The following is a 72,089-nucleotide window of genomic DNA, read 5'->3' as shown; positions in this document are numbered from 1 at the left end:
AAGTTCTGCTCATATCTTTATTTATCTTTTATCTATGTTCTCAGGGTTTATTGGTTTGATCTTCTGGTGTCAATTAAAATACTTGGTTATTCATTTTAATAAATATTTTTACTTATAAATACTTGAACTTTTGAAGATTCCATCTTACTTGTAAGTTACTAAGTGTCAGGTCCTCTATATTGTTGCTGTCTTAAGGCTTAGTTCAACCTATAGCAATGTATATATTGACATATTTTCCCCTCGACTTTCTGTGATTCCCTACAAAGCACCTTTCAATGCAGACAAGCCATTTGAAATACCCTTAACTTATTTCACAGCCAATAAGTCTTTGAAATAATGTGTATGTTTTATAGAAATCTTCTTATATAATTAAGCACAAATCTGACCTGCGATGGTTTTCAAAACAGCATAATTTCACTCTTCTCAATGATTAATCTGTTGTATTACACAACCTTTGAGTATTTAGCTTTATCAATGACATGTACTTTAATAATGTTTTAGAGATCCTACCAGACTTTGAAAACATCCTTGTTTCTTGTTTCATTTCCAGTTTTATGTATATATCCTGCTTTGCACCTGATTATTCCAACTTCTGATGGATGGCCTTGGGAATCTAATTCTGGTATTGATTGTTTTTGCTGATTGTCTCCCCTTGTAGCTGATCTCTTCATTATTGTGTAAATTTAGATCATGAGCTCATGTTTAGCTAAACAGCTGACCGTGTAAGAGGCTTAGGTGTGAATGCTCCTAAGTTTCAGCAGAAAGTCGGCAAAGATTTATTTGTGTCCCTCAAATGAGTTGCGCACGAGGACTCCGTTTTCTAGAAGTGTTGGTTAAATACTCCCTCTAGAGGGAGGGGACTCAGACAGGGCTGCTGTGCGGCACCAATCTGGGGCTGGGGTAGTGGGCGGCCTGTGGCCCGGGCAGGAGCCTCTCCGCGTGTGTCCCAGGGACCGATCTACCTGCGAACATCGGTCACCTGGCAGGAAGCTACGATGCCCATACCTATGGTTAGCTGTGCAGCGAGGTGTACTGCGCGGACAGCTTCCACACACTCTTCAAGTAAGAGGGCGGCCTGAGTGTAAAGGTGAGAGATTGGGCAGCAGTTCAGACAAAGAAGGCACCCTTTGCCCTGGGCCTAAATGCTTGTGAAACCCCACTGGGCCTGCCGTGCTCTGAGGGCCCTGCCTTGGGCACCTTGCTCCACTGCCTTTGTTCAGTCACAGCAGAGATGGCCACACCAACACCCTCAGTGAGGGCAGTGTTCCAACCTCCCTCAGCCCCACCCCCTCTCCGCAGGTTACCATGGACTACAGATGCTGCATTCTGAGGCCAGGGCGTTCCGAGAATGCCAAGGGCAGACATGATGACCTTAAATGACTTCCTCTTGTGTCAGTTTTGGTAAACTTTAGGAGCTAGGAAATGGTCCCCTTTACAGAAATGTTCAAATTTCCTGGCATTTCATATATTCTCTGCTATAACATTGTTCTGACTCTTTCTGTATATTCTTTAGTTATGTTTTTGTTTTCTTAATCAAAGTGTGTCTTTTCAATCTTTTCAAAGAATATTCTTTGGACTTACTAAATCACCTCAATTTTATACGTTTGCTGTTGTATTAAGTTCTGCTCATATCTTTATTTATCTTTTATCTATGTTCTCAGGGTTTATTGGTTTGATCTTCTGGTGTCAATTAAAATACTTGGTTATTCATTTTAATAAATATTTTTACTTATAAATACTTGAACTTTTGAAGATTCCATCTTACTTGTAAGTTACTAAGTGTCAGGTCCTCTATATTGTTGCTGTCTTAAGGCTTAGTTCAACCTATAGCAATGTATATATTGACATATTTTCCCCTCGACTTTCTGTGATTCCCTACAAAGCACCTTTCAATGCAGACAAGCCATTTGAAATACCCTTAACTTATTTCACAGCCAATAAGTCTTTGAAATAATGTGTATGTTTTATAGAAATCTTCTTATATAATTAAGCACAAATCTGACCTGCGATGGTTTTCAAAACAGCATAATTTCACTCTTCTCAATGATTAATCTGTTGTATTACACAACCTTTGAGTATTTAGCTTTATCAATGACATGTACTTTAATAATGTTTTAGAGATCCTACCAGACTTTGAAAACATCCTTGTTTCTTGTTTCATTTCCAGTTTTATGTATATATCCTGCTTTGCACCTGATTATTCCAACTTCTGATGGATGGCCTTGGGAATCTAATTCTGGTATTGATTGTTTTTGCTGATTGTCTCCCCTTGTAGCTGATCTCTTCATTATTGTGTAAATTTAGATCATGAGCTCATGTTTAGCTAAACAGCTGACCGTGTAAGAGGCTTAGGTGTGAATGCTCCTAAGTTTCAGCAGAAAGTCGGCAAAGATTTATTTGTGTCCCTCAAATGAGTTGCGCACGAGGACTCCGTTTTCTAGAAGTGTTGGTTAAATACTCCCTCTAGAGGGAGGGGACTCAGACAGGGCTGCTGTGCGGCACCAATCTGGTGCTGGGGTAGTGGGCGGCCTGTGGCCCGGGCAGGAGCCTCTCCGCGTGTGTCCCAGGGACCGATCTACCTGCGAACATCGGTCACCTGGCAGGAAGCTACGATGCCCTGACCTATGGTTAGCTGTGCAGCGAGGTGTACTGCGTGGAGAGGTTCCACACACACTTCAAGTAAGAGGGCGGCCTGAGTGGAAAGGTGAGAGTTTGGGCACCTGTTCAGACAAAGAAGGCGCCCTTTGGCCTGGGCCTAAATGCTTGTGACACCCCACTGGGCCTGCCGGGCTCTGACGGCCCTGCCCTCGGCCCCATGCTCCCCTGCCCTTTGTTCAGTCAGAGCAGAGATGGCCACACCCACTCCCTCAGTGAGGGCAGTGTTCCAACCTGCCTCAGCCCCGCCCCCTCTCCTCAGGTTACCATGGACTACAGTTGCTGCATTCTGAGGCCAGGGCGTTCCGAGAATGCCAAGGGCAGACATGATGACCTTAAATGACTTCCTCTTGTGTCAGTTTTGGTAAACTTTAGGAGCTAGGAAATGGTCCCCTTTACAGAAATGTTCAAATTTACTGGCATTTCATATATTCTCTGCTATAACATTGTCCTGATTCTTTCTGTATATTCTTCACTTATGTTTTTGTTTTCCTTAATCAAAGTGTGTCTTTTCAATCTTTTCAAAGAATATTCTTTGGACTTACTAAATCACCTCAATTTTATACGTTTGCTGTTGTATTAAGTTCTGCTCATATCTTTATTTATCTTTTATCTATGTTCTCAGGGTTTATTGGTTTGATCTTCTGATGTCAATTAAAACACTTGGTTATTCATTTTAATAAATCTTTTTACTTATACAGATTTGAACTTTTGAAGATTCCAGCTTACTTGCAAGTTTCTAAGTGTCAGGTCCTCTACATTGTTGCTGTCCTAAGGCTTAGTTCTACGTATAGCAATATATATATTGACATATTTTCCCCTCGACTTTCTGTGATTCCCTACATAGCACCTTTCATTGCAGACAAGCCATTTGAAATACCCTTAACTTATTTCACAGCCAATAAGTCTTTGAAATAATGTGTATGTTTTAGAGAAATCTTCTTATATAATTAGGAAGAAAATCTCACCTGCCATAATTTTCAAAACAGCATAATTTCACTCTTCTCAATGATTAATCTGTTGTATTACACAACCTTTGACTATTTAGCTTTATCAATGATATGTACTTTAAAAATGTTTTAGAGATCGTACCAGAATTTGAAAACACCCTTGTTTCTTGTTTCAGTTCCAATGTTATGTATATATCCTGCCTTGCACCTGATTATTCCAACATCTGATGGATGGCCTTGGGAATCTAATTCTGGTATTGATTGTTTTTGCTGATTGTCTCCCCTTGTAGCTGATCACTTCATTATTGTGTAAATTTCGATAATGAGCTCATGTTTAGCTAAAGAGCTGACCTTGTAAGAGGCTTAGGTGTGAACACTCCTAAGTTTCAGCAGAAAGTCGGCAAAGATTATTTCTGTCCCTCCAATGAGTTGCCCGTGAGGACCCCATTTTCTAGAAGTGTTGGTCCAATACTCCTTCTAGAGGCAGGAGACTCAGACAGGGCTGATTTTCGGCCGCTGAACTGGGGCTGGGGCAGTGGGCGGCCTGTGGCCCGGGCAGGAGCCTCTTCGTGTGTGTCCCAGGGACCCATCTTCCTGCGAACTTCGGTCACCTGGCAGGAAGCTACGATGCCCAGTCCTATGGTTAGCTGTGCAGCGAGGTGTACTGCGCGGACAGCTTCCACACACACTTCAAGAAAGAGGGTGGCCTGAGTGGAAAGGAGAGAGTTTGGGCAGCTGTTCAGGCAAAGAAGGCACCCTTTGGCCTGGGCCTAAATGCTTGTGAAACCACACTGGGCCTGCTGGGCTCTGAGTGCCCTTCCCTGGGACCCCTGCTCCCCTGCACTTTGTTCAGTCACAGCAGAGATGGCCACACCCACTCCCTCAGTGAGGGCAGTGTTCCAAACTCCCTCAGCCCCGCCCCCCCTCCGCAGGTTACCATGGACTACAGATGCTGCATTCTGAGGCCAGGGCGTTCTCAGAATGCCAAGGGCAGGCATGAGGACCTTAAATGATTTCCTCTTGTCTCAGTTTTGGTAAACTTTAGGAGCTAGGAAATGGTCCCCTTTACAGAAATATTCAAATTTACTGGCATTTCATATATTCTTTGCTATAACATTGTCCTGACTCTTTCTATATATTCTTTACTTATGTTTTTGTTTTCCTTGCTCAAAGTGTGTCTTTTAAATCTTTTCAAAGAATATTCTTTGGACTTACTAAATCACCTCAATTTTATACGTTTGCTGTTGTATTAAGTTCTGCTCATATCTTTATTTATCCTTTAGCTATGTTCTCAGGGTTTATTGGTTTGATCTTCTGATGTCAATTAAAACACTTGGTTATTCATTTTAATAAATCTTTTTACTTATAAAGACTTGAACTTTTGAAGATTCCAGCTTACTTGTAAGTTTCTAAGTGTCAGGTCCTCTACATGGTTGCTGTCCTAAGGCTTAGTTCAACCTATAGCAATGTATATATTGACATATTTTCCCCTCGACTTTCTGTGATTCCCTACATAGCACCTTTCATTGCAGACAAGCCATTTGAAATACCCTTAACTTATTTCACAGCCAATAAGTTTTTGAAATAATGTGTTTTCGAGAAATCTTCATATATAATTAGGCAGGAAATATTACCTGCCATAGTTTTCAAAACAGCATAATTTCACTCTTCTCAATGATTAATCTGTTGTATTACACAACCTTTGAGTAATTAGCTTTATCAATGACATGTACTTTTAAAATGTTTTAGAGATCCTACCAGACTGTGAAAACATCCTTGTTTCTTATTTCAGTTCCAGTTTAATGTATATTTCATGCCTTGCACCTGATTATTCCAACATCTGATGGATGGCCTTGGGAATCTAATTCTGGTATTGATTGTTTTGCTGATTGTCTCCCCTTGTAGCTGATCTCTTCATTATTGTGTAAATTTAGATCATGAGCTCATGTTTGGCTTAACAGCTGACCTTGTAAGAGGCTTAGGTGTGAATGCTCCTAAGTTTCAGCAGAAAGTCGGCAAAGATTTATTTGTGTCCCTCTAATGAGTTGCCAAGAGGACCCCGTTTTCTAGAAGTGTTGGTCCAATACTCCCTCTAGAGACAGGGGACTCAGACAGAGCTGCTTTTCGGCCCCCCATCTGGGGCTGGGGCAGTGGGCGGCCGGTGGCCTGGGCAGGAGCCTCTCCGCCTGTGTCCCAGGGACCCATCTGCCTACGAACTTCGGTTACCTGGCAGGAAGCTACGATGCCCAGACCTATGGTTAGCTGTGCAGCGAGGTGTACTGCACGGACAGGTTCCACACACACTTCCAGTAAGAGGGCGGCCTTAGTGGAAAGGTGAGAGTTTGGGCAGCTGTGCAGACAAAGAAGGCGCCCTTTGGCCTGGGCCTAAATGCTTGTGACACCCCACTGGTCTTGCCGGGCTCTGAGGGCCCTGCCCTGGGCGCCCTGCTCCCCTGCCCTTTGTTCAGTCACAGCAGAGTTGGCCACACTCAATCCCTCAGTGAGGGCAGTGTTCCAAACTCCCTCAGCCCCGCCCCTTCTCCGCAGGTTACCATGGACTACAGATGCTGCATTCTGAGGCCAGGGCGTTCCGAGAATGCCAATGGCAGACATGATGCCCTTAAATGATTTCCTCTTGTGTCAGTTTTGATAAACTTTAGGAGCTAGGAAATGGTCCCCTTTACAGAAATGTTCAAATTCACTGGCATTTCTTATATTCTCTGCTATAACATTGTCCTGACTCTTTCTGTATATTCTTTACTTATGTTTTTGTTTTCCTTAATCAAAGTGTGTGTTTTCAATCTTTTCAAAGAATATTCTTTGGACTTACTCAATCACCTCAATTTTATACGTTTGCTGTTGTATTAAGTTCTGCTCATATCTTTATTATCTTTTATCTATGTTCGCAGGATTTATTGGTTTGATCTTCTGATGTCAATTAAAACACTTGGTTATTCATTTTAATAAATCTTTTTACTTATAAAGATTGGAACTTTTGAAGATTCCAGCTTACTTGTAAGTTTCTAAGTGTCAGGTCCTCTACGTTGTTGCTGTCCTAAGGCTTAGTTCAACCTATAGCAATGTATATATTGTCATGTTTTCCCCTCGACTTTCTGTGATTCCCTACATAGCACCTTTCATTGCAGACAAGCCATTTGAAATACCCTTAACTTATTTCACAGACAATAAGTCTTTGAAATATAGTGTATGTTTTAGATAAATCTTCATATATAATTAGGCAGAAAATCTGACCTACCATAGTTTTCAAAATAGCATAATTTCACTCTTCTCAATGATTAGTCTGTTGTATTACACAACTTTTGAGTAATTAGCTTTATCAATGACATGTACTTTAAAAATGTTTTAGAGATCCTACCAGACTGTGAAAACATCCTTGTTTCTTGTTTCAGTTCCAGTTTAATGTATATTTCATGCCTTGCACCTGATTATTCCAACATCTGATGGATGGCCTTGGGAATCTAATTCTGGTATTGATTGTTTTTGCTGATTGTCTCCCCTTGTAGCTGATCTCTTCATTATTGTGTAAATTTAGATCATGAGCTCATGTTTAGCTTAACAGCTGACCTTGTAAGAGGCTTAAGTGTGAATGCTCCTAATTTTCAGCAGAAAGTCGGCAAAGATTTATTTGTGTCCCACTAATGAGTTGCCAAGAGGACCCCGTTTTCTAGAAGTGTTGGTCCAATACTCCCTCTAGAGACAGGGGACTCAGAGAGAGCTGCTTTTCGGCCCCCCATCTGGGGCTGGGGCAGTGGGCGGCCTGTGGCCCAGGCAGGAGCCTCCCCACCTGTGTCCCAGGGACCCATCTGGCTGCGAACTTCGGTCACCTGGCAGGAGGCTACAATGCCCAGACCTATGGTTAGCTGAGCAGCGAGGTGTACTGCACGGACAGGTTCCACACACACTTCAAGTAAGAGGGCGGCCTGAGTGGAAAGGTGAGAGTTTGGGCAGCTGTTCAGACAAAGAAGGTGCCCTTTGTTCTGTGCCTAAAAGCTTGTGACACCCCACTGGGCATGCCGGGTTCTGAGGGCCCTGCCCTGGGCCCACTGCTCCCTTGCCCTTTGTTCACTCACAGCAGAGATGGCCACACTCACTCCCTCAGTGAGGGCTGTGTTCCAACCTCCCTCAGCCCCGCCCCCTCTCCGCAGGTTACCATGGACTACAGATGCTGCATTCTGAGGCCAGGCCATTCCGAGAATGCCAAGGGCAGACCTGATGACCTTAAATGATTACCTCTTCTGTCAGTTTTGTAAACTTTAGCAGCTAGGAAATGGTCCCCTTTACAGAAATGTTCAAATTTACTGGAATTTCATATATTCTCTGCTATAACATTGTCCTGACTCTTTCTGTATATTCTTTACTTATGTTTTTGTTTTCCTTAATCAAAGTGTGTCTTTTCAATCTTTTCAAAGAATATTCTTTGGACTTAATAAATCACCTCAATTTTATACGTTTGCTGTTGTGTTAAGTTTTGCTCATATCTTTATTTATCTTTTATTTATGTTCTCAGGGTTTATTGGTTTGCTCTTCTGATGTCAATTAAAACACTTGGTTATTCATTTAATAAATCTTTTTACTTATAAACACTTGAACTTTTGAAGATTCCAGCTTACTTGTAAGTTTCTAAGTGTCAGGTCCTCTACATTGTTGCTGTCCTAAAGCTTAGTTCAAGATATAGCAATGTATATATTGACATATTTTCCCCTCGACTTTCTGTGATTCCCTACAAAGCACCTTTCAATGGAGACAAGCCATTTGAAATACCCTTAACTTATTTCACAGCCAATAAGTCTTTGAAATAATGTGTATGTTTTATAGAAATCTTCTTATATAATTAAGCAGAAAATCTCACCTGCCATAGTTTTCAAAACAGCATAATTTCACTCTTCTCAATGATTAAACTGTTGTATTACACAACCTTTGAGTATTTAGCTTTATCAATGACATGTACTTTAAAAATGTTTTGGAGATCGTACCAGACTTTGAAAACATCCTTGTTCCTTGTTTCAGTTCCAGTTTTATGTATATTTCCTGCCTTGCAGCTGATTATTCCAAAATCTAATGGATGGCCTTGGGAATCTAATTCTGGTATTGAATGTTTTTGCTGATTGTCTCCCCTTGTAGCTGATCTCTTCATTATTGTGTAAATTTAGATCATGAGCTCATGTTTAGCTAAACAGCTAACCTTGTAAGAGGCTTAGGTGTGAACGCTCCTAAGTTTCAGCAGAAAGTCGGCAAAGATTTATTTGTATCCCTCCAATGAGTTGCCCGCGAGGACCCCGTTTTCTAGAAGTGTTGGTCCAATACTCCCTCTAGAGGCAGGGGACTCAGACAGGGCTGCTTTGCGGCCCCCGATCTGGGGCTGGGCCAGTGGGCGGCCTGTGGCCCGGGCAGGAGCCTCTCCGCCTGTGTCCCAGGGACCCATCTACCTGCGAACTTCGGTCAACTCGCATGAAGCTACGATGCCCAAACCTATGGTTAGCTTTGCAGCGAGGTGTACTGCGTGGACAGGTTCCACACACACTTCAAGTAAGATGGCGGCCTGAGTGGAAAGGTGAGAGTTTGGGCAGCTGTGCAGACAAAGAAGGCGCCCTTTGGCTTGGGCCTACATGCTTGTGACACCCCACTGGGCCTGCCGGGCTCTGAGGGCCCTGCCCTTGGCCCCATGCTCCCCTGCCCTTTGTTCAGTCAGAGCAGAGATGGCCACACCCACTCCCTCAGTGAGTGCAGTGTTCCAACCTCCCTCAGCCCCGCTCCCTCTCCGCAGGTTACCATGGACTACAGATGCTGCATTCTAAGTCCAGGGCGTTCCGAGAATGCCAAGGGCAGACATGATGACCTTAAATGACTTCCTCTTGTGTAAGTTTTGGTAAACTTTAGGAGCTAGGAAATGGTCCCCTTTACAGAAATGTTCAAATTTACTGGCATTTCATATATTCTCTGCTTTAACACTGTCCTGACTCTTTTTGGATATTCTTTACTTATGTTTTTGTTTTCCTTAATCAAAGTGTGTCTTTTCAATCTTTTCAAAGAATATTCTTTGGACTTACTAAATCACCTCAATTTTATACGTTTGCTGTTGTATTAAGTTCTGCTCATATCTTTATTTATCTTTTATCTATGTTCTCAGGGTTTATTGGTTTGATCTTCTGATGTCAATTAAAACACTTGGTTATTCATTTTAATAAATCTTTTTACTTATACAGATTTGAACTTTTGAAGATTCCAGCTTACTTGCAAGTTTCTAAGTGTCAGGTCCTCTACATTGTTGCTGTCCTAAGGCTTAGTTCTACGTATAGCAATGTATATATTGACATATTTTCCCCTCGACTTTCTGTGATTCCCTACATAGCACCTTTCATTGCAGACAAGCCATTTGAAATACCCTTAACTTATTTCACAGCCAATAAGTCTTTGAAATAATGTGTATGTTTTAGAGAAATCTTCTTATATAATTAGGAAGAAAATCTCACCTGCCATAATTTTCAAAACAGCATAATTTCACTCTTCTCAATGATTAATCTGTTGTATTACACAACCTTTGACTATTTAGCTTTATCAATGATATGTACTTTAAAAATGTTTTAGAGATCGTACCAGAATTTGAAAACACCCTTGTTTCTTGTTTCAGTTCCAATGTTATGTATATATCCTGCCTTGCACCTGATTATTCCAACATCTGATGGATGGCCTTGGGAATCTAATTCTGGTATTGATTGTTTTTGCTGATTGTCTCCCCTTGTAGCTGATCACTTCATTATTGTGTAAATTTCGATAATGAGCTCATGTTTAGCTAAAGAGCTGACCTTGTAAGAGGCTTAGGTGTGAACACTCCTAAGTTTCAGCAGAAAGTCGGCAAAGATTATTTCTGTCCCTCCAATGAGTTGCCCGTGAGGACCCCATTTTCTAGAAGTGTTGGTCCAATACTCCTTCTAGAGGCAGGAGACTCAGACAGGGCTGATTTTCGGCCGCTGAACTGGGGCTGGGGCAGTGGGCGGCCTGTGGCCCGGGCAGGAGCCTCTTCGTGTGTGTCCCAGGGACCCATCTTCCTGCGAACTTCGGTCACCTGGCAGGAAGCTACGATGCCCAGTCCTATGGTTAGCTGTGCAGCGAGGTGTACTGCGCGGACAGCTTCCACACACACTTCAAGAAAGAGGGTGGCCTGAGTGGAAAGGAGAGAGTTTGGGCAGCTGTTCAGGCAAAGAAGGCACCCTTTGGCCTGGGCCTAAATGCTTGTGAAACCACACTGGGCCTGCTGGGCTCTGAGTGCCCTTCCCTGGGACCCCTGCTCCCCTGCACTTTGTTCAGTCACAGCAGAGATGGCCACACCCACTCCCTCAGTGAGGGCAGTGTTCCAAACTCCCTCAGCCCCGCCCCCCCTCCGCAGGTTACCATGGACTACAGATGCTGCATTCTGAGGCCAGGGCGTTCTCAGAATGCCAAGAGCAGGCATGAGGACCTTAAATGATTTCCTCTTGTCTCAGTTTTGGTAAACTTTAGGAGCTAGGAAATGGTCCCCTTTACAGAAATATTCAAATTTACTGGCATTTCATATATTCTTTGCTATAACATTGTCCTGACTCTTTCTATATATTCTTTACTTATGTTTTTGTTTTCCTTGCTCAAAGTGTGTCTTTTAAATCTTTTCAAAGAATATTCTTTGGACTTACTAAATCACCTCAATTTTATACGTTTGCTGTTGTATTAAGTTCTGCTCATATCTTTATTTATCCTTTAGCTATGTTCTCAGGGTTTATTGGTTTGATCTTCTGATGTCAATTAAAACACTTGGTTATTCATTTTAATAAATCTTTTTACTTATAAAGACTTGAACTTTTGAAGATTCCAGCTTACTTGTAAGTTTCTAAGTGTCAGGTCCTCTACATGGTTGCTGTCCTAAGGCTTAGTTCAACCTATAGCAATGTATATATTGACATATTTTCCCCTCGACTTTCTGTGATTCCCTACATAGCACCTTTCATTGCAGACAAGCCATTTGAAATACCCTTAACTTATTTCACAGCCAATAAGTTTTTGAAATAATGTGTTTTCGAGAAATCTTCATATATAATTAGGCAGGAAATATTACCTGCCATAGTTTTCAAAACAGCATAATTTCACTCTTCTCAATGATTAATCTGTTGTATTACACAACCTTTGAGTAATTAGCTTTATCAATGACATGTACTTTTAAAATGTTTTAGAGATCCTACCAGACTGTGAAAACATCCTTGTTTCTTATTTCAGTTCCAGTTTAATGTATATTTCATGCCTTGCACCTGATTATTCCAACATCTGATGGATGGCCTTGGGAATCTAATTCTGGTATTGATTGTTTTGCTGATTGTCTCCCCTTGTAGCTGATCTCTTCATTATTGTGTAAATTTAGATCATGAGCTCATGTTTGGCTTAACAGCTGACCTTGTAAGAGGCTTAGGTGTGAATGCTCCTAAGTTTCAGCAGAAAGTCGGCAAAGATTTATTTGTGTCCCTCTAATGAGTTGCCAAGAGGACCCCGTTTTCTAGAAGTGTTGGTCCAATACTCCCTCTAGAGACAGGGGACTCAGACAGAGCTGCTTTTCGGCCCCCCATCTGGGGCTGGGGCAGTGGGCGGCCGGTGGCCTGGGCAGGAGCCTCTCCGCCTGTGTCCCAGGGACCCATCTGCCTACGAACTTCGGTTACCTGGCAGGAAGCTACGATGCCCAGACCTATGGTTAGCTGTGCAGCGAGGTGTACTGCACGGACAGGTTCCACACACACTTCCAGTAAGAGGGCGGCCTTAGTGGAAAGGTGAGAGTTTGGGCAGCTGTGCAGACAAAGAAGGCGCCCTTTGGCCTGGGCCTAAATGCTTGTGACACCCCACTGGGCCTGCCGGGCTCTGAGGGCCCTGCTCTGGGCGCCCTGCTCCCCTGCCCTTTGTTCAGTCACAGCAGAGTTGGCCACACTCAATCCCTCAGTGAGGGCAGTGTTCCAAACTCCCTCAGCCCCGCCCCTTCTCCGCAGGTTACCATGGACTACAGATGCTGCATTCTGAGGCCAGGGCGTTCCGAGAATGCCAATGGCAGACATGATGCCCTTAAATGATTTCCTCTTGTGTCAGTTTTGATAAACTTTAGGAGCTAGGAAATGGTCCCCTTTACAGAAATGTTCAAATTCACTGGCATTTCTTATATTCTCTGCTATAACATTGTCCTGACTCTTTCTGTATATTCTTTACTTATGTTTTTGTTTTCCTTAATCAAAGTGTGTGTTTTCAATCTTTTCAAAGAATATTCTTTGGACTTACTCAATCACCTCAATTTTATACGTTTGCTGTTGTATTAAGTTCTGCTCATATCTTTATTATCTTTTATCTATGTTCGCAGGATTTATTGGTTTGATCTTCTGATGTCAATTAAAACACTTGGTTATTCATTTTAATAAATCTTTTTACTTATAAAGATTGGAACTTTTGAAGATTCCAGCTTACTTGTAAGTTTCTAAGTGTCAGGTCCTCTACGTTGTTGATGTCCTAAGGCTTAGTTCAACCTATAGCAATGTATATATTGTCATGTTTTCCCCTCGACTTTCTGTGATTCCCTACATAGCACCTTTCATTGCAGACAAGCCATTTGAAATACCCTTAACTTATTTCACAGACAATAAGTCTTTGAAATATAGTGTATGTTTTAGATAAATCTTCATATATAATTAGGCAGAAAATCTGACCTACCATAGTTTTCAAAATAGCATAATTTCACTCTTCTCAATGATTAGTCTGTTGTATTACACAACTTTTGAGTAATTAGCTTTATCAATGACATGTACTTTAAAAATGTTTTAGAGATCCTACCAGACTGTGAAAACATCCTTGTTTCTTGTTTCAGTTCCAGTTTAATGTATATTTCATGCCTTGCACCTGATTATTCCAACATCTGATGGATGGCCTTGGGAATCTAATTCTGGTATTGATTGTTTTTGCTGATTGTCTCCCCTTGTAGCTGATCTCTTCATTATTGTGTAAATTTAGATCATGAGCTCATGTTTAGCTTAACAGCTGACCTTGTAAGAGGCTTAAGTGTGAATGCTCCTAATTTTCAGCAGAAAGTCGGCAAAGATTTATTTGTGTCCCACTAATGAGTTGCCAAGAGGACCCCGTTTTCTAGAAGTGTTGGTCCAATACTCCCTCTAGAGACAGGGGACTCAGAGAGAGCTGCTTTTCGGCCCCCCATCTGGGGCTGGGGCAGTGGGCGGCCTGTGGCCCAGGCAGGAGCCTCCCCACCTGTGTCCCAGGGACCCATCTGGCTGCGAACTTCGGTCACCTGGCAGGAGGCTACAATGCCCAGACCTATGGTTAGCTGAGCAGCGAGGTGTACTGCACGGACAGGTTCCACACACACTTCAAGTAAGAGGGCGGCCTGAGTGGAAAGGTGAGAGTTTGGGCAGCTGTTCAGACAAAGAAGGTGCCCTTTGTTCTGTGCCTAAAAGCTTGTGACACCCCACTGGGCATGCCGGGTTCTGAGGGCCCTGCCCTGGGCCCACTGCTCCCTTGCCCTTTGTTCACTCACAGCAGAGATGGCCACACTCACTCCCTCAGTGAGGGCTGTGTTCCAACCTCCCTCAGCCCCGCCCCCTCTCCGCAGGTTACCATGGACTACAGATGCTGCATTCTGAGGCCAGGCCATTCCGAGAATGCCAAGGGCAGACCTGATGAACTTAAATGATTACCTCTTCTGTCAGTTTTGTAAACTTTAGCAGCTAGGAAATGGTCCCCTTTACAGAAATGTTCAAATTTACTGGAATTTCATATATTCTCTGCTATAACATTGTCCTGACTCTTTCTGTATATTCTTTACTTATGTTTTTGTTTTCCTTAATCAAAGTGTGTCTTTTCAATCTTTTCAAAGAATATTCTTTGGACTTAATAAATCACCTCAATTTTATACGTTTGCTGTTGTGTTAAGTTTTGCTCATATCTTTATTTATCTTTTATTTATGTTCTCAGGGTTTATTGGTTTGCTCTTCTGATGTCAATTAAAACACTTGGTTATTCATTTAATAAATCTTTTTACTTATAAACACTTGAACTTTTGAAGATTCCAGCTTACTTGTAAGTTTCTAAGTGTCAGGTCCTCTACATTGTTGCTGTCCTAAAGCTTAGTTCAAGATATAGCAATGTATATATTGACATATTTTCCCCTCGACTTTCTGTGATTCCCTACAAAGCACCTTTCAATGGAGACAAGCCATTTGAAATACCCTTAACTTATTTCACAGCCAATAAGTCTTTGAAATAATGTGTATGTTTTATAGAAATCTTCTTATATAATTAAGCAGAAAATCTCACCTGCCATAGTTTTCAAAACAGCATAATTTCACTCTTCTCAATGATTAAACTGTTGTATTACACAACCTTTGAGTATTTAGCTTTATCAATGACATGTACTTTAAAAATGTTTTGGAGATCGTACCAGACTTTGAAAACATCCTTGTTCCTTGTTTCAGTTCCAGTTTTATGTATATTTCCTGCCTTGCAGCTGATTATTCCAAAATCTAATGGATGGCCTTGGGAATCTAATTCTGGTATTGATTGTTTTTGCTGATTGTCTCCCCTTGTAGCTGATCTCTTCATTATTGTGTAAATTTAGATCATGAGCTCATGTTTAGCTAAACAGCTAACCTTGTAAGAGGCTTAGGTGTGAACGCTCCTAAGTTTCAGCAGAAAGTCGGCAAAGATTTATTTGTATCCCTCCAATGAGTTGCCCGCGAGGACCCCGTTTTCTAGAAGTGTTGGTCCAATACTCCCTCTAGAGGCAGGGGACTCAGACAGGGCTGCTTTGCGGCCCCCGATCTGGGGCTGGGCCAGTGGGCGGCCTGTGGCCCGGGCAGGAGCCTCTCCGCCTGTGTCCCAGGGACCCATCTACCTGCGAACTTCGGTCAACTCGCATGAAGCTACGATGCCCAAACCTATGGTTAGCTTTGCAGCGAGGTGTACTGCGTGGACAGGTTCCACACACACTTCAAGTAAGATGGCGGCCTGAGTGGAAAGGTGAGAGTTTGGGCAGCTGTGCAGACAAAGAAGGCGCCCTTTGGCCTGGGCCTACATGCTTGTGACACCCCACTGGGCCTGCCGGGCTCTGAGGGCCCTGCCCTTGGCCCCATGCTCCCCTGCCCTTTGTTCAGTCAGAGCAGAGATGGCCACACCCACTCCCTCAGTGAGTGCAGTGTTCCAACCTCCCTCAGCCCCGCTCCCTCTCCGCAGGTTACCATGGACTACAGATGCTGCATTCTAAGTCCAGGGCGTTCCGAGAATGCCAAGGGCAGACATGATGACCTTAAATGACTTCCTCTTGTGTAAGTTTTGGTAAACTTTAGGAGCTAGGAAATGGTCCCCTTTACAGAAATGTTCAAATTTACTGGCATTTCATATATTCTCTGCTTTAACACTGTCCTGACTCTTTTTGGATATTCTTTACTTATGTTTTTGTTTTCCTTAATCAAAGTGTGTCTTTTCAATCTTTTCAAAGAATATTCTTTGGACTTACTAAATCACCTCAATTTTATACGTTTGCTGTTGTATTAAGTTCTGCTCATATCTTTATTTATCCTTTAGCTATGTTCTCAGGGTTTATTGGTTTGATCTTCTGATGTCAATTAAAACACTTGGTTATTCATTTTAATAAATCTTTTTACTTATAAAGACTTGAACTTTTGAAGATTCCAGCTTACTTGTAAGTTTCTAAGTGTCAGGTCCTCTACATGGTTGCTGTCCTAAGGCTTAGTTCAACCTATAGCAATGTATATATTGACATATTTTCCCCTCGACTTTCTGTGATTCCCTACATAGCACCTTTCATTGCAGACAAGCCATTTGAAATACCCTTAACTTATTTCACAGCCAATAAGTTTTTGAAATAATGTGTTTTCGAGAAATCTTCATATATAATTAGGCAGGAAATATTACCTGCCATAGTTTTCAAAACAGCATAATTTCACTCTTCTCAATGATTAATCTGTTGTATTACACAACCTTTGAGTATTTAGCTTTATCAATGACATGTAATTTAAGAATGTTTTAGAGACCCTACCAGACTGTGAAAACATACTTGTTTCTTGTTTCAGTTCCAGTTTTATGTATATTTCCTGCCTTGCACCTGATTATTCCAACATCTGATGGATGGCCTTGGGAATCTAATTCTGGTATTGATTGTTTTTGCTGATTGTCTCCCCTTGTAGCTGATCTCTTCATTATTGTGTAAATTTAGATCATGAGCTCATGTTTAGCTAAACAGCTGACCTTGTAAAAGGCTTAGGTGTGAACGCTCCTAAGTTTCAGCAGAAAGTCGGCAAAGATTTATTTGTGTCCCTCCAATGAGTTGCCCGTGAGGACCCCATTTTCTAGAAGTGTTCGTCCAATACTCCCTCTAGATGCAGGAGACTCAGGCAAGGCTGATTTGAGGCCCCCGATCTGGGGCTCGGGCTGTGGGCGGCCTGTGGCCCGGGCAGGAGCCTCTCCGCCTGTGTCCCAGGGACCCATCTGCCTGCGAACTTCGGTCACCTGGCAGGAAGCTACGATGCCCAGACCTATGGTTAGCTGTGCAGCGAGGTGTACTGCACAGACAGGTTCCACACACACTTCAAGTAAGATGGCGGCCTGAGTGGAAAGGTGAGAGTTTGGGCAGCTGTGCAGACAAAGAAGGCGCCCTTTGGCCTGGGCCTAAATGCTTGTGACACCCCACTGGCCCTGCCGGGCTCTGAGGGCCCTGCCCTGGGCGCCCTGCTCCCCTGCCCTTTGTTCAGTCACAGCAGAGATGGCCACACCCACTCCCTCAGTGAGGGCAGTGTTCCAACCTCCCTCAGCCCCGCCCCCTCTCCGCAGGTTACCATGGACTACAGATGCTGCATTCTGAGGCCAGGGCGTTCCGAGAATGCCAAGGGCAGACATGATGACCTTAAATGAATTCCTCTTGTGTCAGTTTTGGTAAACTTTAGGAGCTAGGAAATGGTCCCCTTTATAGAAATGATCAAATTCACTGGCATTTCTTATATTCTCTGCTATAACATTGTCCTGACTCTTTCTGTATATTCTTTACTTATGTTTTTGTTTTCCTTAATCAAAGTGTGTCTTTTTAATCTTTTCAAAGAGTATTCTTTGGACGTACTAAATCTCCTCAATTTTATACGTTAGGTGTTGTGTTAAGTTCTGCTCATATCTTTATTATCTTTTATCTATGTTCTCAGGGTTTATTGGTTTGATCTTCTGATGTCAATTAAAACACTTGGTTATTCATTTTAATAAATCTTTTTACTTATAAAGACTTGAACTTTTGAAGATTCCAGCTTACTTGTAAGTTTCTAAGTGTCAGGACCTCTACGTTGTTGATGTCCTAAGACTTAGTTCAACCTATAGCAATGTATATATTGTCATATTTTCCCCTCGACTTTCTGTGATTCCCTACATAGCAACTTTCATTGCAGACAAGCCATTTGAAATACCCTTAACTTATTTCACAGCCAATAAGTCTTTGAAATAATGTGTATGTTTTAGAGAAATATTCTTATATAATTAGGCAGAAAATCTGACCTGCCATAGTTTTCGAAACAGCATAATTTCACTCTTCTCAATGATTAATCTGTTGTATTACACAACCTTTGAGTAGTTAGCTTTATCAATGACATGTACTTTAAAAATGTTTTAGAGATCCTACCAGACTTTGAAAACATCCTTGTTTCTTGTTTCAGTTCCAGTTTTATATATATATCCTGCCTTGCACCTGAATATTCCAACATCTGATGGATGGCTTTGGGAATCTAATTATGGTATTGATTGTTTTTTCTGATTGTCTCCCCTTGTAGCTGATCTCTTCATTATTGTGTAAATTTAGATCATGAGCTCATGTTTAGCTAAACAGCTGACCTTGTAAGAGGGTTAGTTGTGAACGCTCCTAAGTTTCAGCAGAATGTCGGCAAAGATTTATTTGTGTCCCTCAAATGAGTTGCCTGCGAGGACCCCATTTTCTAGAAGTGTTGGTCCAATACTCCCTCTAGAGGCAGGGGTCTCAGACAGGGCTGTTTTGCGGACCCCGATCTGCGGCGGGGGCCTTGGGCGGCCTGTGGCCCGGGCAGGAGCCTCTCCGCGTGTGTCCCAGGGACCCATCTACCTGCGAACTTCGGTCACCTGGCAGGAAGCTACGATGCCCATACCTATGGTTAGCTGTGCAGCGAGGTGTACTGCGCGGACAGCTTCCACACACTCTTCAAGTAAGAGGGCGGCCTGAGTGTAAAGGTGAGAGATTGGGCAGCAGTTCAGACAAAGAAGGCACCCTTTGCCCTGGGCCTAAATGCTTGTGAAACCCCACTGGGCCTGCCGTGCTCTGAGGGCCCTGCCTTGGGCACCTTGCTCCACTGCCTTTGTTCAGTCACAGCAGAGATGGCCACACCAACTCCCTCAGTGAGGGCAGTGTTCCAACCTCCCTCAGCCCCACCCCCTCTCCGCAGGTTACCATGGACTACAGATGCTGCATTCTGAGGCCAGGGCGTTCCGAGAATGCCAAGGGCAGACATGATGACCTTAAATGACTTCCTCTTGTGTCAGTTTTGGTAAACTTTAGGAGCTAGGAAATGGTCCCCTTTACAGAAATGTTCAAATTTCCTGGCATTTCATATATTCTCTGCTATAACATTGTTCTGACTCTTTCTGTATATTCTTTAGTTATGTTTTTGTTTTCTTAATCAAAGTGTGTCTTTTCAATCTTTTCAAAGAATATTCTTTGGACTTACTAAATCACCTCAATTTTATACGTTTGCTGTTGTATTAAGTTCTGCTCATATCTTTATTTATCTTTTATCTATGTTCTCAGGGTTTATTGGTTTGATCTTCTGGTGTCAATTAAAATACTTGGTTATTCATTTTAATAAATATTTTTACTTATAAATACTTGAACTTTTGAAGATTCCATCTTACTTGTAAGTTACTAAGTGTCAGGTCCTCTATATTGTTGCTGTCTTAAGGCTTAGTTCAACCTATAGCAATGTATATATTGACATATTTTCCCCTCGACTTTCTGTGATTCCCTACAAAGCACCTTTCAATGCAGACAAGCCATTTGAAATACCCTTAACTTATTTCACAGCCAATAAGTCTTTGAAATAATGTGTATGTTTTATAGAAATCTTCTTATATAATTAAGCACAAATCTGACCTGCGATGGTTTTCAAAACAGCATAATTTCACTCTTCTCAATGATTAATCTGTTGTATTACACAACCTTTGAGTATTTAGCTTTATCAATGACATGTACTTTAATAATGTTTTAGAGATCCTACCAGACTTTGAAAACATCCTTGTTTCTTGTTTCATTTCCAGTTTTATGTATATATCCTGCTTTGCACCTGATTATTCCAACTTCTGATGGATGGCCTTGGGAATCTAATTCTGGTATTGATTGTTTTTGCTGATTGTCTCCCCTTGTAGCTGATCTCTTCATTATTGTGTAAATTTAGATCATGAGCTCATGTTTAGCTAAACAGCTGACCGTGTAAGAGGCTTAGGTGTGAATGCTCCTAAGTTTCAGCAGAAAGTCGGCAAAGATTTATTTGTGTCCCTCAAATGAGTTGCGCACGAGGACTCCGTTTTCTAGAAGTGTTGGTTAAATACTCCCTCTAGAGGGAGGGGACTCAGACAGGGCTGCTGTGCGGCACCAATCTGGGGCTGGGGTAGTGGGCGGCCTGTGGCCCGGGCAGGAGCCTCTCCGCGTGTGTCCCAGGGACCGATCTACCTGCGAACATCGGTCACCTGGCAGGAAGCTACGATGCCCATACCTATGGTTAGCTGTGCAGCGAGGTGTACTGCGCGGACAGCTTCCACACACTCTTCAAGTAAGAGGGCGGCCTGAGTGTAAAGGTGAGAGATTGGGCAGCAGTTCAGACAAAGAAGGCACCCTTTGCCCTGGGCCTAAATGCTTGTGAAACCCCACTGGGCCTGCCGTGCTCTGAGGGCCCTGCCTTGGGCACCTTGCTCCACTGCCTTTGTTCAGTCACAGCAGAGATGGCCACACCAACACCCTCAGTGAGGGCAGTGTTCCAACCTCCCTCAGCCCCACCCCCTCTCCGCAGGTTACCATGGACTACAGATGCTGCATTCTGAGGCCAGGGCGTTCCGAGAATGCCAAGGGCAGACATGATGACCTTAAATGACTTCCTCTTGTGTCAGTTTTGGTAAACTTTAGGAGCTAGGAAATGGTCCCCTTTACAGAAATGTTCAAATTTCCTGGCATTTCATATATTCTCTGCTATAACATTGTTCTGACTCTTTCTGTATATTCTTTAGTTATGTTTTTGTTTTCTTAATCAAAGTGTGTCTTTTCAATCTTTTCAAAGAATATTCTTTGGACTTACTAAATCACCTCAATTTTATACGTTTGCTGTTGTATTAAGTTCTGCTCATATCTTTATTTATCTTTTATCTATGTTCTCAGGGTTTATTGGTTTGATCTTCTGGTGTCAATTAAAATACTTGGTTATTCATTTTAATAAATATTTTTACTTATAAATACTTGAACTTTTGAAGATTCCATCTTACTTGTAAGTTACTAAGTGTCAGGTCCTCTATATTGTTGCTGTCTTAAGGCTTAGTTCAACCTATAGCAATGTATATATTGACATATTTTCCCCTCGACTTTCTGTGATTCCCTACAAAGCACCTTTCAATGCAGACAAGCCATTTGAAATACCCTTAACTTATTTCACAGCCAATAAGTCTTTGAAATAATGTGTATGTTTTATAGAAATCTTCTTATATAATTAAGCACAAATCTGACCTGCGATGGTTTTCAAAACAGCATAATTTCACTCTTCTCAATGATTAATCTGTTGTATTACACAACCTTTGAGTATTTAGCTTTATCAATGACATGTACTTTAATAATGTTTTAGAGATCCTACCAGACTTTGAAAACATCCTTGTTTCTTGTTTCATTTCCAGTTTTATGTATATATCCTGCTTTGCACCTGATTATTCCAACTTCTGATGGATGGCCTTGGGAATCTAATTCTGGTATTGATTGTTTTTGCTGATTGTCTCCCCTTGTAGCTGATCTCTTCATTATTGTGTAAATTTAGATCATGAGCTCATGTTTAGCTAAACAGCTGACCGTGTAAGAGGCTTAGGTGTGAATGCTCCTAAGTTTCAGCAGAAAGTCGGCAAAGATTTATTTGTGTCCCTCAAATGAGTTGCGCACGAGGACTCCGTTTTCTAGAAGTGTTGGTTAAATACTCCCTCTAGAGGGAGGGGACTCAGACAGGGCTGCTGTGCGGCACCAATCTGGTGCTGGGGTAGTGGGCGGCCTGTGGCCCGGGCAGGAGCCTCTCCGCGTGTGTCCCAGGGACCGATCTACCTGCGAACATCGGTCACCTGGCAGGAAGCTACGATGCCCTGACCTATGGTTAGCTGTGCAGCGAGGTGTACTGCGTGGAGAGGTTCCACACACACTTCAAGTAAGAGGGCGGCCTGAGTGGAAAGGTGAGAGTTTGGGCACCTGTTCAGACAAAGAAGGCGCCCTTTGGCCTGGGCCTAAATGCTTGTGACACCCCACTGGGCCTGCCGGGCTCTGACGGCCCTGCCCTCGGCCCCATGCTCCCCTGCCCTTTGTTCAGTCAGAGCAGAGATGGCCACACCCACTCCCTCAGTGAGGGCAGTGTTCCAACCTGCCTCAGCCCCGCCCCCTCTCCTCAGGTTACCATGGACTACAGTTGCTGCATTCTGAGGCCAGGGCGTTCCGAGAATGCCAAGGGCAGACATGATGACCTTAAATGACTTCCTCTTGTGTCAGTTTTGGTAAACTTTAGGAGCTAGGAAATGGTCCCCTTTACAGAAATGTTCAAATTTACTGGCATTTCATATATTCTCTGCTATAACATTGTCCTGATTCTTTCTGTATATTCTTCACTTATGTTTTTGTTTTCCTTAATCAAAGTGTGTCTTTTCAATCTTTTCAAAGAATATTCTTTGGACTTACTCAATCACCTCAATTTTATACGTTTGCTGTTGTATTAAGTTCTGCTCATATCTTTATTTATCTTTTATCTATGTTCTCAGGGTTTATTGGTTTGATCTTCTGATGTCAATTAAAACACTTGGTTATTCATTTTAATAAATCTTTTTACTTATACAGATTTGAACTTTTGAAGATTCCAGCTTACTTGCAAGTTTCTAAGTGTCAGGTCCTCTACATTGTTGCTGTCCTAAGGCTTAGTTCTACGTATAGCAATGTATATATTGACATATTTTCCCCTCGACTTTCTGTGATTCCCTACATAGCACCTTTCATTGCAGACAAGCCATTTGAAATACCCTTAACTTATTTCACAGCCAATAAGTCTTTGAAATAATGTGTATGTTTTAGAGAAATCTTCTTATATAATTAGGAAGAAAATCTCACCTGCCATAATTTTCAAAACAGCATAATTTCACTCTTCTCAATGATTAATCTGTTGTATTACACAACCTTTGACTATTTAGCTTTATCAATGATATGTACTTTAAAAATGTTTTAGAGATCGTACCAGAATTTGAAAACACCCTTGTTTCTTGTTTCAGTTCCAATGTTATGTATATATCCTGCCTTGCACCTGATTATTCCAACATCTGATGGATGGCCTTGGGAATCTAATTCTGGTATTGATTGTTTTTGCTGATTGTCTCCCCTTGTAGCTGATCACTTCATTATTGTGTAAATTTCGATAATGAGCTCATGTTTAGCTAAAGAGCTGACCTTGTAAGAGGCTTAGGTGTGAACACTCCTAAGTTTCAGCAGAAAGTCGGCAAAGATTATTTCTGTCCCTCCAATGAGTTGCCCGTGAGGACCCCATTTTCTAGAAGTGTTGGTCCAATACTCCTTCTAGAGGCAGGAGACTCAGACAGGGCTGATTTTCGGCCGCTGAACTGGGGCTGGGGCAGTGGGCGGCCTGTGGCCCGGGCAGGAGCCTCTTCGTGTGTGTCCCAGGGACCCATCTTCCTGCGAACTTCGGTCACCTGGCAGGAAGCTACGATGCCCAGTCCTATGGTTAGCTGTGCAGCGAGGTGTACTGCGCGGACAGCTTCCACACACACTTCAAGAAAGAGGGTGGCCTGAGTGGAAAGGAGAGAGTTTGGGCAGCTGTTCAGGCAAAGAAGGCACCCTTTGTCCTGGGCCTAAATGCTTGTGAAACCACACTGGGCCTGCTGGGCTCTGAGTGCCCTTCCCTGGGACCCCTGCTCCCCTGCACTTTGTTCAGTCACAGCAGAGATGGCCACACCCACTCCCTCAGTGAGGGCAGTGTTCCAAACTCCCTCAGCCCCGCCCCCCCTCCGCAGGTTACCATGGACTACAGATGCTGCATTCTGAGGCCAGGGCGTTCTCAGAATGCCAAGGGCAGGCATGAGGACCTTAAATGATTTCCTCTTGTCTCAGTTTTGGTAAACTTTAGGAGCTAGGAAATGGTCCCCTTTACAGAAATATTCAAATTTACTGGCATTTCATATATTCTTTGCTATAACATTGTCCTGACTCTTTCTATATATTCTTTACTTATGTTTTTGTTTTCCTTGCTCAAAGTGTGTCTTTTAAATCTTTTCAAAGAATATTCTTTGGACTTACTAAATCATCTCAATTTTATACGTTTGCTGTTGTATTAAGTTCTGCTCATATCTTTATTTATCCTTTAGCTATGTTCTCAGGGTTTATTGGTTTGATCTTCTGATGTCAATTAAAACACTTGGTTATTCATTTTAATAAATCTTTTTACTTATAAAGACTTGAACTTTTGAAGATTCCAGCTTACTTGTAAGTTTCTAAGTGTCAGGTCCTCTACATGGTTGCTGTCCTAAGGCTTAGTTCAACCTATAGCAATGTATATATTGACATATTTTCCCCTCGACTTTCTGTGATTCCCTACATAGCACCTTTCATTGCAGACAAGCCATTTGAAATACCCTTAACTTATTTCACAGCCAATAAGTTTTTGAAATAATGTGTTTTCGAGAAATCTTCATATATAATTAGGCAGGAAATATTACCTGCCATAGTTTTCAAAACAGCATAATTTCACTCTTCTCAATGATTAATCTGTTGTATTACACAACCTTTGAGTAATTAGCTTTATCAATGACATGTACTTTTAAAATGTTTTAGAGATCCTACCAGACTGTGAAAACATCCTTGTTTCTTATTTCAGTTCCAGTTTAATGTATATTTCATGCCTTGCACCTGATTATTCCAACATCTGATGGATGGCCTTGGGAATCTAATTCTGGTATTGATTGTTTTGCTGATTGTCTCCCCTTGTAGCTGATCTCTTCATTATTGTGTAAATTTAGATCATGAGCTCATGTTTAGCTTAACAGCTGACCTTGTAAGAGGCTTAGGTGTGAATGCTCCTAAGTTTCAGCAGAAAGTCGGCAAAGATTTATTTGTGTCCCTCTAATGAGTTGCCAAGAGGACCCCGTTTTCTAGAAGTGTTGGTCCAATACTCCCTCTAGAGACAGGGGACTCAGACAGAGCTGCTTTTCGGCCCCCCATCTGGGGCTGGGGCAGTGGGCGGCCGGTGGCCTGGGCAGGAGCCTCTCCGCCTGTGTCCCAGGGACCCATCTGCCTACGAACTTCGGTTACCTGGCAGGAAGCTACGATGCCCAGACCTATGGTTAGCTGTGCAGCGAGGTGTACTGCACGGACAGGTTCCACACACACTTCCAGTAAGAGGGCGGCCTTAGTGGAAAGGTGAGAGTTTGGGCAGCTGTGCAGACAAAGAAGGCGCCCTTTGGCCTGGGCCTAAATGCTTGTGACACCCCACTGGGCCTGCCGGGCTCTGAGGGCCCTGCCCTGGGCGCCCTGCTCCCCTGCCCTTTGTTCAGTCACAGCAGAGTTGGCCACACTCAATCCCTCAGTGAGGGCAGTGTTCCAAACTCCCTCAGCCCCGCCCCTTCTCCGCAGGTTACCATGGACTACAGATGCTGCATTCTGAGGCCAGGGCGTTCCGAGAATGCCAATGGCAGATATGATGCCCTTAAATGATTTCCTCTTGTGTCAGTTTTGATAAACTTTAGGAGCTAGGAAATGGTCCCCTTTACAGAAATGTTCAAATTCACTGGCATTTCTTATATTCTCTGCTATAACATTGTCCTGACTCTTTCTGTATATTCTTTACTTATGTTTTTGTTTTCCTTAATCAAAGTGTGTGTTTTCAATCTTTTCAAAGAATATTCTTTGGACTTACTCAATCACCTCAATTTTATACGTTTGCTATTGTATTAAGTTCTGCTCATATCTTTATTATCTTTTATCTATGTTCGCAGGATTTATTGGTTTGATCTTCTGATGTCAATTAAAACACTTGGTTATTCATTTTAATAAATCTTTTTACTTATAAAGATTGGAACTTTTGAAGATTCCAGCTTACTTGTAAGTTTCTAAGTGTCAGGTCCTCTACGTTGTTGATGTCCTAAGGCTTAGTTCAACCTATAGCAATGTATATATTGTCATGTTTTCCCCTCGACTTTCTGTGATTTCCTACATAGCACCTTTCATTGCAGACAAGCCATTTGAAATACCCTTAACTTATTTCACAGACAATAAGTCTTTGAAATATAGTGTATGTTTTAGATAAATCTTCATATATAATTAGGCAGAAAATCTGACCTACCATAGTTTTCAAAATAGCATAATTTCACTCTTCTCAATGATTAATCTGTTGTATTACACAACTTTTGAGTAATTAGCTTTATCAATGACATGTACTTTAAAAATGTTTTAGAGATCCTACCAGACTGTGAAAACATCCTTGTTTCTTGTTTCAGTTCCAGTTTAATGTATATTTCATGCCTTGCACCTGATTATTCCAACATCTGATGGATGGCCTTGGGAATCTAATTCTGGTATTGATTGTTTTTGCTGATTGTCTCCCCTTGTAGCTGATCTCTTCATTATTGTGTAAATTTAGATCATGAGCTCATGTTTAGCTTAACAGCTGACCTTGTAAGAGGCTTAAGTGTGAATGCTCCTAATTTTCAGCAGAAAGTCGGCAAAGATTTATTTGTGTCCCACTAATGAGTTGCCAAGAGGACCCCGTTTTCTAGAAGTGTTGGTCCAATACTCCCTCTAGAGACAGGGGACTCAGAGAGAGCTGCTTTTCGGCCCCCCATCTGGGGCTGGGGCAGTGGGCGGCCTGTGGCCCAGGCAGGAGCCTCCCCACCTGTGTCCCAGGGACCCATCTGGCTGCGAACTTCGGTCACCTGGCAGGAGGCTACAATGCCCAGACCTATGGTTAGCTGAGCAGCGAGGTGTACTGCACGGACAGGTTCCACACACACTTCAAGTAAGAGGGCGGCCTGAGTGGAAAGGTGAGAGTTTGGGCAGCTGTTCAGACAAAGAAGGTGCCCTTTGTTCTGTGCCTAAAAGCTTGTGACACCCCACTGGGCATGCCGGGTTCTGAGGGCCCTGCCCTGGGCCCACTGCTCCCTTGCCCTTTGTTCACTCACAGCAGAGATGGCCACACTCACTCCCTCAGTGAGGGCTGTGTTCCAACCTCCCTCAGCCCCGCCCCCTCTCCGCAGGTTACCATGGACTACAGATGCTGCATTCTGAGGCCAGGCCATTCCGAGAATGCCAAGGGCAGACCTGATGACCTTAAATGATTACCTCTTCTGTCAGTTTTGTAAACTTTAGCAGCTAGGAAATGGTCCCCTTTACAGAAATGTTCAAATTTACTGGAATTTCATATATTCTCTGCTATAACATTGTCCTGACTCTTTCTGTATATTCTTTACTTATGTTTTTGTTTTCCTTAATCAAAGTGTGTCTTTTCAATCTTTTCAAAGAATATTCTTTGGACTTAATAAATCACCTCAATTTTATACGTTTGCTGTTGTGTTAAGTTCTGCTCATATCTTTATTTATCTTTTATTTATGTTCTCAGGGTTTATTGGTTTGCTCTTCTGATGTCAATTAAAACACTTGGTTATTCATTTAATAAATCTTTTTACTTATAAACACTTGAACTTTTGAAGATTCCAGCTTACTTGTAAGTTTCTAAGTGTCAGGTCCTCTACATTGTTGCTGTCCTAAAGCTTAGTTCAAGATATAGCAATGTATATATTGACATATTTTCCCCTCGACTTTCTGTGATTCCCTACAAAGCACCTTTCAATGGAGACAAGCCATTTGAAATACCCTTAACTTATTTCACAGCCAATAAGTCTTTGAAATAATGTGTATGTTTTATAGAAATCTTCTTATATAATTAAGCAGAAAATCTCACCTGCCATAGTTTTCAAAACAGCATAATTTCACTCTTCTCAATGATTAAACTGTTGTATTACACAACCTTTGAGTATTTAGCTTTATCAATGACATGTACTTTAAAAATGTTTTGGAGATCGTACCAGACTTTGAAAACATCCTTGTTCCTTGTTTCAGTTCCAGTTTTATGTATATTTCCTGCCTTGCAGCTGATTATTCCAAAATCTAATGGATGGCCTTGGGAATCTAATTCTGGTATTGATTGTTTTTGCTGATTGTCTCCCCTTGTAGCTGATCTCTTCATTATTGTGTAAATTTAGATCATGAGCTCATGTTTAGCTAAACAGCTAACCTTGTAAGAGGCTTAGGTGTGAACGCTCCTAAGTTTCAGCAGAAAGTCGGCAAAGATTTATTTGTATCCCTCCAATGAGTTGCCCGCGAGGACCCCGTTTTCTAGAAGTGTTGGTCCAATACTCCCTCTAGAGGCAGGGGACTCAGACAGGGCTGCTTTGCGGCCCCCGATCTGGGGCTGGGCCAGTGGGCGGCCTGTGGCCCGGGCAGGAGCCTCTCCGCCTGTGTCCCAGGGACCCATCTACCTGCGAACTTCGGTCAACTCGCATGAAGCTACGATGCCCAAACCTATGGTTAGCTTTGCAGCGAGGTGTACTGCGTGGACAGGTTCCACACACACTTCAAGTAAGATGGCGGCCTGAGTGGAAAGGTGAGAGTTTGGGCAGCTGTGCAGACAAAGAAGGCGCCCTTTGGCCTGGGCCTACATGCTTGTGACACCCCACTGGGCCTGCCGGGCTCTGAGGGCCCTGCCCTTGGCCCCATGCTCCCCTGCCCTTTGTTCAGTCAGAGCAGAGATGGCCACACCCACTCCCTCAGTGAGTGCAGTGTTCCAACCTCCCTCAGCCCCGCTCCCTCTCCGCAGGTTACCATGGACAACAGTTGCTGCATTCTGAGTCCAGGGCGTTCCGAGAATGCCAAGGGCAGACATGATGACCTTAAATGACTTCCTCTTGTGTAAGTTTTGGTAAACTTTAGGAGCTAGGAAATGGTCCCCTTTACAGAAATGTTCAAATTTACTGGCATTTCATATATTCTCTGCTTTAACACTGTCCTGACTCTTTTTGGATATTCTTTACTTATGTTTTTGTTTTCCTTAATCAAAGTGTGTCTTTTCAATCTTTTCAAAGAATATTCTTTGGACTTACTAATTCACCTCAATTTTATACGTTTGCTGTTGTATTAAGTTCTGCTCATATCTTTATTTATCCTTTAGCTATGTTCTCAGGGTTTATTGGTTTGATCTTCTGATGTCAATTAAAACACTTGGTTATTCATTTTAATAAATCTTTTTACTTATAAAGACTTGAACTTTTGAAGATTCCAGCTTACTTGTAAGTTTCTAAGTGTCAGGTCCTCTACATGGTTGCTGTCCTAAGGCTTAGTTCAACCTATAGCAATGTATATATTGACATATTTTCCCCTCGACTTTCTGTGATTCCCTACATAGCACCTTTCATTGCAGACAAGCCATTTGAAATACCCTTAACTTATTTCACAGCCAATAAGTTTTTGAAATAATGTGTTTTCGAGAAATCTTCATATATAATTAGGCAGGAAATATTACCTGCCATAGTTTTCAAAACAGCATAATTTCACTCTTCTCAATGATTAATCTGTTGTATTACACAACCTTTGAGTATTTAGCTTTATCAATGACATGTAATTTAAGAATGTTTTAGAGACCCTACCAGACTGTGAAAACATACTTGTTTCTTGTTTCAGTTCCAGTTTTATGTGTATTTCCTGCCTTGCACCTGATTATTCCAACATCTGATGGATGGCCTTGGGAATCTAATTCTGGTATTGATTGTTTTTGCTGATTGTCTCCCCTTGTAGCTGATCTCTTCATTATTGTGTAAATTTAGATCATGAGCTCATGTTTAGCTAAACAGCTGACCTTGTAAAAGGCTTAGGTGTGAACGCTCCTAAGTTTCAGCAGAAAGTCGGCAAAGATTTATTTGTGTCCCTCCAATGAGTTGCCCGTGAGGACCCCATTTTCTAGAAGTGTTCGTCCAATACTCCCTCTAGATGCAGGAGACTCAGGCAAGGCTGATTTGAGGCCCCCGATCTGGGGCTGGGGCTGTGGGCGGCCTGTGGCCTGGGCAGGAGCCTCTCCGCCTGTGTCCCAGGGACCCATCTGCCTGCGAACTTCGGTCACCTGGCAGGAAGCTACGATGCCCAGACCTATGGTTAGCTGTGCAGCGAGGTGTACTGCACAGACAGGTTCCACACACACTTCAAGTAAGATGGCGGCCTGAGTGGAAAGGTGAGAGTTTGGGCAGCTGTGCAGACAAAGAAGGCGCCCTTTGGCCTGGGCCTAAATGCTTGTGACACCCCACTGGCCCTGCCGGGCTCTGAGGGCCCTGCCCTGGGCGCCCTGCTCCCCTGCCCTTTGTTCAGTCACAGCAGAGATGGCCACACCCACTCCCTCAGTGAGGGCAGTGTTCCAACCTCCCTCAGCCCCGCCCCCTCTCCGCAGGTTACCATGGACTACAGATGCTGCATTCTGAGGCCAGGGCGTTCCGAGAATGCCAAGGGCAGACATGATGACCTTAAATGAATTCCTCTTGTGTCAGTTTCGGTAAACTTTAGGAGCTAGGAAATGGTCCCCTTTATAGAAATGATCAAATTCACTGGCATTTCTTATATTCTCTGCTATAACATTGTCCTGACTCTTTCTGTATATTCTTTACTTATGTTTTTGTTTTCCTTAATCAAAGTGTGTCTTTTTAATCTTTTCAAAGAGTATTCTTTGGACGTACTAAATCTCCTCAATTTTATACGTTAGGTGTTGTGTTAAGTTCTGCTCATATCTTTATTATCTTTTATCTATGTTCTCAGGGTTTATTGGTTTGATCTTCTGATGTCAATTAAAACACTTGGTTATTCATTTTAATAAATCTTTTTACTTATAAAGACTTGAACTTTTGAAGATTCCAGCTTACTTGTAAGTTTCTAAGTGTCAGGACCTCTACGTTGTTGATGTCCTAAGACTTAGTTCAACCTATAGCAATGTATATATTGTCATATTTTCCCCTCGACTTTCTGTGATTCCCTACATAGCAACTTTCATTGCAGACAAGCCATTTGAAATACCCTTAACTTATTTCACAGCCAATAAGTCTTTGAAATATTGTGTATGTTTTAGATAAATCTTCATATATAATTAGGCAGAAAATCTGACCTGCCATAGGTTTCAAAATAGCATAATTTCACTCTTCTCAATGATTAATCTGTTGTATTACACAACTTTTGAGTAATTAGCTTTATCAATGACATGTACTTTAAAAATGTTTTAGAGAACCTACCAGACTGTGAAAACATCCTTGTTTCTTGGTTCAGTTCCAGTTTAATGTATATTTCCTGCCTTGCACCTGTTTATTCCAACATCTGATGGATGGCCTTGGGAATCTAATTCTGGTATTGATTGTTTTTGCTGATTGTCTCCCCTTGTAGCTGATCTCTTCATTATTGTGTAAATTTAGATCATGAGCTCATGTTTAGCTTAACAGCTGACCTTGTAAAAGGCTTAAGTGTGAATGCTCCTAAGTTTCAGCAGAAAGTTGGCAAAGATTTATTTGTGTCCCTCTAATGAGTTGCCAAGAGGACCCCGTTTTCTAGAAGTGTTGGTCCAATACTCCCTCTAGAGACAGGGGACTCAGACAGAGCTGCTTTTCGGCCCCAAATCTGGGGCTGGGGCAGTGGGCGGCCTGTGGCCTGGGCAGGAGCCTCTCCGCCTGTGTCCCACGGACCCATCTGCCTGCGAACTTCGGTTACCTGGCAGGAAGCTACGAGGCCCAGACCTATGGTTAGCTGTGCTGCGAGGTGTACTGCACGGACAGGTTCCACACACACTTCAAGTAAGAGGGCGGCCTTAGTGGAAAGGTGAGAGTTTGGGCTGCTGTGCAGACAAAGAAGGCGCCCTTTGGCCTGGGCCTAAATGCTTGTGACACCCCACTGGGCCTGCCGGGCTCTGAGGGCCCTGCCCTGGGCGCCCTGCTCCCCTGCCCTTTGTTCAGTCACAGCAGAGATGGCCACACCCAATCCCTCAGTGAGGGCAGTGTTCCAACCTCCCTCAGCCCCGCCCCCTCTCCGCAGGTTACCATGGACTACAGATGCTGCATTCTGAGGCCAGGGCGTTCTCAGAATGCCAAGGGCAGGCATGAGGACCTTAAATGATTTCCTCTTGTGTCAGTTTTTGTAAACTTTAGGAGCTAGGAAATGGTCCCCTTTACAGAAATATTCAAATTCACTGGCATTTCTTATATTCTCTGCTATAACATTGTCCTGAATCTTTCTGTATATTCTTTACTTATATTTTTGTTTTCCTTAATCAAAGTGTGTCTTTTTAATCTTTTCAAAGAATATTCTTTGGACTTACCAAATCACCTCAATTTTATACGTTTGCTGTTGTGTTAAGTTCTGCTCATATCTTTATTTATCTTTTATCTATGTTCTCAGGGTTTATTGGTTTGATCTTCTGGTGTCAATTAAAACACTTGGTTATTCATTTTAATACATCTTTTTACTTATAAAGATTAGAACTTTTGAAGATTCCAGTTTACTTGTAAGTTTCTAAGTGTCAGGTCCTCTACATTGTTGCTGTCCTAAGGCTTAGTTCAACATATAGCAATGTAGATATTGACATATTTTCCCCTCGACTTTCTGTGATTCCTTACATAGCACCTTTCTTTGCAGACAAGCCATTTGAAATACCCTTAACTTATTTCACAGTCAATAAGTCTTTGAAATTTTGTGTAAGTTTTAGATAAATCTTCTTATATAATTAGGCAGAAAATATGACATGCCATAGTTTTCAAAACAGCATAATTTCACTCTTCTCAATGATTAATCTGTTGTATTACACAACCTTTGAGTATTTAGCTTTATCAATGACATGTACTTTAAGAATGTTTTAGAGATCCTACAAGACTGTGAAAACATCCTTGTTTCTTGTTTCAGTTCCAGATTTATGTATATATCCTGCCTTGCACCTGATTATTACAACATCTGATGGATGGCCTTGGGAATCTAATTCTGGTTTTGATTGTTTTTGCTGATTGTCTCCCCTTGTAGCTGATCTCTTCATTTCTGTGTAAATTTAGATCATGAGTTCATGTTTAGCTAAATAGCTAACCTTGTAAGAGGCTTAGGTGTGAATGCTCCTAAGTTTCAGCAGAAAGTCGGTAAAGAATTTTTTGTGTCCCTCCAATGATTTGCCCGCGAGGACCCCATTTTCTAGAAGTGTTGGTCCAATACCCCTCTAGAGGCAGGGGACTCAGACAGGGCTGCTTTGCGGCCCCCGATCTGGGGCTGGGGCAGTGGGCGGCCTGTGGCCCGGGCAGGAGCCTCACCGTGTGTGTCCCAGGGACCCATCTGCCTGCGAACTTTGGTCACCTGGCAGGAAGCTACGAAGCCCTGACCTATGGTTAGCTGTGCAGTGAGGTGTACTCCGCGGACAGCTTCCACACACACTTCAAGTAAGAGGGCGGCCTGAGTGGAAAGGTGAGAGTTTGGGCAGCTGTGCAGACAAAGAAGGCACCCTTTGACCTGGGCCTAAATGCTTGTGACACACCACTGGGCCTGACGGGCTCTGAGGGCCCTGCCCTGGACAACCTGCTCCCCTGCCATTTGTTCAGTCACAGCAGAGATGGCCACACCCACTCCCTCAGTGAGGGCAGTGTTCCAACCTCCCTCAGCCCCGCTCCCTCTCCGCAGGTTACCATGGACTACAGATGCTGCATTCTAAGTCCAGGGCATTCCGAGAATGCCAAGGGCAGACATGATGACCTTAAATGAATTCCTCTTGTGTAAGTTTTGGTAAACTTTAGGAGCTAGGAAATGGTCCCCTTTACAGAAATGTTCAAATTTACTGGCATTTAATATATTCTCTGCTATAACATTGTTCTGACACTTTCTGTATATTCTTTACTTACGTTTTTGTTTTCCTTAATGAAAGTGTGTCTTTTCAATCTTTTCAAAGAATATTCTTTGAACTTACCAAATCACCTCAATTTTATACGTTTGCTGTTGTATTAAGTTCTGCTCATATCTTTATTTATCTTTTATCTATGTTCTCAGGGTTTATTGGTTTGATCTTCTGGTGTCAATTAAAACACTTGGATATTCATTTTAATAAATCTTTTTACTTATAAAGACTTGAACTTTTGAAGATTCCAGCTTACTTGTAAGTTTCTAAGTGTCAGGTCCTCTACATTGTTGCTGTCTTAAGGCTTAGTTCAACCTATAGCAATGTATATATTGACATATTTTCCCCTCGACTTTCTGTGATTCCCTACAAAGCACCTTTCAAAGCAGACAAGCCATTTGAAATACCCTTAACTTATTTCACAGCCAATAAGTCTTTGAAATAATGTGTATGTTTTATAGAAAGCTTCTTATATAATTAAGCAGAAAATCTGACCTGCCATAGTTTTCAAAACAGCATAATTTCGCTCTTCTCAATGATTAAGCTGTTGTATCACACAACATTTGAGTATTTAGCTTTATCAATGACATGTACTTTAAAAATGTTTTAGATATCGTACCAGACTTTGAAAACATCCTTGTTTCTTGATTCAGTTCCAGTTTTATGTATATATCCTGCCTTGCACCTGATTATTCCAACATCTGATGGATGGCCTTGGGAATCTAATTCTGGTATTGATTGTTTTTGCTGATTGTCTCCCCTTGTAACTGATCTCTTCTGTATTGTGTAAATTTCGATCATGAGCTCATGTTTAGCTAAACAGCTGACCTTGTAAGAGGCTTAGGTTTGAACGCTCCTAAGTTTCAGCAGAAAGTCGGCAAAGATTTATTTGTGTCCCTCCAATGAGTTGCCCGCGAGGACTCCATTTTCTAGAAGTGTTGGTCCAATACTCCCTCTAGAGGGAGGGGACTCAGACAGGGCTGCTGTGCGGCCCCAATCTGGGGCTGGGGTAGTGGGCGGCATGTGGCCCGGGCAGGAGCCTCTCCGCGTGTGTCCCAGGGACACATCTACCTGCGAACTTCGGTCACCTGGCAGGAAGCTACGATGCCCAGACCAATGGTTTGCTGTGCAGCGAGGTGAACTGCGTGGACAGGTTCCACACACAGTTCAAGTAAGAGGGCGGCCTGAGTGGAAAGGTGAGAGTTTGGGCAGCTGTTCAGACAAAGAAGGCGCCCTTTGGTCTGGGCCTAAATGGTTGTGACACCACACTGGACATGCTGGGCTCTGAGGGCCCTTCCCGTGGACACCTGCTCCCCTGGCTTTTGTTCAGTCACAGCAGAGATGGCCACACCCACTCCCTCAGTGAGGGCAGTGTTCCAACCTCCCTCAGCCCCGCCCCTCCTCCGCAGGTTACCATGGACTACAGATGCTGCATTCTGAGGCCAGGGCGTTCCGAGAATGCCAAGGTCAGACATGATGACCTTAAATGACTTCCTCTTGTGTCAGTTTTGGTAAACTTTAGGAGCTAGGAAATGGTCCCCTTTACAGAAATGTTCAAATTTACTGGCATTTCATATATTCTCTGCTATAACATTGTCCTGACTCTTTCTGTATATTCTTTACTTATGTTTTTGTTTTCCTTAATCAAAGTGTGTCTTTTCAATCTTTTCAAAGAATATTCTTTGGACTTACCAAATCACCTCAATTTTATACATTTGCTGTTGTATTAAGTTCTGCTCATATCTTTATTTATCTTTTATCTATGTTCTCAGGGTTTATTGGTTTGATCTTCTGATGTCAATTAAAACACTTGGTTATTCATTTTAATAAATCTTTTTACTTATAAAGCTTTGAACTTTTGAAGATTATAGCATACTTGCAAGTTTCTAAGTGTCAGGTCCTCTACATTGTTGCTGTCCCAAGGCTTAGTTCAACCTATAGCAATGTATATATTGACATATTTTCCCCTCGACTTTCTGTGATTCCCTACATAGCACCTTTCATTGCAGACAAGCCATTTGAAATACCCTTAACTTATTTCACAGCCAATAAGTCTTTGAAATAATGTGTATGTTTTAGATAAATCTTCTTATATAATTAGGCAGAAAATCTGACCAGCCATAGTTTTCAAAACAGCATAATTTCACTCTTCTCAATGATTAATCTGTTGTATTACACAACCTTTGAGTATTTAGCTTTATCAATGATATGTACTTTAAAAATATTTTAGAGATCCTACCAGACTTTGAAAACATACTTGTTTCTTGTTTCAGTTCCAGTTTTATGTATATATCCTGCCTTGCACCTGATTATTCCAACATCTGATGGATGGCCTTGGGAATCTAATTCTGGTATTGATTGTTTTTGCTGATTGTCTCCCCTTGTAACTGATCTCTTCATTATTGTGTAAATTTCGATCATGAGCTCATGTTTAGCTAAACAGCTGACCTTGTAAGAGGCTTAGGTTTGAACGCTCCTAAGTTTCAGCAGAAAGTCGGCAAAGATTTATTTGTGTCCCTCCAATGAGTTGCCCGCGAGGACTCCGTTTTCTAGAAGTGTTGGTCCAATATTCCCTCTAGAGGGAGGGGACTCAGACAGGGCTGCTGTGCGGCCCCAATCTGGGGCTGGGGTAGTGGGCGGCCTGTGGCCCGGGCAGCAGCCTCTCCGCGTGTGTCCCAGGGACCCATCTACCTGCAAACTTCGGTCACCTGGCAGGAAGCTACGATGCCCAGACCTATGGTTAGCTGTGCAGCGAGGTGTACTGCGCGGACAGGTTCCACAGACAGTTCAAGTAAGAGGGCGGCCTGAGTGGAAAGGTGAGAGTTTGGGCAGCTGTTCAGACAAAGAAGGCACCCTTTGGTCTGGGCCTAAATGGTTGTGACACCCCACTGGGCCTGCTGGGCTCTGAGGGCCCTTCCCGGGGACCCCTGCTCCCCTGGCTTTTGTTCAGTCACAGCAGAGATAGCCACACCCACTCCCTCAGTGAGGGCAGTGTTCCAACCTCCCTCAGCCCCGCCCCCTCTCCGCAGGTTACCATGGACTACAGATGCTGCATTCTGAGGCCAGGGCGTTCCGAGAATGCCAAGGGCAGACATGATGACCTTAAATGATTTCCACTTGTGTCAGTTTTGGTAAACTTTAGGAGCTAGGAAATGGTCCCCTTTACAGAAATGTTCAAATTTACTGGCATTTCATATATTCTGTGCTATAACATTGTCCTGACTCTTTCTGTATATTCTTTACTGATGTTTTTGTTTTCCTTAATCAAAGTGTGTCTTTTAAATCTTTTCAAAGAATATTCTTTGGACTTACCAAATCACCTCAATTTTATACGTTTGCTGTTGTATTAAGTTCTGCTCATATCTTTATTTATCTTTTATCTATGTTCTCAGGGTTTATTGGTTTGATCTTCTGATGTCAATTAAAACACTTGGTTATTCATTTTAATAAATCTTTTTACTTATAAAGCTTTGAACTTTTGAAGATTCTAGCTTACTTGCAAGTTTCTAAGTGTCAGGTGCTCTACATTGTTGCTGTCCTAAGGCTTAGTTCAACCTATAGCAATGTATATATTGACATATTTTCCCCTCGACTTTCTGTGATTCCCTACATAGCACCTTTCATTGCAGACAAGCCATTTGAAATACCCTTAACTTATTTCACAGCCAATAAGTCTTTGAAATAATGTGTATGTTTTAGAGAAATATTCTTATATAATTAGGCAGAAAATCTGACCTGCCATAGTTTTCAAAACAGCATAATTTCACTCATCTCAATGATTAATCTGTTGTATTACACAACCTTTGAGTATTTAGCTTTATCAATGATATGTACTTTAAAAATATTTTAGAGATCCTACCAGACTTTGAAAACATCCTTGTTTCTTGTTTCAGTTCCAGTTTTATGTATATATCCTGCCTTGCACCTGATTATTCCAACATCTGATGGATGGCCTTGGGAATCTAATTCTGGTATTGATTGTTTTTGCTGATTGTCTGCCCTTGTAACTGATCTCTTCATTATTGTGTAAATTTCGATCATGAGCTCATGTTTAGCTAAACAGCTGACCTTGTAAGAGGCTTAGGTTTGAACGCTCCTAAGTTTCAGCAGAAAGTGGGCAAAGATTTATTTGTGTCCCTCCAATGAGTTGCCCGCGAGGACTCCGTTTTCTAGAAGTGTTGGTCCAATACTCCCTCTAGAAGGAGGGGACTCAGACAGGGCTGCTGTGCGGCCCCAATCTGGGGCTGGGGTAGTGGGTGGCCTGTGGCCCGGGCAGCAGCCGCTCCGTGTGTGTCCCAGGGACACATCTACCTGCGAACTTCGGTCACCTGGCAGGAAGCTACGATGCCCAGACCTATGGTTAGCTGTGCAGCGAGGTGTACTGCGTGGACAGGTTCCACACACAGTTCAAGTAAGAGGGCGGCCTGAGTGGAAAGGTGAGTGTTTGGTCAGCTGTTCAGACAAAGAAGGCGCCCTTTGGCCTGGGCGTAAAAGCTTGTGACACCCCACTGGGCCTGCCGGGCACTGAGGGCCCTGCCCTCGGCCCCATGCTCCCCTGGCCTTTGTTCAGTCACAGCAGAGTTGGCCACACCCACCCGCTCAGTGAGGGCAGTGTTCCAACCTCGCTCATCCCCGCCCCCTCTCCGCAGGTTACCATGGACTACAGATGCTGCATTCTGAGGCCAGGGCGTTCCGAGCATTCCAAGGGCAGACATGATGACCTTAAATGATTTCCTCTTGTGTCAGTTTTGGTAAACTTTAGGAGCTAGGAAATGGTCCCCTTTACAGAAATGTTCAAATTTACTGGCATTTCATATATTCTCTGCTATAACTTTGTCCTGACTCTTTCTGTATATTCTTTACTTACGTTTTTGTTTTCCTTAATCAAAGTGTGTCTTTTCAATCTTTTCAAAGAATATTCTTTGGACTTACTAAATCACCCCAATTTTATACGTTTGCTGTTGTATTAAGTTCTGCTCATATCTTTATTTATCTTTTATCTATGTTCTCAGGGTTTATTTGTTTGATCTTCTGATGTCAATTAAAACACTTGGTTATTCATTTTAATAAATCTTTTTACTTATAAAGATTGGAACTTTTGAACATTCCAGCTTACTTGTAAGTTTCTAAGGGTCAGGTCCTCTACATTGTTGCTGTCCTAAGGCTTACTTTAACCTATAGCAATGTATATATTGACATATTTTCCCCTCGACTTTCTGTGATTCCCTACATAGCACCTTTCATTGCAGACAAGCCATTTGAAATACCCTTAAGTTATTTCACTCCAATAACTCTTTGAAATAATGTGTAAGTTTTAGAGAAATCTTCTTATATAATTAGGCAGAAAATCTGACCTTCCATAGTTTTCAAAACAGCATAATTTCACTCTTCTCAATGATTAATCTGTTGTATTACACAACTTTTGAGTATTTAGCTTTATCAATGACATGTACTTTAAAAATGTTTTAGAGATCCTACCAGACTTTGAAAACATCCTGGTTTCTTATTTCAGTTCCAGTTTTATGTATATATCCTGCCTTGCACCTGATTATTCCAACATCTGATGGATGGCCTTGGAAATCTAATTCTGGTATTGATTGTTTTTGCTGATTGTCTCCCCTTTTAGCTGATCTCTTCATTATTGTGTAAATTTAGATCATGAGCTCATGTTTAGCTAAACAGATGACCTTGTAAGAGGCTTAGGTGTGAATTCTCCTAAGTTTCAGCAGAAAGTCGGGAAAGATTTATTTGTGTCCCTCCAAAGAGTTCCCCGCGAGGACTCCGTTTTCTAGAAGTGTTGGTTAAATACTCCCTCTAGAGGGAGGGGACTCAGACAGGGCTGCTCTGTGGCCTCAATCTGGGGCTGGGGTAGTGGGCGGCCTGTGGCCCGGGCAGGAGCCTCTCCACGTGTGTCCCAGGGACCCATCTACCTGCGAACTTCGGTCACCTGACAGGAAGCTACGATGCCCAGACCTATGGTTAGCTGTGCAACGAGGTGTACTGCGTGGACTGGTTCCACACACACTTCAAGTAAGAGGGCGGCCTGAGTGGAAAGGTGAGAGTTTGGGCAGCTGTTCAGACAAAGAAGGCGCCCTTTGGCCTGGGACAAAATGCTTGTGACACCCCACTGGGCCTGCCGGGCTCTGAGGGCCCTGCTCTTGGCCCCAAGCTCCCCTGCCCATTGGTCAGTCACAGCAGAGATGGCCACACCCAGTCCATCAGTGAGGGCAGTGTTCCAACCTCCCTCAGCCCCGCCCCCTCTCCGCAGGTTACCATGGACTACAGTTGCTGCATTCTGAGACCAGGGCGTACCGAGAATGCCAAGGGCAGACATGATGACCTTAAATGACTTCCTCTTGTGTCAGTTTTGGTAAACTTTTGGAGCTAGGAAATGGTCCTCTTTACAGAAATGTTCAAATTTACTTTCATTTCATATATTCTCTGCTATAACATTGTCCTGACTCTTTCTGTATATTCTTTACTTATGTTTTTGTTTTCCTTAATCAAAGTGTGTCTTTTCAATCTTTTCAAAGAATATTCTTTGGACTTACCAAATCACCTCAATTTTTTACTTTTCCTGTTGTATTAAGTTCTGCTCATATCTTTATTTATCTTTTATCTATGTTCTCTGGGTTTATTTGTTTGATCTTCTGATGTCAATTAAAACACTTGGTTATTCATTTTAATAAATCTTTTTACTTATAAAGATTAGAACTTTTGGACATTCTAGCTTACTTGCAAGTTTCTAAGTGTCAGGTGCTCTACATTGTTGCTGTCCTAAGGCTTAGTTCAACATATAGCAATGTATATATTGACACATTTTCCCCTCGACTTTCTGTGATTCCCTACATAGCAACTTTCATTGCAGACAAGCCATTTGAAATACCCTTAACTTATTTCACAGCCAATAAGTCTTTGAAATAATGTGTATGTTTTAGAGAAATATTCTTATATAATTAGGCAGAAAATCTGACCTGCCATAGTTTTCGAAACAGCATAATTTCACTCTTCTCAATGATTAATCTGTTGTATTACACAACCTTTGAGTAGTTAGCTTTATCAATGACATGTACTTTAAAAATGTTTTAGAGATCCTACCAGACTTTGAAAACATCCTTGTTTCTTGTTTCAGTTCCAGTTTTATATATATATCCTGCCTTGCACCTGAATATTCCAACATCTGATGGATGGCTTTGGGAATCTAATTATGGTATTGATTGTTTTTTCTGATTGTCTCCCCTTGTAGCTGATCTCTTCATTATTGTGTAAATTTAGATCATGAGCTCATGTTTAGCTAAACAGCTGACCTTGTAAGAGGGTTAGTTGTGAACGCTCCTAAGTTTCAGCAGAATGTCGGCAAAGATTTATTTGTGTCCCTCAAATGAGTTGCCTGCGAGGACCCCATTTTCTAGAAGTGTTGGTCCAATACTCCCTCTAGAGGCAGGGGTCTCAGACAGGGCTGTTTTGCGGACCCCGATCTGCGGCGGGGGCCTTGGGCGGCCTGTGGCCCGGGCAGGAGCCTCTCCGCTTGTGTCCCAGGGACCCATCTACCTGCGAACTTCGGTCACCTGGCAGGAAGCTACGATGCCCATACCTATGGTTAGCTGTGCAGCGAGGTGTACTACGCGGACAGCTTCCACACACTCTTCAAGTAAGAGGGCGGCCTGAGTGTAAAGGTGAGAGATTGGGCAGCAGTTCAGACAAAGAAGGCACCCTTTGCCCTGGGCCTAAATGCTTGTGAAACCCCACTGGGCCTGCCGTGCTCTGAGGGCCCTGCCTTGGGCACCTTGCTCCACTGCCTTTGTTCAGTCACAGCAGAGATGGCCACACCAACTCCCTCAGTGAGGGCAGTGTTCCAACCTCCCTCAGCCCCACCCCCTCTCCGCAGGTTACCATGGACTACAGATGCTGCATTCTGAGGCCAGGGCGTTCCGAGAATGCCAAGGGCAGACATGATGACCTTAAATGACTTCCTCTTGTGTCAGTTTTGGTAAACTTTAGGAGCTAGGAAATGGTCCCCTTTACAGAAATGTTCAAATTTCCTGGCATTTCATATATTCTCTGCTATAACATTGTTCTGACTCTTTCTGTATATTCTTTAGTTATGTTTTTGTTTTCTTAATCAAAGTGTGTCTTTTCAATCTTTTCAAAGAATATTCTTTGGACTTACTAAATCACCTCAATTTTATACGTTTGCTGTTGTATTAAGTTCTGCTCATATCTTTATTTATCTTTTATCTATGTTCTCAGGGTTTATTGGTTTGATCTTCTGGTGTCAATTAAAATACTTGGTTATTCATTTTAATAAATATTTTTACTTATAAATACTTGAACTTTTGAAGATTCCATCTTACTTGTAAGTTACTAAGTGTCAGGTCCTCTATATTGTTGCTGTCTTAAGGCTTAGTTCAACCTATAGCAATGTATATATTGACATATTTTCCCCTCGACTTTCTGTGATTCCCTACAAAGCACCTTTCAATGCAGACAAGCCATTTGAAATACCCTTAACTTATTTCACAGCCAATAAGTCTTTGAAATAATGTGTATGTTTTATAGAAATCTTCTTATATAATTAAGCACAAATCTGACCTGCGATGGTTTTCAAAACAGCATAATTTCACTCTTCTCAATGATTAATCTGTTGTATTACACAACCTTTGAGTATTTAGCTTTATCAATGACATGTACTTTAATAATGTTTTAGAGATCCTACCAGACTTTGAAAAGATCCTTGTTTCTTGTTTCATTTCCAGTTTTATGTATATATCCTGCTTTGCACCTGATTATTCCAACTTCTGATGGATGGCCTTGGGAATCTAATTCTGGTATTGATTGTTTTTGCTGATTGTCTCCCCTTGTAGCTGATCTCTTCATTATTGTGTAAATTTAGATCATGAGCTCATGTTTAGCTAAACAGCTGACCGTGTAAGAGGCTTAGGTGTGAATGCTCCTAAGTTTCAGCAGAAAGTCGGCAAAGATTTATTTGTGTCCCTCAAATGAGTTGCGCACGAGGACTCCGTTTTCTAGAAGTGTTGGTTAAATACTCCCTCTAGAGGGAGGGGACTCAGACAGGGCTGCTGTGCGGCACCAATCTGGGGCTGGGGTAGTGGGTGGCCTGTGGCCCGGGCAGGAGCCTCTCCGCGTGTGTCCCAGGGACCGATCTACCTGCGAACATCGGTCACCTGGCAGGAAGCTACGATGCCCTGACCTATGGTTAGCTGTGCAGCGAGGTGTACTGCGTGGAGAGGTTCCACACACACTTCAAGTAAGAGGGCGGCCTGAGTGGAAAGGTGAGAGTTTGGGCACCTGTTCAGACAAAGAAGGCGCCCTTTGGCCTGGGCCTAAATGCTTGTGACACCCCACTGGGCCTGCCGGGCTCTGACGGCCCTGCCCTCGGCCCCATGCTCCCCTGCCCTTTGTTCAGTCAGAGCAGAGATGGCCACACCCACTCCCTCAGTGAGGGCAGTGTTCCAACCTGCCTCAGCCCCGCCCCCTCTCCTCAGGTTACCATGGACTACAGTTGCTGCATTCTGAGGCCAGGGCGTTACGAGAATGCCAAGGGCAGACATGATGACCTTAAATGACTTCCTCTTGTGTCAGTTTTGGTAAACTTTAGGAGCTAGGAAATGGTCCCCTTTACAGAAATGTTCAAATTTACTGGCATTTCATATATTCTCTGCTATAACATTGTCCTGATTCTTTCTGTATATTCTTCACTTATGTTTTTGTTTTCCTTAATCAAAGTGTGTCTTTTCAATCTTTTCAAAGAATATTCTTTGGACTTACTAAATCACCTCAATTTTATACGTTTGCTGTTGTATTAAGTTCTGCTCATATCTTTATTTATCTTTTATCTATGTTCTCAGGGTTTATTGGTTTGATCTTCTGATGTCAATTAAAACACTTGGTTATTCATTTTAATAAATCTTTTTACTTATACAGATTTGAACTTTTGAAGATTCCAGCTTACTTGCAAGTTTCTAAGTGTCAGGTCCTCTACATTGTTGCTGTCCTAAGGCTTAGTTCTACGTATAGCAATGTATATATTGACATATTTTCCCCTCGACTTTCTGTGATTCCCTACATAGCACCTTTCATTGCAGACAAGCCATTTGAAATACCCTTAACTTATTTCACAGACAATAAGTCTTTGAAATAATGTGTATGTTTTAGAGAAATCTTCTTATATAATTAGGAAGAAAATCTCACCTGCCATAATTTTCAAAACAGCATAATTTCACTCTTCTCAATGATTAATCTGTTGTATTACACAACCTTTGACTATTTAGCTTTATCAATGATATGTACTTTAAAAATGTTTTAGAGATCGTACCAGAATTTGAAAACACCCTTGTTTCTTGTTTCAGTTCCAATGTTATGTATATATCCTGCCTTGCACCTGATTATTCCAACATCTGATGGATGGCCTTGGGAATCTAATTCTGGTATTGATTGTTTTTGCTGATTGTCTCCCCTTGTAGCTGATCACTTCATTATTGTGTAAATTTCGATAATGAGCTCATGTTTAGCTAAAGAGCTGACCTTGTAAGAGGCTTAGGTGTGAACACTCCTAAGTTTCAGCAGAAAGTCGGCAAAGATTATTTCTGTCCCTCCAATGAGTTGCCCGTGAGGACCCCATTTTCTAGAAGTGTTGGTCCAATACTCCTTCTAGAGGCAGGAGACTCAGACAGGGCTGATTTTCGGCCGCTGAACTGGGGCTGGGGCAGTGGGCGGCCTGTGGCCCGGGCAGGAGCCTCTCCGTGTGTGTCCCAGGGACCCATCTTCCTGCGAACTTCGGTCACCTGGCAGGAAGCTACGATGCCCAGTCCTATGGTTAGCTGTGCAGCGAGGTGTACTGCGCGGACAGCTTCCACACACACTTCAAGAAAGAGGGTGGCCTGAGTGGAAAGGAGAGAGTTTGGGCAGCTGTTCAGGCAAAGAAGGCACCCTTTGGCCTGGGCCTAAATGCTTGTGAAACCACACTGGGCCTGCTGGGCTCTGAGTGCCCTTCCCTGGGACCCCTGCTCCCCTGCACTTTGTTCAGTCACAGCAGAGATGGCCACACCCACTCCCTCAGTGAGGGCAGTGTTCCAAACTCCCTCAGCCCCGCCCCCCCTCCGCAGGTTACCATGGACTACAGATGCTGCATTCTGAGGCCAGGGCGTTCTCAGAATGCCAAGGGCAGGCATGAGGACCTTAAATGATTTCCTCTTGTCTCAGTTTTGGTAAACTTTAGGAGCTAGGAAATGGTCCCCTTTACAGAAATATTCAAATTTACTGGCATTTCATATATTCTTTGCTATAACATTGTCCTGACTCTTTCTATATATTCTTTACTTATGTTTTTGTTTTCCTTACTCAAAGTGTGTCTTTTAAATCTTTTCAAAGAATATTCTTTGGACTTACTAAATCACCTCAATTTTATACGTTTGCTGTTGTATTAAGTTCTGCTCATATCTTTATTTTTCTTTTATCTATGTTCTCAGGGTTTATTGGTTTGATCTTCTGATGTCAATTAAAACACTTGGTTATTCATTTTAATAAATCTTTTTACTTATAAAGATTGGAACTTTTGAACATTCCGGCTTACTTGTAAGTTACTAAGGGTCAGGTCCTCTATATTGTTGCTGTCCTAAGGCTTACTTTAACCTATAGCAATGTATATATTGACATATTTTCCCCTGGACTTTCTGTGATTCCCTACATAGCACCTTTCATTGCAGACAAGCCATTTGAAATACCCTTAAGTTATTTCACAGCCAATAAGTCTTTGAAATAATGTGTATGTTTTAGAGAAATCTTCTTATATAATTAGGCAGAAAATCTGACCTGCCATAGTTTTCGAAACAGCATAATTTCACTCTTCTCAATGATTAATCTGTTGTATTACACAACCTTTGAGTAGTTAGCTTTATCAATGACATGTATTTTAAAAATGTTTTAGAGATCCTACCAGACTTTGAAAACATCCCTGTTTCTTGTTTCAGTTCCAGTTTTCTGTATATATCCTGCCTTGCACCTGAATATTCCAACATCTGATGGATGGCTTTGGGAATCTAATTATGGTATTGATTGTTTTTTCTGATTGTCTCCCCTTGTAGCTCATCTCTTCATTAGTGTGTAAATTTAGATCATGAGCTCATGTTTAGCTAAACAGCTGACCTTGTAAAAGGGTTAGGTGTGAACGCTCCTAAGTTTCAGCAGAATGTCAGCAAAGATTTATTTGTGTCCCTCCAATGAGTTGCCTGCGAGGACCCCATTTTCTAGAAGTGTTGGTCCAATACTCCCTCTAGAGGCAGGGGACTCAGACAGGGCTGTTTTGCGGACTCCGATCTGCGGCTGGGGCAGTGGGCGGCCTGTGGCCCGGGCAGGAGCCTCTCCGCGTGTGTCCCAGGGACCCATCTACCTGCGAACTTCGGTCACCTGGCAGGAAGCTACGATGCCCATACCTATTGTTAGCTGTGCAGCGAGGTGTACTGCGCGGACAGCTTCCACACACTCTTCAAGTAAGAGGGCGGCCTGAGTGGAAAGGTGAGAGATTGGGCAGCCGTTCAGACAAAGAAGGCACCCTTTGCCCTGGGCCTAAATGCTTGTGACACCCCACTGGGCCTGCCGGGCTCTGAGGGCCCTGCCTTGGGCCCCCTGCTCCACTGCCTTTGTTCAGTCACAGCAGAGAAGGCCACACCCACTCCTTCAGTGAGGGCAGTGTTCCAACCTCCCTCAGCCCCACCCCCTCTCCGCAGGTTACCATGGACTACAGATGCTGCATTCTGAGGCCAGGGCGTTCCGAGAATGCCAAGGGCAGACATGATGACCTTAAATGACTTCCTCTTGTGTCAGTTTTGGTAAACTTTAGGAGCTAGGAAATGGTCCCCTTTACAGAAATGTTCAAATTTCCTGGCATTTCATATATTCTCTGCTATAACATTGTTCTGACTCTTTCTGTATATTCTTTAGTTATGTTTTTGTTTCCTTAATCAAAGTGTGTCTTTTCAATCTTTTCAAAGAATATTCTTTGGACTTACTAAATCACCTCAATTTTATACGTTTGCTGTTGTATTAAGTTCTGCTCATATCTTTATTTATCTTTTATCTATGTTCTCAGGGTTTATTGGTTTGATCTTCTGGTGTCAATTAAAATACTTGGTTATTCATTTTAATAAATATTTTTACTTATAAATACTTGAACTTTTGAAGATTCCATCTTACTTGTAAGTTACTAAGTGTCAGGTCCTCTATATTGTTGCTGTCTTAAGGCTTAGTTCAACCTATAGCAATGTATATATTGACATATTTTCCCCTCGACTTTCTGTGATTCCCTACAAAGCAACTTTCAATGCAGACAAGCCATTTGAAATACCCTTAACTTATTTCACAGCCAATAAGTCTTTGAAATAATGTGTATGTTTTATAGAAATCTTCTTATATAATTAAGCAGCAAATCTGACCTGCGATAGTTTTCAAAACAGCATAATTTCACTCTTCTCAATGACTAATCTGTTGTATTACACAACCTTTGAGTATTTAGCTTTATCAATGACATGTACTTTAATAATGTTTTAGAGATCCTACCAGACTTTGAAAACATCCTTGTTTCTTGTTTCAGTTCCAGTTTTATGTATATATCCTGCGTTGCACCTGATTATTCCAACTTCTGATGGATGGCCTTGGGAATCTAATTCTGGTATTGATTGTTTTTGCTGATTGTCTCCCCTTGTAGCTGATCTCTTCATTATTGTGTAAATTTAGATCATGAGCTCATGTTTAGCTAAACAGCTGACCGTGTAAGAGGCTTAGGTGTGAATGCTCCTAAGTTTCAGCAGAAAGTCGGCAAAGATTAATTTGTGTCCCTCCAATGAGTTGCGCGCGAGGACTCCTTTTTCTAGAAGTGTTGGTTAAATACTCCCTCTAGAGGGAGGGGACTCAGACAGGGCTGCTGTGCGGCACCAATCTGGGGCTGGGGTAGTGGGCGGCCTGTGGCCCGGGCAGGAGCCTCTCCGCGTGTGTCCCAGGGACCGATCTACCTGCGAACATCGGTCACCTGGCAGGAAGCTACGATGCCCAGACCTATGGTTAGCTGTGCAGCGAGGTGTACTGCGTGGAGAGGTTCCACACACACTTCAAGTAAGAGGGCGGCCTGAGTGGAAAGGTGAGAGTTTGGGCAGCTGTTCAGACAAAGAAGGCGCCCTTTGGCCTGGGCCTAAATGCTTGTGACACCCCACTGGGCCTGCCGGGCTCTGACGGCCCTGCCCTCGGCCCCATGCTCCCCTGCCCTTTGTTCAGTCACAGCAGAGATGGCCACACCCACTCCCTCAGTGAGGGCAGTGTTCCAACCTGCCTCAGCCCCGCCCCCTCTCCTCAGGTTACCATGGACTACAGTTGCTGCATTCTGAGGCCAGGGCATTCCGAGAATGCCAAGGGCAGACATGATGACCTTAAATGACTTCCTCTTGTGTCAGTTTTGGTAAACTTTAGGAGCTAGGAAATGGTCCCCTTTACAGAAATGTTCAAATTTACTGGCATTTCATATATTATCTGCTATGACATTGTCCTGATTCTTTCTGTATATTCTTCACTTATGTTTTTGTTTTCCTTAATCAAAGTGTGTCTTTTCAATCTTTTCAAAGAATATTCTTTGGACTTACTAAATCACCTCAATTTTATACGTTTGCTGTTGTATTAAATTCTGCTCATATCTTTATTTATCTTTTATCTATGTTCTCAGGGTTTATTGGTTTGATCTTCTGATGTCAACTAAAACACTTGGTTATTCATTTTAATCAATCTTTTTACTTATAAAGATTTGAACTTTTGAAGATTCCAGCTTACTTGCAAGTTTCTAAGTGTCAGGTCCTCTACATTGTTGCTGTCCTAAGGCTTAGTTCTACGTATAGCAATATATATATTGACATATTTTCCCATCGACTTTCTGTGATTCCCTACATAGCACCTTTCATTGCAGACAAGCCATTTGAAATACCCTTAACTTATTTCACAGCCAATAAGTCTTTGAAATAATGTGTATGTTTTAGAGAAATCTTCTTATATAATTAGGAAGAAAATCTCACCTGCCATAATTTTCAAAACAGCATAATTTCACTCTTCTCAATGATTAATCTGTTGTATTACACAACCTTTGACTATTTAGCTTTATCAATGACATGTACTTTAAAAATGTTTTAGAGATCGTACCAGAATTTGAAAACACCCTTGTTTCTTGTTTCATTTCCAGTGTTATGTATATATCCTGCCTTGCACCTGATTATTCCAACATCTGATGGATGGCCTTGGGAATCTAATTCTGGTATTGATTGTTTTTGCTGATTGTCTCCCCTTGTAGCTGATCACTTCATTATTGTGTAAATTTCGATAATGAGCTCATGTTTAGCTAAAGAGCTGACCTTGTAAGACGCTTAGTTGTGAACGCTCCTAAGTTTCAGCAGAAAGTCGGCAAAGATTTATTTCTGTCCCTCCAATGAGTTGCCAGTGAGGACCCCATTTTCTAGAAGTGTTGGTCCAATACTCCTTCTAGAGGCAGGAGACTCAGACAGGGCTGATTTTCGGCCGCTGAACTAGGGCTGGGGCAGTGGGCGGCCTGTGGCCCGGGCAGGAGCCTCTCCGTGTGTGTCCCAGGGACCCATCTTCCTGCAAACTTCGGTCACCTGGCAGGAAGCTACGATGCCCAGTCCTATGGTTAGCTGTGCAGCGAGGTGTACTGCGCGGACAGTTTCCACACACACTTCAAGAAAGAGGGTGGCCTGAGTGGAAAGGTGAGAGTTTGGGCAGCTGTTCAGGCAAAGAAGGCACCCTTTGGCCTGGGCCTAAATGCTTGTGAAACCACACTGGGCCTGCTGGGCTCTGAGTGCCCTTCACTGGGACCCCTGCTCCCCTGCACTTTGTTCAGTCCCAGCAGAGATGGCCACACCCACTCCCTCAGTGAGGGCAGTGTTCCAAACTCCCTCAGCCCCGCCCCCCCTCCGCAGGTTACCATGGACTACAGATGCTGCATTCTGAGGCCAGGGCGTTCTCAGAATGCCAAGGGCAGGCATGAGGACCTTAAATGATTTCCTCTTGTCTCAGTTTTGGTAAACTTTAGGAGCTAGGAAATGGTCCCCTTTACAGAAATATACAAATTTACTGGCATTTCATATATTCTTTGCTATAACATTGTCCTGACTCTTTCTATATATTCTTTACTTATGTTTTTGTTTTCCTTACTCAAAGTGTGTCTTTTAAATCTTTTCAAAGAATATTCTTTGGACTTACTAAATCACCTCAATTTTATACGTTTGCTGTTGTATTAAGTTCTGCTCATATCTTTATTTTTCTTTTATCTATGTTCTCAGGGTTTATTGGTTTGATCTTCTGATGTCAATTAAAACACTTGGTTATTCATTTTAATAAATCTTTTTACTTATAAAGATTGGAACTTTTGAACATTCCGGCTTACTTGTAAGTTTCTAAGGGTCAGGTCCTCTACATTGTTGCTGTCCTAAGGCTTACTTTAACCTATAGCAATGTATATATTGACATATTTCCCCCTGGACTTTCTGTGATTCCCTACATAGCACCTTTCATTGCAGACAAGCCATTTGAAATACACTTAAGTTATTTCACAGTCAATAACTCTTTGAAATAATGTGTATGTTTTAGATAAATCTTCTTATATAATTAGGCAGAAAATCTGACCTGCCATAGTTTTCGAAACAGCATAATTTCACTCTTCTCAATGATTAATCTGTTGTATTACACAACCTTTGAGTAGTTAGCTTTATCAATGACATGTATTTTAAAAATGTTTTAGAGATCCTACCAGACTTTGAAAACATCCCTGTTTCTTGTTTCAGTTCCAGTTTTCTGTATATATCCTGCCTTGCACCTGAATATTCCAACATCTGATGGATGGCTTTGGGAATCTAATTATGGTATTGATTGTTTTTTCTGATTGTCTCCCCTTGTAGCTCATCTCTTCATTATTGTGTAAATTTAGATCATGAGCTCATGTTTAGCTAAACAGCTGACCTTGTAAAAGGGTTAGGTGTGAACGCTCCTAAGTTTCAGCAGAATGTCAGCAAAGATTTATTTGTGTCCCTCCAATGAGTTGCCTGCGAGGACCCCATTTTCTAGAAGTGTTGGTCCAATACTCCCTCTAGAGGCAGGGGACTCAGACAGGGCTGTTTTGCGGACTCCGATCTGCGGCTGGGGCAGTGGGCGGCCTGTGGCCCGGGCAGGAGCCTCTCCGCGTGTGTCCCAGGGACCCATCTACCTGCGAACTTCGGTCACCTGGCAGGAAGCTACGATGCCCATACCTATTGTTAGCTGTGCAGCGAGGTGTACTGCGCGGACAGCTTCCACACACTCTTCAAGTAAGAGGGCGGCCTGAGTGGAAAGGTGAGAGATTGGGCAGCCGTTCAGACAAAGAAGGCACCCTTTGCCCTGGGCCTAAATGCTTGTGACACCCCACTGGGCCTGCCGGGCTCTGAGGGCCCTGCCTTGGGCCCCCTGCTCCACTGCCTTTGTTCAGTCACAGCAGAGAAGGCCACACCCACTCCTTCAGTGAGGGCAGTGTTCCAACCTCCCTCAGCCCCACCCCCTCTCCGCAGGTTACCATGGACTACAGATGCTGCATTCTGAGGCCAGGGCGTTCCGAGAATGCCAAGGGCAGACATGATGACCTTAAATGACTTCCTCTTGTGTCAGTTTTGGTAAACTTTAGGAGCTAGGAAATGGTCCCCTTTACAGAAATGTTCAAATTTCCTGGCATTTCATATATTCTCTGCTATAACATTGTTCTGACTCTTTCTGTATATTCTTTAGTTATGTTTTTGTTTCCTTAATCAAAGTGTGTCTTTTCAATCTTTTCAAAGAATATTCTTTGGACTTACTAAATCACCTCAATTTTATACGTTTGCTGTTGTATTAAGTTCTGCTCATATCTTTATTTATCTTTTATCTATGTTCTCAGGGTTTATTGGTTTGATCTTCTGGTGTCAATTAAAATACTTGGTTATTCATTTTAATAAATATTTTTACTTATAAATACTTGAACTTTTGAAGATTCCATCTTACTTGTAAGTTACTAAGTGTCAGGTCCTCTATATTGTTGCTGTCTTAAGGCTTAGTTCAACCTATAGCAATGTATATATTGACATATTTTCCCCTCGACTTTCTGTGATTCCCTACAAAGCAACTTTCAATGCAGACAAGCCATTTGAAATACCCTTAACTTATTTCACAGCCAATAAGTCTTTGAAATAATGTGTATGTTTTATAGAAATCTTCTTATATAATTAAGCAGCAAATCTGACCTGCGATAGTTTTCAAAACAGCATAATTTCACTCTTCTCAATGACTAATCTGTTGTATTACACAACCTTTGAGTATTTAGCTTTATCAATGACATGTACTTTAATAATGTTTTAGAGATCCTACCAGACTTTGAAAACATCCTTGTTTCTTGTTTCAGTTCCAGTTTTATGTATATATCCTGCGTTGCACCTGATTATTCCAACTTCTGATGGATGGCCTTGGGAATCTAATTCTGGTATTGATTGTTTTTGCTGATTGTCTCCCCTTGTAGCTGATCTCTTCATTATTGTGTAAATTTAGATCATGAGCTCATGTTTAGCTAAACAGCTGACCGTGTAAGAGGCTTAGGTGTGAATGCTCCTAAGTTTCAGCAGAAAGTCGGCAAAGATTAATTTGTGTCCCTCCAATGAGTTGCGCGCGAGGACTCCGTTTTCTAGAAGTGTTGGTTAAATACTCCCTCTAGAGGGAGGGGACTCAGACAGGGCTGCTGTGCGGCACCAATCTGGGGCTGGGGTAGTGGGCGGCCTGTGGCCCGGGCAGGAGCCTCTCCGCGTGTGTCCCAGGGACCGATCTACCTGCGAACATCGGTCACCTGGCAGGAAGCTACGATGCCCAGACCTATGGTTAGCTGTGCAGCGAGGTGTACTGCGTGGAGAGGTTCCACACACACTTCAAGTAAGAGGGCGGCCTGAGTGGAAAGGTGAGAGTTTGGGCAGCTGTTCAGACAAAGAAGGCGCCCTTTGGCCTGGGCCTAAATGCTTGTGACACCCCACTGGGCCTGCCGGGCTCTGACGGCCCTGCCCTCGGCCCCATGCTCCCCTGCCCTTTGTTCAGTCACAGCAGAGATGGCCACACCCACTCCCTCAGTGAGGGCAGTGTTCCAACCTGCCTCAGCCCCGCCCCCTCTCCTCAGGTTACCATGGACTACAGTTGCTGCATTCTGAGGCCAGGGCATTCCGAGAATGCCAAGGGCAGACATGATGACCTTAAATGACTTCCTCTTGTGTCAGTTTTGGTAAACTTTAGGAGCTAGGAAATGGTCCCCTTTACAGAAATGTTCAAATTTACTGGCATTTCATATATTATCTGCTATGACATTGTCCTGATTCTTTCTGTATATTCTTCACTTATGTTTTTGTTTTCCTTAATCAAAGTGTGTCTTTTCAATCTTTTCAAAGAATATTCTTTGGACTTACTAAATCACCTCAATTTTATACGTTTGCTGTTGTATTAAATTCTGCTCATATCTTTATTTATCTTTTATCTATGTTCTCAGGGTTTATTGGTTTGATCTTCTGATGTCAACTAAAACACTTGGTTATTCATTTTAATAAATCTTTTTACTTATAAAGATTTGAACTTTTGAAGATTCCAGCTTACTTGCAAGTTTCTAAGTGTCAGGTCCTCTACATTGTTGCTGTCCTAAGGCTTAGTTCTACGTATAGCAATATATATATTGACATATTTTCCCATCGACTTTCTGTGATTCCCTACATAGCACCTTTCATTGCAGACAAGCCATTTGAAATACCCTTAACTTATTTCACAGCCAATAAGTCTTTGAAATAATGTGTATGTTTTAGAGAAATCTTCTTATATAATTAGGAAGAAAATCTGACCTGCCATAATTTTCAGAACAGCATAATTTCACTCTTCTCAATGATTAATCTGTTGTATTACACAACCTTTGAGTATTTAGCTTTATCAATGACATGTACTTTAAAAATGTTTTAGAGATCGTACCAGAATTTGAAAACACCCTTGTTTCTTGTTTCAGTTCCAGTGTTATGTATATATCCTGCCTTGCACCTGATTATTCCAACATCTGATGGATGGCCTTGGGAATCTAATTCTGGTATTGATTGTTTTTGCTGATTGTCTCCCCTTGTAGCTGATCACTTCATTATTGTGTAAATTTCGATAATGAGCTCATGTTTAGCTAAAGAGCTGACCTTGTAAGAGGCTTAGTTGTGAACGCTCCTAAGTTTCAGCAGAAAGTCGGCAAAGATTTATTTCTGTCCCTCCAATGAGTTGCCCGTAAGGACCCCATTTTCTAGAAGTGTTGGTCCAATACTCCTTCTGGAGGCAGGAGACTCAGACAGGGCTGATTTTCGGCCGCTGAACTGGGGCTGGGGCAGTGGGCGGCCTGTGGCCCGGGCAGGAGCCTCTCCGTGTGTGTCCCAGGGACCCATCTTCCTGCGAACTTCGGTCACCTGGCAGGAAGCTACGATGCCCAGTCCTATGGTTAGCTGTGCAGCGAGGTGTACTGCGCGGACAGCTTCCACACACTCTTCAAGTAAGAGGGCGGCCTGAGTGGAAAGGAGAGAGTTTGGGCAGCTGTTCAGGCAAAGAAGGCACCCTTTGGCCTGGGCCTAAATGCTTGTGAAACCACACTGGGCCTGCTGGGCTCTGAGTGCCCTTCCCTGGGACCCCTGCTCCCCTGCACTTTGTTCAGTCACAGCAGAGATGGCCACACCCACTCCCTCAGTGAGGGCAGTGTTCCAAACTCCCTCAGCCCCGCCCCCCCTCCGCAGGTTACCATGGACTACAGATGCTGCATTCTGAGGCCAGGGCGTTCTCAGAATGCCAAGGGCAGGCATGAGGACCTTAAATGATTTCCTCTTGTCTCAGTTTTGGTAAACTTTAGGAGCTAGGAAATGGTCCCCTTTACAGAAATATTCAAATTTACTGGCATTTCATATATTCTTTGCTATAACATTGTCCTGACTCTTTCTATATATTCTTTACTTATGTTTTTGTTTTCCTTACTCAAAGTGTGTCTTTTAAATCTTTTCAAAGAATATTCTTTGGACTTACTAAATCACCTCAATTTTATACGTTTCCTGTTGTATTAAGTGCTGCTCATATCTTTATTTTTCTTTTATCTATGTTCTCAGGGTTTATTGGTTTGATCTTCTGATGTCAATTAAAACACTTGGTTATTCATTTTAATAAATCTTTTTACTTATAAAGATTGGAACTTTTGAACATTCCGGCTTACTTGTAAGTTTCTAAGGGTCAGGTCCTCTACATTGTTGCTGTCCTAAGGCTTACTTTAACCTATAGCAATGTATATATTGACATATTTTCCCCTGGACTTTCTGTGATTCCCTACATAGCACCTTTCATTGCAGACAAGCCATTTGAAATACACTTAAGTTATTTCACAGCCAATAACTCTTTGAAATATTGTGTATGTTTTAGAGAAATCTTCTTATATAATTAGGCAGAAAATCTGACCTGCCATAGTTTTCGAAACAGCATAATTTCACTCTTCTCAATGATTAATCTGTTGTATTACACAACCTTTGAGTAGTTAGATTTATCAATGACATGTATTTTAAAAATGTTTTAGAGATCCTACCAGACTTTGAAAACATCCTTGTTTCTTGTTTCAGTTCCAGTTTTATGTATATATCCTGCCTTGCACCTGAATATTCCAACATCTGATGGATGGCTTTGGGAATCTAATTATGGTATTGATTGTTTTTTCTGATTGTCTCCCCTTGTAGCTCATCTCTTCATTATTGTGTAAATTTAGATCATGAGCTCATGTTTAGCTAAACAGCTGACCTTGTAAAAGAGTTAGGTGTGAACGCTCCTAAGTTTCAGCAGAATGTCAGCAAAGATTTATTTGTGTCCCTCCAATGAGTTGCCTGCGAGGACCCCATTTTCTAGAAGTGTTGGTCCAATACTCCCTCTAGAGGCAGGGGACTCAGACAGGGCTGTTTTGCGGACCCCGATCTGCGGCTGGGGCAGTGGGCGGCCTGTGGCCCGGGCAGGAGCCTCTCCGCGTGTGTCCCAGGGACCCATCTACCTGCGAACTTCGGTCACCTGGCAGGAAGCTACGATGCCCATACCTATGGTTAGCTGTGCAGCGAGGTGTACTGCGCGGACAGCTTCCACACACTCTTCAAGTAAGAGGGCGGCCTGAGTGGAAAGGTGAGAGATTGGGCAGCCGTTCAGACAAAGAAGGCACCCTTTGCCCTGGGACTAAATGCTTGTGACACCCCACTGGGCCTGAGGGGCTCTGAGGGCCCTGCCTTGGGCCCCCTGCTCCACTGCCTTTGTTCAGTCACAGCAGAGATGGCCACACCCACTCCCTCAGTGAGGGCAGGGTTCCAACCTCCCTCAGCCCCACCCCCTCTCTGCTGGTTACCATGGACTACAGATGCTGCATTCTGAGGCCAGGGCGTTCCGAGAATGCCAAGGGCAGACATGATGACCTTAAATGACTTCCTCTTGTGTCAGTTTTGGTAAACTTTAGGAGCTAGGAAATGGTCCCCTTTACAGAAATGTTCAAATTTCCTGGCATTTCATATATTCTCTGCTATAACATTGTTGTGACTCTTTCTGTATATTCTTTAGTTATGTTTTTGTTTTCTTAATCAAAGTGTGTCTTTTCAATCTTTTCAAAGAATATTCTTTGGACTTACTAAATCACCTCAATTTTATACGTTTGCTGTTGTATTAAGTTCTGCTCATATCTTTATTTATCTTTTATCTATGTTCTCAGGGCTTATTGGTTTGATCTTCTGATGTCAATTAAAACACTTGGTTATTCATTTTAATAAATCTTTGTACTTATAAAGATTTGAACTTTTGAAGATTCCAGCTTACTTGCAAGTTTCTAAGTGTCAGGTCCTCTACATTGTTGCTGTTTTAAGGCTTAGTTCAACCTATAGCAATGTATATATTGACATATTTTCCCCTCGACTTTCTGTGATTCCCTACAAAGCACCTTTCAATGCAGACAAGCCATTTGAAATACCCTTAACTTATTTCACAGCCAATAAGTCTTTGAAATAATGTGTATGTTTTATAGAAATCTTCTTATATAATTAAGCAGCAAATCTGACCTGCGATAGTTTTCAAAACAGCATAATTTCACTCTTCTCAATGATTAATCTGTTGTATTACACAACCTTTGAGTATTTAGCTTTATCAATGACATGTACTTTAATAATGTTTTAGAGATCCTACCAGACTTTGAAAACATCCTTGTTTCTTGTTTCAGTTCCAGTTTTATGTATATATCCTGCGTTGCACCTGATTATTCCTACTTCTGATGGATGGCCTTGGGAATCTAATTCTGGTATTGATTGTTTTTGCTGATTGTCTCCCCTTGTAGCTGATCTCTTCATTTTTGTGTAAATTTAGATCATGAGCTCATGTTTAGCTAAACAGCTGACCGTGTAAGAGGCTTAGGTGTGAATGCTCCTAAGTTTCAGCAGAAAGTCGGCAAAGATTAATTTGTGTCCCTCCAATGAGTTGCGCGCGAGGACTCCGTTTTCTAGAAGTGTTGGTTAAATACTCCCTCTAGAGGGAGGGGACTCAGACAGGGCTGCTGTGCGGCACCAATCTGGGGCTGGGGTAGTGGGCGGCCTGTGGCCCGGGCAGGAGCCTCTCCGCGTGTGTCCCAGGGACCGATCTACCTGCGAACATCGGTCACCTGGCAGGAAGCTACGATGCCCTGACCTATGGTTAGCTGTGCAGCGAGGTGTACTGCGTGGAGAGGTTCCACACACACTTCAAGTAAGAGGGCGGCCTGAGTGGAAAGGTGAGAGTTTGGGCAGCTGTTCAGACAAAGAAGGCGCCCTTTGGCCTGGGCCTAAATGCTTGTGACACCCCACTGGGCCTGCCGGGCTCTGACGGCCCTGCCCTTGGCCCCATGCACCCCTTCCCTTTGTTCAGTCACAGCAGAAATGGCCACACCCACTCCCTCAGTGAGGGCCGTGTTCCAACCTGCCTCAGCCCCGCCCCCTCTCCTCAGGTTACCATGGACTACAGTTGCTGCATTCTGAGTCCAGGGCGTTCTGAGAATGCCAAGGGCAGACATGATGACCTTAAATGACTTCCTCTTGTGTCAGTTTTGGTAAACTTTAGGAGCTAGGAAATGGTCCCCTTTACAGAAATGTTCAAATTTACTGGCATTTCATATATTCTCGGCTATAACATTGTCCTGATTCTTTCTGTATATTCTTCACTTATGTTTTTGTTTTCCTTAATCAAAGTGTGTCTTTTCAATCTTTTCAAAGAATATTCTTTGGACTTACTAAATCACCTCAATTTTATACGTTTGCTGTTGTATTAAGTTCTGCTCATATCTTTATTTATCTTTTATCTATGTTCTCAGGGCTTATTGGTTTGATCTTCTGATGTCAATTAAAACACTTGGTTATTCATTTTAATAAATCTTTGTACTTATAAAGATTTGAACTTTTGAAGATTCCAGCTTACTTGCAAGTTTCTAAGTGTCAGGTCCTCTACATTGTTGCTGTCCTAAGGCTTAGTTCTACGTATAGCAATGTATATATTGACATATTTTCCCCTCGACTTTCTGTGATTCCCTACATAGCACCTTTCATTGCAGACAAGCCATTTGAAATACCCTAACTTATTTTACAGCCAATAAGTCTTTGAAATAATGTGTATGTTTTAGATAAATCTTCTTATATAATTAGGCAGAAAATCTGACCTTGCATAGTTTTCAAAACAGCATAATTTCACTCTTCTCAATGATTAATCTGTTGGATTACACAACCTTTGAGTATTTAGCTTTATCAATGACATGTACTTTAAAAATGTTTTAGAGATCGTACCAGACTTTGAAAACATCCTTGTTTCTTGTTTCAGTTCCAGTTTTATGTATATATCCTGCCTTGCACCTGATTATTCCAACATCTGATGGATGGCCTTGGGAATCTAATTCTGGTATTGATTGTTTTTGCTGATTGTCTCCCCTTGTAGCTGATGTCTTCATTATTGTGTAAATTTCGATAATGAGCTCATGTTTAGCTAAAGAGCTGAACTTGTAAGAGGCTTAGGTGTGAACGCTCCTAAGTTTCAGCAGAAAGTCGGCAAAGATTTATTTGTGTCCCTCCAATGAGTTGCCCGCGACGACACCTATTTCTAGAAGTGTTGGTACAATACTCCCGCCAGAGGCAGGGGACTCAGACAGGGCTGCTTTGCGGCCCCTGATCTGGGGCTGGGGTAGTGGGCGGCCTTTGGCCCGGGCAGGAGCCTCTCCGCGTGTGTCCCAGGGACTCATATGCCTGTGAACTTCGGTCACCTGCCAGGAAGCTACGATGCCCAGACATATGGTTAGCTGTGTTGCGAAGTGTACTGCGCGGACAGCTTCCAAACACACTTCAAGTAAGAGGGCGGCCTGAGTGGAAAGGTGAGAGTTTGGGCAGCTCTTCAGACAAAGAAGGCGCCATTTGGTCTGGGCCTAAATGCTTGTGACACCACACTGGGCCTGCTGGGCTCTGAGGGCCCTTCCCTGGGACCCCTGCTCCCCTGCCATTGTTCAGTCACAGCAGAGATGGCCACACCCACTCCCTCAGTGAGGGCAGTGTTCCAACCACACTCAGCCCCGCCACCTCTCCACAGGTTACCATGGACTACAGATGCTGAATTCTGAGGCCAGGGCGTTCCGAGAATGCCAAGGGCAGACCTGATGACCTTAAATGATTTCCTCTTGTGTCAGTTTTGGTAAACTTTAGGAGCTAGGAAATGGTCCCCTTTACAGAAATATTCAAATTTACTGGCATTTCATATATTCTCTGCTATAACTTTGTCCTGTCTCTTTCTGGATATTCTTTACTTACGTTTTTGTTTTCCTTAATCAAAGTGTGTCTTCTCAATCTTTTCAAAGAATATTCTTTGGACTTACTAAATCACCTCAATTTTATACGTTTGCTGTTGTATTAAGTTCTGCTCATATCTTTATTTATCTTTTATCTATGTTCTCAGGGTTTATTGGTTTGATCTTCTGATGTCAATTAAAACACTTGGTTATTCATTTTAATAAATCTTTTTACTTATAAATATTGGAACTTTTGAAGATTCCAGCTTACTTGTAAGCTTCTAAGGGTATGGTCCTCTACATTGTTGCTGTCCTAAGGCTTAGTTCAACCTATAGCAATGTATATATTGACATATTTTCCCCTCGACTTTCTGTGATTCCCTACATAGCACCTTTCATTGTAGACAAGCCATTTTAAATACCCTTAACTTATTTCACAGCCAATAAGTCTTTGAAATAATGTGTATGTTTTAGATAAATCTTCTTATATAATTAGGCAGAAAATCTGACCTGCCATAGTTTTCAAAACAGCATAATTACACTCTTCTCAATGATTAATCTGTTGTATTACACAAACTTTGAGAATTTAGCTTTATCAATGACATGTACTTTAAAAATGTTTTAGAGATCCTACCAGACTTTGAAAACATCCTGGTTTCTTATTTCAGTTCCAGTTTTATGTATATATCCTGCCTTGCACCTGATTATTCCAACATCTGATGGATGGCCTTGGAAATCTAATTCTGGTATTGATTGTTTTTGCGGATTGTCTCCCCTTGTAGCTGATCTCTTCATTATTGTGTAAATATAGATCATGAGCTCATCTTTAGCTAAACAGATGCCCTTTAAGAGGCTTAGGTGTGAATGCTCCTAAGTTTCAGCAGAAAGTCGGCAAAGATTTATTTGTGTCCCTCCAATGAGTTGCCCGCGAGGACTCCGTTTTCTAGAAATGTTGGTCCAATACTCCCTCTAGAGGGAGGGGACTCAGACAGGACTGCTCTGTGGCCTCAATCTGGGGCTGGGGTAGTGGGCGGCCTGTGGCCCGGGCAGGAGCCTCTCCGCGTGTGTCCCAGGGACCCATCTACCTGCGAACTTCGGTCACCTGACAGGAAGCTACGATGCACAGACCTATGGTTATTTGTGCATCGAGGTGTACTGCGTGGACTGGTTCCACACACACTTCAAGTAAGAGGGCGGCCTGAGTGGAAAGGTGAGAGTTTGGGCAGCTGTTCAGACAAAGAAGGCGCCCTTTGGCCTGGGCCTAAATGCATGTGACACCCCACTGGGCCTGCCGGGCTCTGAGGGCCCTGCCCTCGGCCCCAAGCTCCCCTGCCCTTTGTTCAGTCACAGCAGAGATGGCCACACCCAGTCCCTCAGTGAGGGCAGTGTTCCAACCTCCCTCAGCCCCGCCCCCTCTCCGCAGGTTACCATGGACTACAGTTGCTGCATTCTGAGGCCAGGGCGTTCCGAGAATGCCAAGGGCAGACATGATGACCTTAAATGACTTCCTCTTGTGTCAGTTTTGGTAAACTTTAGGAGCTAGGAAATGGTCCCCTTTACAGAAATGTTCAAATTTACTGTCATTTCATATATTCTCTGCTATAACATTGTCCTGACTCTTTCTGTATATTCTTTACTTATGTTTTTGTTTTCCTTAATCAAAGTGTGTCTTTTCAATCTTTTCAAAGAATATTCTTTGGACTTACCAAATCACCTCAATTTTATCCTTTTCCTGTTGTATTAAGTTCTGCTCATATCTTTATTAATCTTTTATCTATGTTCTCAGGGTTTATTTGTTTGATATTCTGATGTCAATTAAAACACTTGGTTATTCATTTTAATAAATCTTTTTACTTATAAAGATTTGAACTTTTGAAGATTCTAGCTTACTTGCAAGTTTCTAAGTGTCAGGTGCTCTACATTGTTGCTGTCCAAAGGCTTAATTCAACATATAGCAATGTATATATTGACATATTTTCCCCTCGACTTTCTGTGATTCCGTACATAGCACCTTTCATTGCAGACAAGCCATTTGAAATACCCTTAACTTATTTCACAGCCAATAAGTCTTTGAAATAATGTGTAGGTTTTAGATAAATCTTCTTATATAATTAGGCAGAAAATCTGACCTGCCATAGTTTTCAAAACAGCATAATTTCACTCTTCTCAATGATTAATCTGTTGTATTACACAACCTTTGAGTATTTAGCTTTATCAATGACATGTACTTTAAAATGTTTTAGAGATCGTACTAGACTTTGAAAACATCCTTGTTTCTTCTTTCAGTTCCAGTTTTATGTATATATCCTGCCTTGCACCTGATTGTTCCAACATCTGATGGATGGCCTTGGGAATCTAATTCTGGTATTGATTGTTTTTGCTGATTTTCTCCCCTTGTAGCTGATCTCTTCATTATTGTGTAAATTTCGATCACGAGATCATGTTTAGCTAAACAGCTGAGCTTGTAAGAGGCTTAGGTGTGAACGCTCCAAAGTTTCAGGAGAAAGTCGGCAAAGACTTATTTGTGTCCCTCCAATGAGTTGCCCGCCAGGACCCCGTTTTCTAGATGTGTTGGTCCAATACTCCCTCTACAGGCAGAGGACTCAGACAGGGCTGCTGTGTGGCCCCCAATCTGGGGCTGGGGTAGTGGGAGGCTTGTGGCCCAGGCAGGAGCCTCTCCACGTGTGTCCCAGGGACCCATCTGCCTGCGAACTTCGGTCACCTGGCAGGAATCTACGATGCCCAGACCTATGGTTAGCTGTGCAGCGAGGTGTACTGCGTGGACAGGTTCCACACACACTTCAAGTAAGAGGGCGGCCTGAGTGGTAAGATGAGTGTTTGGGCAGCCTTTCAGACAAAGAAGGCGCCCTTTGGCCTGGGCGTAAAAGCTTGTGACACCCCACTGGGCCTGCTGGGCTCTGAGGGCCCTTCCCTGGGACCCATGCTCCCCTGCCATTGTTCAGTCACAGCAGAGATGGCCACACCCACTCCCTCAGTGAGGGCAGTGTTCCAACCACACTCAGCCCCGCCCCCTCTCCGCAGGTTACCTTGGACTACAGATGCTGAATTCTGAGGCCAGGGCGTTCCGAGAATGCCAAGGGCAGACCTGATGACCTTAAATGATTTCCTCTTGTGTCAGTTTTGGTAAACTTTAGGAGCTAGGAAATGGTCCCCTTTACAGAAATATTCAAATTTACTGGCATTTCATATATTCTCTGCTATAACTTTGTCCTGTCTCTTTCTGGATATTCTTTACTTACGTTTTTGTTTTCCTTAATCAAAGTGTGTCTTCTCCATCATTTCAAAGAATATTCTTTGGACTTACTAAATCACCTCAATTTTATACGTTTGCTGTTGTATTAAGTTCTGCTCATATCTTTATTTATCTTTTATCTATGTTCTCAGGGTTTATTGGTTTGATCTTCTGATGTCAATTAAAACACTTGGTTATTCATTTTAATAAATATTTTTACTTATAAATATTGGAACTTTTGAAGATTCCAGCTTACTTGTAAGCTTCTAAGGGTCAGGTCCTCTACATTGTTGCTGTCCTAAGGCTTAGTTCAACCTATAGCAATGTATATATTGACATATTTTCCCCTCGAGTTTCTGTGATTCCCTACATAGCACCTTTCATTGCAGACAAGCCATTTGAAATACCCTTAACTTATTTCACAGCCAATAACTCTTTGAAATAATTTGTATGTTTTAGAGAAATCTTCTTATATAATTAGGCAGAAAATCTGACCTGCCATAGTTTTCGAAACAGCATAATTTCACTCTTCTCAATGATTAATCTGTTGTATTACACAACCTTTGAGTATTTAGCTTTATCAATGACATGTACTTTAATAATGTTTTAGAGATCCTACCAGACTTTGAAAACATCCTTGTTTCTTGTTTCAGTTCCAGTTTTATGTATATATCCTGCGTTGCACCTGATTATTCCAACTTCTGATGGATGGCCTTGGGAATCTAATTCTGGTATTGATTGTTTTTGCTGATTGTCTCCCCTTGTAGCTGATCTCTTCATTATTGTGTAAATTTAGATCATGAGCTCATGTTTAGCTAAACAGCTGACCGTGTAAGAGGCTTAGGTGTGAATGCTCCTAAGTTTCAGCAGAAAGTCGGCAAAGATTAATTTGTGTCCCTCCAATGAGTTGCCCGCGAGGACTCCGTTTTCTAGAAATGTTGGTCCAATACTCCCTCTAGAGGGAGGGGACTCAGACAGGGCTGCTCTGTGGCCTCAATCTGGGGCTGGGGTAGTGGGCGGCCTGTGGCCCGGGCAGGAGCCTCTCCGCGTGTGTCCCAGGGACCCATCTACCTGCGAACTTCGGTCACCTGACAGGAAGCTACGATGCCCAGACTTATGGTTACCTGTGCATCGAGGTGTACTGCGTGGACTGGTTCCACACACACTTCAAGTAAGAGGGCGGACTGAGTGGAAAGGTGAGAGTTTGGGCAGCTGTTCAGACAAAGAAGGCGCCCTTTGGCCTGGGCCTAAATGCTTGTGACACCCCACTGGGCCTGCCGGGCTCTGAGGGCCCTGCCCTCGGCCCCAAGCTCCCCTGCCCTTTGTTCAGTCACAGCAGAGATGGCCACACCCAGTCCCTCAGTGAGGGCAGTGTTCCAACCTCCCTCAGCCCCGCCCCCTCTCCGCAGGGTACCATGGACTACAGTTGCTGCATTCTGAGGCCAGGGCGTTCCGAGAATGCCAAGGGCAGACATGATGATCTTAAATGACTTCCTCTTGTGTCAGTTTTGGTAAACTTTAGGAGCTAGGAAATGGTCCCCTTTACAGAAATGTTCAAATTTACTGTCATTTCATATATTCTCTGCTATAACATTGTCCTGACTCTTTCTGTATATTCTTTACTTATGTTTTTGTTTTCCTTAATCAAAGTGTGTCTTTTCAATCTTTTCAAAGAATATTCTTTGGACTTACCAAATCACCTCAATTTTATACTTTTCCTGTTGTATTAAGTTCTGCTCATATCTTTATTTATCTTTTATCTATGTTCTCAGGGTTTATTTGTTTGATCTTCTGATGTCAATTAAAACACTTGGTTATTCATTTTAATAAATCTTTTTACTTATAAAGATTTGAACTTTTGAAGATTCTAGCTTACTTGCAAGTTTCTAAGTGTCAGGTGCTCTACATTGTTGCTGTCCTAAGGCTTAGTTCAACATATAGCAATGTATATATTGACATATTTTCCCCTCGACTTTCTGTGATTCCCTAGATAGTACCTTTCATTGCAGACAAGCCATTTGAAATACCCTTAACTTATTTCACAGCCAATAAGTCTTTGAAATAATGTGTAGGTTTTAGATAAATCTTCTTATATAGTTAGGCAGAAAATCTGACCTGCCATAGTTTTCAAAACAGCATAATTTCACTCTTCTCAATGATTAATCTGTTGTATAACACAACCTTTGAGTAGTTAGCTTTATCAATGACATGTACTTTAAAAATGTTTTAGAGATCGTACTAGACTTTGAAAACATCCTTCTTTCTTCTTTCAGTTCCAGTTTTATGTATATATCCTGCCTTGCACCTGATTGTTCCAACATCTGATGGATGGCCTTGGGAATCTAATTCTGGTATTGATTGTTTTTGCTGATTTTCTCCCCTTGTAGCTGATCTCTTCATTATTGTGTAAATTTCGATCACGAGATCATGTTTAGCTAAACAGCTGAGCTTGTAAGAGGCTTAGGTGTGAACGCTCCAAAGTTTCAGCAGAAAGTCGGCAAAGATTTATTTGTGTCCCTCCAATGAGTTGCCCGCGAGGACCCCGTTTTCTAGATGTGTTGGTCCAATACTCCCTCTACAGGCAGAGGACTCATACAGGGATGCTGTTTGGCCCCCAATCTGGGGCTGGGGTAGTGGGCGGACTGTGGCCCAGGCAGGAGCCTCTCCGCGTGTGTCCCAGGGACCCATCTGCCTGCGAACTTCGGTCACCTGGCAGGAATCTACGATGCCCAGACCTATGGTTAGCTGTGCAGCGAGGTGTACTGCGTGGACAGGTTCCACACACATTTCAAGTAAGAGGGCGGCCTGAGTGGTAAGATGAGTGTTTGGGCAGCTGTTCAAACAAAGAAGGCGCCTTTTGGCCTGGGCGTAAAAGCTTGTGACACCCCACTGGGCCTGCCGGGCACTGAGGGCCCTGCCCTCGGCCACATGCTCCCCTGGACTTTGTCAGTCACAGCAGAGCTGGCCACACCGACTCCCTCAGTGAGGGCAGTGTTCCAACCTCGCTCAGCCCCGCCCCCTCTCCGCAGGTTACCATGGACTACAGATGCTGCATTCTGAGGCCAGGGCGTTCCGAGCATGCCAAGGGCAGACATGATGACCTTAAATGATTTCCTCTTGTGTCAGTTTTGGTAAACTTTAGGAGCTAGGAAATGGTCCCCTTTTCAGAAATGTTCAAATTTACTGGCATTTCATATATTCTCTGCTATAACTTTGTCCTGACTCTTTCTGTATATTCTTTACTTACGTTTTTGTTTTCCTTAATCAAAGTGTGTCTTTTCAATCTTTTCAAAGAATATTCTTTGGACTTACTAAATCACCCCAATTTTATACGTTTGCTGTTGTATTAAATTCTGCTCATATCTTTATTTATCTTTTATCTATGTTCTCAGGGTTTATTTGTTTGATCTTCTGATGTCAATTAAAACACTTGGTTATTCATTTTAATAAATCTTTTTACTTATAAAGATTGGAACTTTTGAAGATTCCAGCTTACTTGTAAGTTTCTAAGGGTCAGGTCCTCTACATTGTTGCTGTCGTAAGGCTTACTTTAACCTATAGCAATATTGACATATTTTCCCCTCGAGTTTCTGTGATTCCCTACATAGCACCTTTCATTGCAGACAAGCCATTTGAAATACCCTTAAGTTATTTCACAGCCAATAACACTTTGAAATAATTTGTATGTTTTAGAGAAATCTTCTTATATCATTAGGCAGAAAATCTGACCTGCCATAGTTTTCGAAACAGCATAATTTCACTCTTCTCAATGATTAATCTGTTGTATTACACAACCTTTGAGTAGTTAGCTTTATCAATGACATGTACTTTAAAAATGTTTTAGAGATCCTACCAGACTTTGAAAACATCCTTGTTTCTTGTTTCAGTTCCAGTTTTCTGTATATATCCTGCCTTGCACCTGATTATTCCAACATCTGATGGATGGCTTTGGGAATCTAATTATGGTATTGATTGTTTTTGCTGATTGTCTCCCCTTGTAGCTGATCTCTTCATTATTGTGTAAATTTAGATCATGAGCTCATGTTTAGCTAAACAGCTGACCTTGTAAGAGGCTTAGGTGTGAATGCTCCTAAGTTTCAGCAGAAAGTCGGCAAAGATTAATTTGTGTCCCTCCAATGAGTTGCGCGCGAGGACTCCGTTTTCTAGAAGTGTTGGTTAAATACTCCCTCTAGAGGGAGGGAACTCAGACAGGGCTGCTGTGCGGCACCAATCTGGGGCTGGGGTAGTGGGCGGCCTGTGGCCCGGGCAGGAGCCTCTCCGCGTGTGTCCCAGGGACCGATCTACCTGCGAACATCGGTCACCTGGCAGGAAGCTACGATGCCCAGACCTATGGTTAGCTGTGCAGCGAGGTGTACTGCGTGGACTGGTTCCACACACACTTCAAGTAAGAGGGCGGCCTGAGTGGAAAGGTGAGAGTTTGGGCAGCTGTTCAGACAAAGAAGGCGCCCTTTGGCCTGGGCCTAAATGCTTGTGACACCCCACTGGGCCTGCCGGGCTCTGACGGCCCTGCCCTCGTCCCCATGCTCCCCTGCCCTTTGTTCAGTCACAGCAGAGATGGCCACACCCACTCCCTCAGTGAGAGCAGTGTTCCAACCTGCCTCAGCCCCGCCCCCTCTCCTCAGGTTACCATGGACTACAGTTGCTGCATTCTGAGGCCAGGGCGTCCCGAGAATGCCAAGGGCAGACATGATGACCTTAAATGACTTCCTCTTGTGTCAGTTTTGGTAAACTTTAGGAGCTAGGAAATGGTCCCCTTTACAGAAATGTTCAAATTTACTGGCATTTCATATATTCTCTGCTATAACATTGTCCTGATTCTTTCTGTATATTCTTCACTTATGTTTTTGTTTTCCTTAATCAAAGTGTGTCTTTTCAAACTTTTCAAAGAATATTCTTTGGACTTACTAAATCACCTCAATTTTATACGTTTGCTGTTGTATTAAGTTCTGCTCATATCTTTATTTATCTTTTATCTATTTTCTCAGGGTTTATTGGTTTGATCTTCTGATGTCAATTAAAACACTTGGTTATTCATTTTAATAAATCTTTTTACTTATAAAGATTTGAACTTTTGAAGATTCCAGCTTACTTGCAAGTTTCTAAGTGTCAGGTCCTCTACATTGTTGCTGTCCTAAGGCTTAGTTCTACGTATAGCAATGTATATATTTTGACATATTTTCCCCTCGACTTTCTGTGATTCCCTACATAGCACCTTTCATTGCAGACAAGCCATTTGAAATAGCCTAACTTATTTCACATCCAATAAGTCTTTGAAATAATGTGTATGTTTTAGAGAAATCTTCTTATATAATTAGGAAGAAAATCTCACCTGCCATAATTTTCAAAACAGCATAATTTCACTCTTCTCAATGATTAATCTGTTGTATTACACAACCTTTGACTATTTAGCTTTATCAATGACATGTACTTTAAAAATGTTTTAGAGATCGTACCAGAATTTGAAAACACCCTTGTTTCTTGTTTCAGTTCCAGTGTTATGTATATATCCTGCCTTGCACCTGATTATTCCAACATCTGATGGATGGCCTTGGGAATCTAATTCTGGTATTGATTGTTTTTGCTGATTGTCTCCCCTTGTAGCTGATCACTTCATCATTGTGTAAATTTCGATAATGAGCTCATGTTTTGCTAAAGAGCTGACCTTGTAAGAGGCTTAGGTGTGAACGCTCCTAAGTTTCAGCAGAAAGTCGGCAAAGATTTATTTCTGTCCCTCCAATGAGTTGCCCGTGAGGACCCCATTTTCTAGAAGTGTTGGTACAATACTCCCTCCAGAGGCAGGGGACTCCGACAGGGCTGCTTTGCGGCCCCTGATCTGGGGCTGGGGCAGTGGGCGGCCTGTGGCCCGGGCAGGAGCCTCTCCGCGTGTGTCCCAGGGACTCATATGCCTGCGAACTTCGGTCACCTGCCAGGAAGCTACGATGCCCAGACCTATGGTTAGCTGTGTAGCGAAGTGTACTGCGTGGACAGCTTCCAAACACACTTCAAGTAGGAGGGCGGCCTGAGTGGAAAGGTGAGAGTTTGGGCAGCTCTTCAGACAAAGAAGGCGCCCTTTGGTCTGGGCCTAAATGCTTTTGACACCACACTGGGCCTGCTGGGCTCTGAGGGCCCTTCCCTGGGACCCATGCTCCCCTGCCATTGTTCAGTCACAGCAGAGATGGCCACACCCACTCCCTCAGTGAGGGCAGTGTTCCAACCACACTCAGCCCCGCCCCCTCTCCGCAGGTTACCATGGACTACAGATGCTGAATTCTGAGGCCAGGGCGTTCCGAGAATGCGAAGGGCAGACCTGATGACCTTAAATGATTTCCTCTTGTGTCAGTTTTGGTAAACTTTAGGAGCTAGGAAATGGTCCCCTTTACAGAAATATTCAAATTTACTGGCATTTCATATATTCTCTGCTATAACTTTGCCCTGTCTCTTTCCGGATATTCTTTACTTACGTTTTTGTTTTCCTTAATCAAAGTGTGTCTTCTCAATCTTTTCAAAGAATATTCTTTGGACTTACTAAATCACCCCAATTTTATACGTTGGCTGTTGTATTAAAGTCTGCTCATATCTTTATTTATCTTTTATCTATGTTCTCAGGGTTTATTGGTTTGATCTTCTGATGTCAATTAAAACACTTGGTTATTCATTTTAATAAATCTTTTTACTTATAAATATTGGAACTTTTGAAGATTCCTGCTTACTTGTAAGCTTCTAAGGGTATGGTCCTCTACATTGTTGCTGTCCTAAGGCTTAGTTCAACCTATAGCAATGTATATATTGACATATTTTCCCCTCGACTTTCTGTGATTCCCTAGATAGTACCTTTCATTGCAGACAAGCCATTTGAAATACCCTTAACTTATTTCACAGCCAATAAGTCTTTGAAATAATGTGTAGGTTTTAGATAAATCTTCTTATATAATTAGGCAGAAAATCTGACCTGCCATAGTTTTCAAAACAGCATAATTTCACTCTTCTCAATGATTAATCTGTTGTATTACACAACCTTTGAGTTTTTAGCTTTATCAATGACATGTACTTTAAAAATCTTTTAGAGATCGTACTAGACTTTGAAAACATCCTTGTTTTTTCTTTCAGTTCCAGTTTTATGTATATATCCTGCCTTGCACCTGATTGTTCCAACATCTGATGGATGGCCTTGGGAATCTAATTCTGGTATTGATTGTTTTTGCTGATTTTCTCCCCTTGTAGCTGATCTCTTCATTATTGTGTAAATTTCGATCACGAGACCATGTTTAGCTAAACAGCTGAGCTTGTAAGAGGCTTAGGTGTGAACGCTCCAAAGTTTCAGCAGAAAGTCGGCAAAGATTTATTTGTGTCCCTCCAATGAGTTGCCCGCGAGGACCCCGTTTTCTAGATGTGTTGGTCCAATACTCCCTCTACAGGCAGAGGACTCAGACAGGGCTGCTGTGTGGCCCCCAATCTGGGGTTGGGGTAGTGGGCGGACTGTGGCCCAGGCAGGAGCCTCTCCGCGTGTGTCCCAGGGACCCATCTGCCTGCGAACTTCGGTCACCTGGCAGGAATCTACGATGCCCAGACCTATGGTTAGCTGTGCAGCGAGGTGTACTGCGTGGACAGGTTCCACACACATTTCAAGTAAGAGGGCGGCCTGAGTGGTAAGATGAGTGTTTGGGCAGCTGTTCAAACAAAGAAGGCGCCTTTTGGCCTGGGCGTAAAAGCTTGTGACACCCCACTGGGCCTGCCGGGCACTGAGGGCCCTGCCCTCGGCCACATGCTCCCCTGGACTTTGTCAGTCACAGCAGAGCTGGCCACACCCACTCCCTCAGTGAGGGCAGTGTTCCAACCTCGCTCAGCCCCGCCCCCTCTCCGCAGGTTACCATGGACTACAGATGCTGCATTCTGAGGCCAGGGCGTTCCGAGCATGCCAAGGGCAGACATGATGACCCTAAATGATTTCCTCTTGTGTCAGTTTTGGTAAACTTTAGGAGCTAGGAAATGGTCCCCTTTACAGAAATGTTCAAATTTACTGGCATTTCATATATTCTCTGCTATAACTTTGTCCTGACTCTTTCTGTATATTCTTTACTTACGTTTTTGTTTTCCTTAATCAAAGTGTGTCTTTTCAATCTTTTCAAAGAATATTCTTTGGACTTACTAAATCACCCCAATTTTATACGTTTGCTGTTGTATTAAGTTCTGCTCATATCTTTATTTATCTTTTATCTATGTTCTCAGGGTTTATTTGTTTGATCTTCTGATGTCAATTAAAACACTTGGTTATTCATTTTAATAAATCTTTTTACTTATAAAGATTGGAACTTTTGAAGATTCCAGCTTACTTGTAAGTTTCTAAGGGTCAGGTCCTCTACATTGTTGCTGTCCTAAGGCTTACTTTAACCTATAGCAATGTATATATTGACATATTTTCCCCTCGAGTTTCTGTGATTCCCTACATAGCACCTTTCATTGCAGACAAGCCATTTGAAATACCCTTAAGTTATTTCACAGCCAATAACTCTTTGAAATAATGTGTATGTTTTAGAGAAATCTTCTTATATAATTAGGCAGAAAATCTGACCTGCCATAGTTTTCGAAACAGCATAATTTCACTCTTCTCAATGATTAATCTGTTGTATTACACAACCTTTGAGTAGTTAGCTTTATCAATGACATGTACTTTAAAAATGTTTTAGAGATCCTACCAGACTTTGAAAACATCCTTGTTTCTTGTTTCAGTTCCAGTTTTCTGTATATATCCTGCCTTGCACCTGATTATTCCAACATCTGATGGATGGCTTTGGGAATCTAATTATGGTATTGATTGTTTTTGCTGATTGTCTCCCCTTGTAGCTGATCTCTTCATTATTGTGTAAATTTAGATCATGAGCTCATGTTTAGCTAAACAGCTGACCGTGTAAGAGGCTTAGGTGTGAATGCTCCTAAGTTTCAGCAGAAAGTCGGCAAAGATTATTTTGTGTCCCTCCAATGAGTTGCGCGCGAGGACTCCGTTTTCTAGAAGTGTTGGTTAAATACTCCCTCTAGAGGGAGGG

Source organism: Mesoplodon densirostris, chromosome 6 (genome assembly GCF_025265405.1).
Source record: "Mesoplodon densirostris isolate mMesDen1 chromosome 6, mMesDen1 primary haplotype, whole genome shotgun sequence".
NCBI classification, from domain to species: Eukaryota; Metazoa; Chordata; class Mammalia; order Artiodactyla; family Ziphiidae; genus Mesoplodon; species Mesoplodon densirostris.
Note: the sequence above shows the minus strand (reverse complement) of the source record.